Raw genomic sequence first — 57,123 nt, 5'->3', positions numbered from 1 at the left:
CTTCAACCAGTTGTGGCCTATGTTTTCACTTTTGATTTCTTTATGGTGTTTTGATTAAACAGAGGATTGAATTTTGTCAAATAATTTTTTGGTATCAATTAAGACAATCATTGGCAGAAGAAATGGCAACCCACTCCAGTATTCTTGCCTGGAGAATCCCAGGGATGGTGGAGCCTGGTGGGCTGCCATCTATGGGGTCGCACAGCGTCGGACACAACTGAAGTGACTTAGCAGCAGCAGCAGCAGCAGGACAATGCTGACTATTCATCTTGAGGCACTTTGGTTAGTTATGTTTTTCTAGGAACGTTTCCATTTTGTTTGCTTTTAAATTAAATCACTGACTCGATGGACGTGAGTCTGAGTGAACTCTGCGAGTTGGTGATGGACAGGGAGGCCTGGAGTGCTGCGATTCATGGGGTTGCAAAGAGTCGGACACGACTGAGCAACTGAACTGAACTGAACTGAACTGAACTGAAGGACTAATACTCACTATCATTTAAAATCTGTATTATGAAAGTTAACACTTTTTCATTCCTAGTATTGTTTTTTCATGCCTCTAGTCTACTCTTTACCAGTTTCTCCAGAGTTCCAGTTTACCTGTGCTTTCAGAATAAATTTTCGTCTTTGTTGATCTTTATGTTTTTGGTTTTGGGTTTTATTTTTTAAAGAATTTGTTTGGTATCTTCGTACATTTGTTTTCTATCTTATTACTAGTATCTGTTTTTTAAAAGTACTAGTACTGGCTTATTACTCTGTATCTTGATATTCTGGTTTATTATTCTCTGCATTTAGATGTATTATCTGTTTTCTTCTACCTTCATTGGGTTTATTTTGTCTTATTTTTCTAAAATTTTAGGTTGGACATTCAGCTCATGGATATTCTTGCCCTCTTTTCTAAAATAAACATTTAAGCCTTTGTATTTCCCTTTATCTTTTAAGTTTGATACATTGTGCTTTCCTTATCATTCATTTCTAATATTTTAATGTTTTCATTATGATTATTTTTGACTCTTGAACTACTTAGAAGTGTGTTTTAAAATTTCCAACTGTATGACTAGTTCTATTTAACTTTTTCTAGCTATTTCTAACACAACTGGGTTGAAGAATATCTGTGTGATACTGATTCTTCAAAATCTCTGAGGCTTGCACTTGGCTTAATACGTAATAAGAAACTTTTAAACTGTTCCATGTTTGCTTGAGGAAAACGCAAACTGTCTCTGCCCATCAGTTCACCTTCAGTTTGTCGACTGTTCTCTTCTGTATCTCTGATTTTCTGTCTGTTTGGCCTATCAATAATTAAGAAAGGTGCTTCCTATCATGGTGACTTAATCAGTTTCTTCCTAGCATAATAGCCAGTTTTGCTTTGTGTTTTGAAGCTATTTTACTAGACACACAAATTTTAAATTGTCATATTTTCCTGATGAATTGAACTACAGTTCTCTGTCATTATTCTCTGCAGCTGTATTCTATGAAGTTGTGATACCCACTGAATTAATGAATACTGAACCATTGCTCCTTGGGGATGTATTAGGCTAGGTTCACATAAGCCTCTCATTATAAAGTTTTCATCAATTAATCAATATGTAATCTTGTTTTATGTGCGTTTCTGTCTCAAGGCACCTTATTTAGTACAGATTGTTTATTCATTAACATTGAATATGGGGCCAACAGCCCTGTAACTCATGCCTGAATGAAGCTTCTCTAATCCATGCATTTTCTCAATAAGCCTTCTTGTGCATAGGGATGCTAGACACCAGCACTATGCTTGGGGACCATTTTAAACAAGCAAAATCACCAACAAAAAGCACAGAAATACAAAAACTACAGCACTAAATAGACAGCCAAATGGATGGTTGTTTCTAGTATGAGCTAAAACAGGAAGCTGTTCAACCTCAGCTGGAAACATGCTTGTTGAGTGACTCAAAATTTCATCACTCTGTGTCTGCTTGAGAATGACTGCAAAGCACTGCAAGTGTTTATTTTAGGGTTAAAATAAAGTTCAATGAGTAGGCAAACTTGCAAATACAGAATTCATGATAATGTGTATTGACTATATTTATGATTTCTATCCCTAATAATACCCTTAATCTTAAAAGTTTACTTTGTCTGACATGAGTATAACTATGCCTGCTTTGTATCTGTTGATGTTTCTTTTTCCATGCTTTTACTTTTTTTTTTTTTTTTAGCTCAGGCAGATGCTGCTGCTGCTGCTTTTTTTTTTTTTAAATTTAGTTATTTTTGGCTGCACTGGGTCTTTGTTGCAGGCTTTCTCTGGTTGTGGGAGCAGGGGCTACTATGATGGTGCAGTGTGTGGGCCTCTTGCGGTGGTTTCTCTTGTTGCGGAGCTCAGGCTGTAGGACGCACAGGCTTCAGTAGCTGCAGCACTCCGGCTCAATAGTTGCAGCGCTCAGGCTCAATAGTTGCAGCACTCGGGCTCAATAGTTGCAGCTTGTGGGCTTTAGAGAGGGGCTCAGTATTTGTGGCACACGGACTTTGTTGCCTTGCAGCATGTGGGACCTTCCTGGACCAGGGATCAAACCCGAGTCCCTTGCGTTGGCAGGTAAATCTTTAACCACTGGACCACCAGGGAAGTCCATCCATGCTTTTACTTTTTCACTTTCAACCTTTCTGTAATTTTATGCTTCAGATGTATCCCTTATGAATATTACATTGTTGGATTTTTTTAAAAAAAGAACTCCAGTCTGGCAATTTCTGTCTTTTTAACTGGCATGTATACTCTTTATATTAATTGGGATTATTAGTATATTTGGAATTGTTTTACTATCTTCATTTTTTTTTTAAAATTTGTTTGTTCCACTTTTTCTGAGCTTTCTCTCCTCCTTTCTTGCCTTTTTGGCTTATGTTTTGTTTTGCCTATTCCACATTTTCTTGCTACTGGTTAAAAATTTTTACAGTCTATTTCTATTCTTGTAGAGGGTACCACTCAGGCTATCTCCTCATGCACATTTAACTTCATCACCTCTAATATTAATTTTTATATTAACTCCCCCATGATAATACTACCACCTTAGAAGGCTTCCATCTTAATCTCCCCTCATGATGTACACACTATTCTCATTCTATATTTTAGCTCTTTCGTTAACTCCATACATTATAGTTTTTAAGTTACTGTGATTACAATTGTGATTTTATTGTTTGCATTTAAACAATATTTACCATGTTTTTTGCTCACTATATTTTGTATCTTAGACCTTATATCTACATCTGTATCTCTTCCCCAATGAATCTCTTTTAGAAGTTTTCTTTAGTACAGGTTTCTTTTATTTTTATTTTTTTAGTACAGATTTCTTAACGATAAAAATGTATCAGGATTTGCTAGTCTTTAAATGTCCCTCTGTACACTTCTTTTCTTGAGAGACCGTTTTGGTGGTACACAACTCTAGGTTAAGAGATACTTTGTTCAATCCTCAGAAGGTGTTTTTCCCCTTGTTTTCTGGATTCCACTGCTTTGAGAAGGATCCTGTCAAACTAACTGTTGTTTCTTTATAAATTATCTGTCCTTTCTCTCTGGCCTTTTTTAAGATCTTCTTGTTTTGGGTGTACTATGCTTTCATTAAGATGAGGTGAAGCATTAATTTCTTTTTATTTGTGCTTTTTGGGGTATGCTATACTTTCTGGATTTGTGTTTTTATGTTTTCTTATAGATTCTGGAATGATCTCAGCTCTTTTCAAATATTGCCACTTCAGGCTTTCTATTCTTCATATACTTTTCATATTTGTATCTTTTGGTCATCTGGACTGCATTCTGGGTGATCACTGTGGATATACATCCTAGTTTACTTAATTCTCTCTCTCTTACTTAATTCTGTCTCTCTCTAATTTACTATCCAACCATCCTCTGGAAGTGTTTTCAACTCAACAAAGAAACGTCTTTATTTCCCGAATAACTATTTTCAAGGTCTCTCTGTGTCTGGCTGTATGTTTTTGGTCCTCACCTTTGTCATTGCATCCTTTATTTCTTTAACCATTTCATATGTATCTGTTTTATATTTGGTATCTGACAGTTCAAAGATCTGCTAGTTGAGATGTGGAGGAACTCTAAATATGTTTTCTATATTATCTGTTAACTCTTAGAATGGCTTGCCTTCCCAAGTACCTTCCTAATAATGATGGAAGTGAGTTTCTTCTTCAGCTAGGAAGTCCTCTGGATCTAAACTGGGAACACGTCTTTCCAGAGAGTTTGCTTATGCTTCTGGCCACTGGGTTTCCCTAGTAGCTCAGATGGTAAAGTATCTGCGGGAGACCCGGGTTCCACCCCTGGGTTGGGAAGGTCCCCTGGAGAAGGAAATGGCAGCCCACTCCAGTATTCTTGCCTGGAGAATTCCATGGACAGAGGAGCCTGGTGGGCTACAGTCCATGTAGTCGTAACGAGTTGGACACGACTGAACGACTAACACACATTGATCACCAGAGAGCACCACTACCAGGGGCTGTGGCTTGGCTTTCCACCCTCCCTGCATGTTAAGTATTTTAACATTTGTGCCCCTTGGAGCACTTGCCCCTAAAGCCAGTGCGTTAGCTCAGGTCTCAGCTCATTTTTCTTGAAACCTTCTCCTAAAACTTGTGGGAACAAAGGTCATCCCAAGGTGTGTCCTCTGCACTGTTTTGCAATAAGAGGGCTCCTCAGACCACACAGTCTGCAGTGATGTTCAAAACCAAAAAGGCTTGAGCTTTTCCGCAGACCACACGTTAGAAACTGGACTCATGGGCTCCCAGTAGAGCAAAATGTAATTTCCGGGTAGTCATTGTGGTACTTCCTATTTCACTGTTGGATTTCTTTGTTGCTGTTGTTTGGTTTGCCTCACCTAGATTTTTGGCTGCTTTCTCAAACTCATCATGCTCTCAGATTCATTTATATCAGAAGTGAATCACGCTTGGGTTCCAGCCACTCCTTTCCTGAATTACAGTATTCACGCTTCTATTTTTATCACTATTTTTAAACTTCACGGAAACTCTTTTAGCCATCCCCTCATTTTTGTGAATTGGGGCTATAACACGGCACAGGCCTGATATTCCCACAGGCCTCGGAGTGGACCTGTGACCCGAGGCAGGCTCATCAGATCCTCCGCTCCCTGGAATTCGAGTCTTGAGCCAAAGAGTAGAAAGACCAAAATAGCTGGAGGCACTGGGCCAGACCAACAGCAGGCTGTACTAGCTCCGCTGCCTCACTGAGGGTTCCTCTCTGACACTCGGATCTGCCATAACAAGCTCAGATCCCACCAGCAAACTTCTAGATAGGACAGAAAAATCCAAGGCAGGCATGGGTTTGTATGCATAGAGGCATTAAAGATTTGTAGAGCAGAGGGAACTAGGAGGTTTGAACTTCATCTTTGAGTTTTGGACCTATGGACCTCCCAGACCAGGGTCTCTGATGCAGCTTTGAGGGTCTAAGAGCAGAGGTATCGACCCACATCCTATACAATGAAGGCATCGGTAGCCACTGAGGACTGGAGGGATGAAAACCAAATGTTCCAGGGCAACCAGCTCTTCTCTCATTGCTTAGGACTGGAGGCGCCTGTAAAATGTACATGTACATGCGTACAGATGTGTGCACATGTGCATATAGACATGCAGGCCTGCACATCTGTACACACGTGAAGAGCTCCCATTCCTTCTGTGCCCCCCGCCCGCATCATGCACATGGCTCCTTTGTCACTCAGAGATGACCAGCTGGCACTTCGCAGGTTGGAGCTGGCCTATCTGAGAATTCAGTTTGGACCTCATGCTGCTGCTGCTAAGTCACTTCAGTCATGTCTGACTCTGTGCGACCCCATAGATGGCAGCCCACCAGGCTCCCCTGTCCCTGGACCTCACAGTAGTGAATAAAACTGGATTTCCAACAATTAAAAAAAATCCAGGGCTTCCCAGATGGCTCAGTGGTAAGGAATCTGCCTGCCAATGCAGGAGACACAGGTTCCATCCCTGATCCAGAAAGACCCCACATGCAGTGGAGGGTCTAAGCCCGGGCGCCATACCTACTGAGCCTGTGCTCTAGAGCCTGGGAGCCACAGCTATGAAGCCTGAGCACCCTAGAGCCTGTGCTCCACAACATGAAAAGCCACTGCAATGAGAAGCCCACACATGGTAAGTAGAGAGTAGCCCCCTCTCACTACAGCTAGAGAGAGAAGATCCCATGCAGCAGCAAAGACCTGGCACAGTCAAAAATAAAGTTATTTTTTAATAATCTAAGTATTTCCCATAAAACAATGGATTTCTGACTTCTCACAAAAGGAAGAAAGAAAATCAACCCCAAATACCTGATAACATTGGGCCCACATTCCAGTATGGCGACTCAGAGCTCAGAGGTAGCTGCATACCAGCAGTGTTTTCAGACTGCCACAGACCCCACCATTCCCTATTACCTTACACCAGCCCGCCTGTGAGCGGAGCTTGGAGCTTGGAGTAATTGGAGAACTGGAAGAGAAGATGGGGTGGGGGTGGGGGAGGCTGGAAGCAGGAGAGGAATAGGAGAGAAGAGTAAAACAGGATGCATGCTTCAGTCTTACAGGAGGGTACAGAGTGATTGAAAACGTCTTCCATCTGCCAGCCATCATCGTGACTGATGAAATCATGATCCCCATTTGTTGGACAGCAGGGCTATACATATTTTCTGGGGGTTACATTTATTATTTTACTTCTTGCAGCTCTCCTGCCAGGTGAATTTTATGATCTTCATTTGATACATGAGGCAACAGACTCAGGAGATAAGTACGTTGAGCCCAAACTTTAACCCAGACCTTCAAGACTTCCTACCACCTTTTTTCACTTAAAAAATATTGAAAATAAAAGCACAAAGGATAATACAGCAAACACTCATGAGCAAAAGTTCATTTTTTTTCATATTTCTTTAAAAAAAATTAATGTACAATCAACAGAGTGAAAAAGCAACCTATGGAAGGGGAGAAAATGTTAGCAAATCATATACCTTATAAGGAGTTAATGTCCAGGACATACAAAGAGCTCCTACAACTCAACAACAAAAAAATCAAATAACCTTATTTTAAAATGGACAATAAACTGCATAGACACTTCTGCAGAGATGATATACAAATTGCCAATAAGCGCATGAAAAGATGCTCAATATTATTAATAATTAGGGAAAGGAAAATCAAAACCACAATGAGGTATCATGTCATAGTCACCAAAAAACATAGTAAGGTAACAGAAACTAAATGTTGGCAAAGATGTGGAAAAATTGGAACCCTTGTGCACTATTGTTGGGAAGGTAAAATGGTGCAGCTGCTTTGGAAAACAGTACAGATGTTCCTCAAAAAAAAAAAAAAAATAGGAACTATGATCCATTGATCCCTTTTCTGAGTAAGTATCCAAAAGAATTGAAAGTAAAGCCTCAGAGAGATATTTGCATACCCAGGTTCACAGAAGCACGATTCACAATATCCAAGAGGTAGAAACAACCCAAATGCCCATTAACAGACAAATGGAAAAAGAAAATATGGTGTATATCCAGGATATGTATCCAGAATCCACAAGGGAATATTCTTCAAACTTAAAAAGAAATCCTGTCACATGCTACCACATGGATGAAACTTGAGTACATTATATTAAGTGAAATAAGCCAGTCACACATACACAAAATTACTGTGTGATTCTACTCATATGAGATACCTAGAGTAATCACATTATTCTAAGCAGAAAGTAGAGTAGTGACTGCCAGGAGCTGTGGAGAGAGTGGATGGGGAGTCTCAGTCATGCAAAAGGAAAAAGTTCTGGACGTCTGAGTTACAACATTGAGAATATACATAACACTACTGAGCTGTATACTTAGATATGGTGAAGATGGTAAACTTCATTTTTTTTCCTACAATAAAAAAGAGAGATATTGGGCCAGGGACGTGGCCCAACTGGGTATTCTCTTCCTTTCCTTCCCAAGGTCATCACTGACCTTGGGATGATTCCCTTTGCAAGGTCATCACTGCCATGTTGCTACCAATCCGTAAACACGAGGCAGCTTCTGTGTGTTTTTTAAACAGTCTCGCACCACATACCCTGCCGCTTGCTATTTCACTCCATGTTATTTTAAGACCTACTCCAGCCATGTTAATGTCAGTCAAGTATTCCAACTATAAATATATTTCAGTGTATGTATTCATTCTCATGCTGATGGGCATTTCCAATTTTTAAAATATTAACAATTCTGCAGAAAATTTTTTTGTACAGGTCTCCATATGTAAGCATACAGGATTTTGTATGTAACCCTGTTACACTAAAGAAATATCATTGCTTGACTGTGCTGAGTCAATGTAAAAATTAGTTTTCCTGGAAGGAACTTTTCCTGGACATATTATAAAATGCATCAGCTTATCACTGTATTTCTCAATGTCCATGGCCAATGCCCTGAAGGAAATGGAAAATGTGACCTATATATGTTTTGCTGGAGCTCTGGATCCCCTATGGCAACAATCTGATCTAGCAGCAAACCCCACGCATCTTGCCTCCTCCTTCTACTCACTGTAGGGCTGATGATTGCCCAGTTCCATCTGGGACCCTCTTGCTATCCTGAAGGTTTGGAGTTTCCGAGGCCATGACATCCAGCCACAGGCCACCACTGTTCAAGGGACAAAAGCTGCCCATTTCCCAAGGATCCCCTTGCAGATGGCATCTGAGGCCTCGAGATCGTTTCCTAGTTAAGATGGCCTTGCTTGAGGCTACTAGTGCCTTTAAGAACAAAGCCTGCATGGACAGGACTCTTCAGTACATAGAAGGAGGTGCTGCTCCATGCCAGGACCTCCAGAAAGCCTAGGTCATCTGTTACTGAAGGAGAAAAGCAAGCTGTAAAACAGGATATGGACTGTGAGTTCATCTCTGGCTTTTTTTTTTTTTTTCAAGTATAATGAAAAGATAAGACATTGAAAACATCTGACAGGCCACATTCATACCCCTGAGGAATCGATTAAGACTGTGGTGGGGGTGATGGTTGTGGCCAGGGAGAGGTAGGGATCTTTTGCTTTGGCTTTCCTGTCTCTGTGTACCTCCTCTTAAGTACCCACTACTGTTTCATAGGAAAGAACGTTTACCAGACACAGACTGAAATCCTGGTACTTCTATGGAGATCAAAGGCACAGAGTTAATTTTAAAAATATTCTGTTATAGGGACTTCCCTGGTGGTCCAGTGGTTAAGACTCCATGCTTCCAAAGATTGAGTGGCTAGGCCAAAAGATTAAAAAAAAAAAAAAGCATTTTGTTATAAAGAATTATTGGGGCTTGCATGGTGGCTCTGACAGTAAAGGGTCTGTCTACAATGCAGGAGACCTGGTCAGGAAGATCCCCTGGAGAAGGGAGTGGCTACCCACTCCAGCATTCTTGCCTGGAGAGTTCTACGGACAGAGGAGCCTGGTGGGCCACTGTCCATGGGGTCGCAGAGGGTCAGATACAACTGAGTGACTCACACTTTCACTTTCACAAATAATTAACAAAGATTATCATACTTCAACAAATACATCATATCTCTAACATTTATCGGTCAAGAAACAGTTGCTGAGCAAGAGTTAGAATGAGAAGATCTTTTTTTTGGAATAAAATGTGATGTGTCTAAGTTCAGTTTAGTTCAGTCGCTCAGTCGTGTCTGACTCTTTGTGACCCCATGAATCACAGCACGCCAGGCCTCCCTGTCCATTACCAACTCCTAGAGTTTACCCAAACTCATGTCCATCAAGTCGGTGGTACCATCCAGCCATCTCATCCTCTGTCATCCCCTTCTCCTCCTGCCCCCAATCCCTCCCAGCATCGGGGTCTTTTCCAATGAGTCAACTCTTTGCATGAGGTGGCCAAACTATTGGAGTTTCAGCTTCAGCATCAGTCCTTCCAATGAACACCCAGGAATGATCTCCTATAATGGACTGGTTGGATCTCCTTGCAGTCCAAGGGACTCTCAAGAGTCTTCTCCAACACCACAGTTCAAAAGCATCAATTCTTTGGCACTCAGCTTTCTTCACAGTTCAACTCTCACATCCATACATGACCACTGGAAAAACCATAGCCTTGACTAGATGGATCTTTGTTGGCAAAGTAATGTCTCTGCTTTTTAATATGCTATCTAGGTTGGTCATTCTTGCCTGGAGAATCCCAGGGACAGAGGAGCCTGGTGGGCTGCCGTCTGTGGGGTCGCACAGAGTCGGGAAGGACTGAAGCGACTTAGCAGCAGGAGCAGCAGGTTGGTGATAACTTTCCTTCCAAGGAGTAAGTGTCTTTTAATTACATGGCTGCAATCACCATCTGCAGTGATTTTGAGCCCCCCAAAATAAAGTTTGACACTGTTTCCACTGTTTCCTCATCTATTTCCCATGAAGTGATGGGACCAGATGCCATGATCTTCGTTTTCTGAATGTTGAGCTTTAAGCCAACTTTTTCACTCTCCTCTAAACCCACCAGCTAATTAAGGAAGGACTCGGTGTCCCTCACTATAAAACAGGACACTTGAAGAGACTGGTGACCCATATCTTGCAGTTAAGATACTCAGACTCACTGCAGGAATAGACATCCTAGATTCATCCACATCAGCTTACCGAGACAGAGAAATTTGGGGCAAAACATACCTCGGCTGAGCATTGCGTGAGATGAGGAAAAAGGAAGAAGAGTATCGTAATGGTGCCCTGAGGCCTCAGCATGGCTCTTGATGTCCTCCCCAGTACAGGCTCTTCCCCAGCATCCTTGTCTGCTTCTCACCGCTGCCCCAGCCCTTCCACTACCTCCTGTGGGTCCTGCCCCCTCACTGCTCTCCCTGCCTCCTACCCACCCTCCACCCTGCTGCCAGTCACCTTCCTCCAGGCAGCTTTGCCTGGATCTCTTCTCCCGCAGAAAAGAAGCCCCAGCATGGCCACAGACACATCTCATTCCCGCCAACCCCTGAGCCTCATCCCTTCACCTCTTCCAGAGCACCCAGCTCACCAGATCTCACCACATCAGTTAGCAGTGCCCAGGCATGGTCCCACCTACCCTCTTCTGGAAGTCTCCCGAGTTCCCTGGTGGCCCAGTTGGTAAGGAGTCTGCCTGCAATGCAGGAGACCTGGGTTCAGTCCCTGGATCGGGAAGATGCCCTGGAGAAAGAAATGGCAACCCACTCCAGTATTCCCGCCTGGAGAATTCCATGGACAGAGGAGCCTGGTGGGCTACAGTCCATGGGGATCACAAAGAGTCGCACACAACTGAGTGACTTTCAACTTTTTACCCTCTTCCTGGAAATCTCCCTACCCCTGCCCCCAGCCTCTCTCCCTGACTCTGATAAACTCTGCACTATATATATAGTCCTTAAGACTCAAAGTCTACCTTCCCCACTTAAAACAGCTGCTATTAATAATCTGTGAGGTGTGTTTACTATATTACTTGCTTATTTAATGCTCACAACAAACTTGAGGGTAGTAATATTATTGCTGTCTTACAGCGAGGAAAGTGAGACTCAGAAAGCTTAAGGCTGAGGCTCTGAACCCAGGTCTCTGTCACTCCAAGTCCTGGCTCTTATCCACTGAGGCAGGAGAATTGTTTGTGGACGTGTGTGTCGTCTCTGTGGAAACATGAGATCTTCAAAGTATGTGTCATTTGCCTCTACAGTCCTAGATATGAGCTTGGACTGGTTTCTCATTATCATACATTCATGGGGGAAAAACATTTTCACTTAATAACGTCTTTGAAGAAGTCATTCAAGTCAGTAATTATATTAGACTATGACTTTAGAGTACATGCTTTTTAAATTCTCTGCATAATGAAGCAGGAAGTAAGCATAAAATGCTTCTTTGGCAAACTGAAGGATGATGGTTACCTCAAGGAAAAGCATTTTGTGATTGAGTTGCCAGTCAAACAAGCCCCCTTCATTATGGAACGTTGTTTTCACTCAAAAGTATGACTTACAAACTATGGTCATTCAAACTTGAGTATTTGGCAGACATTTTCTTAAAAATAAATGAAGTGAGACTGTCATTTCAATGAAAATAACTGAAATATTTATTGGGAATGATGAAATTTGAGCTTGCAAGTGAAAATTACCATTTGGAAAAATTGCATTGACCACTGTGAACTTGGCAGCTTTCTAACGCTTTTCTGGTGGGATTGGTGGTGATATTAAAAAGCATGATTTTAAAATTCTACATAATGAAAACATGGAAAATCTACACAACTCAATGAACGATGTTTTTTTTAATCCATTCATGGGTAAGAGATCCATTCAAAAGCTGGGAACATTTTGTCAAAACTTCCCTCCCTACCCCAAGCCACAGATCAGAAATAGGCACTCACAGCACCCTCCCAGCGCCTGACACCAGAGGGGATGTAGTGTGACTTCTGAGAGTATTCACTTTGTCTTTAGTCTTCGCCACCTAAAGTAGCTCCACGAAGCTATTTCCTTGTTGTTTTCATTCACTGCTGGCTCCTCAGTTTTAGGACGTTTGTCCAAAGAAGGAATGAGTGAAGATGTGTGTTCAGTAGTGTGGGACCAGCAGAAGCTGCGGGCTGTGGGCTTTGCAGCCGGGCACGTGGGTCTGTGTCGTGGAAGCATAGATGATACTTTGCATGATTTGTGAGGATATTTTTATTTAAATCAAACCACAGTGAGTTTCATTAGAGAATTTATTTTTCAGAGCATTTACAAAACAAGATAGTGCTGTGTTGAGTGAGAGAGACAGGAGGAAGGGCGGGTGTGCCTTGGATCATCACAATCTCCACCCCACCCTCTGATTTTGCTCCTGGAGGGTAATCCCGCTGATGGAGAGAATGGAGGGACCAAGAGAAGGAATTAGGTCACCATCCTCCCAGAACCTCCTTTTACTCCTTCCTCTCCAGGGAGAAGGCCGGGCACACATAGGATTTTTATCTTAATGTGGGTTCAGAAAATGTGTGATTCAAAGAGGTCCCATGTGGATTCAGTGGCAGACCCAGAAAATCAGTTTTAATGATGAGGAAAGAAGGAAATGATTGTCAAGATATGACTTTATTAAGGGATATTCCCTAGGGGCCTATTCTGGCAGTAAAGATAACTAAGTTTAAGTTTTAAAGGCCAGTCTTAACCAGCTCATGAGGCAAATGGCAACAGTGACATCATCCTGGTCCTCTGTATCTATGGCAACAGAATTTCTGAGCCGTGATTAAACATCAAACTACAACTACTGCATTAGTCCCAGCAAGAGTCCCAAATAAATAGGGAAAGTGGGAGAACTTTACACATCCTCCTGTAGCCCATTACTGAGAAAAAAAGCACTCGGCCCTGCTGTGAAAACTGTCTGCTGATGTAAACCCAGGGTGTTGAGAGCAAAAGCAGAGTACTGCACATGCCGCCTGCATTCAACGCCACCAGAGGGGTGGGCAACCCACCCAAGCCACCCTTCTGGCCTGATCCCCGGACAGACCCCTCTCATCACCCCACGTAAGAAACAAGCTCACCACTTCTCACCCCAGGGAGCAAGTGAGCAAGGGAACCTGTTGCTTGTTCTCAGTACCTGATGCTGCAGCAGGGACCACGATGAAGACTTGCCTGAAAAAAAAACCTGCCTTCTAATGAAGCCAGGTCACCGGCCCAGCCTCCTCTGGGGCCTTGTGCAAGAGGAAGATCACCCCCAAATCAATGGCTCTTCATTAGTGTATTGACCTAAAGTTGGAGAGCTAGGTAGCATCAGTTCAGTTCAGTTCAGTCGCGCAGTCGTGCCCGACTCTTTGCGACCCCATGAATCACAGCATGCGAGGCCTCCCTGTCCATCACCAACTCCCAGAGTTCACTCAGACTCATGTCCATCGAGTCACTGATGCCATCCAGCCATCTCATCCTCTGTCGTCCCCTTTTCCTCCTGCCCTCAGTTCCTCCCAGCATCAGAGTCTTTTCCAATGAGTCAACTCTTTGCATGAGGTAGCCAAAGTATTGGAGTTTCAGCTTTAGCATCAGTCCTTCCAAAGAACACCCAGGGCTGATCTCCTTCAGAATGGACTGGTTGGATCTCCTTGCAGTCCAAGGGACTCTCAAGAATCTTCTCCAACACCACAGTTCAAAAGCATCAATTCTTCAGCACTCAGCTTTCTTCGCAGTCCAACTCTCACATCCATACATGACCACTGGAAAAACCATAGCCTTGACTAGACAAACCTTTGTTGGCAAGGTAATGTCTCTGCTTTTCAATATGCTATCTAGGTTGGTCATAACTTTTCTTCCAATGAGTAAGCGTCTTTTAATTTCATGGCTGCAGTCACCATCTGCAGTGATTTTGGAGCCCCCCAAAATAAAGTCTGACACTGTTTCCACTGTTTCTTCATCTATTTCCCATGAAGTGATGGGACCAGATGCCATGATCTTTGTTTTCTGAATGTTGAGCTTTAAGCCAACTTTTTCACTCTCCTCTTTCACTTTCATCAAGAGCTTTTTAGTTCCTCTTCACTTTCTGCCATAAGGGTGGTGTCATCTGCATATCTGAGGTTATTGATATTTCTCCTGGAAATCTTGATTCCAGCTTGTGTTTCTTCCAGCCCAGCGTTTCTCATGATGTGCTCTGCATATAATTTAAATAAGCAGGGTGACAATATACAGCCTTGACGTACTCCTTTTCCTATTTGGAAACAGTCTGTTGTTCCATGTCCTGTTCTAACTGTTGCCTCCTAGCCTGCATATAGGTTTCTCAAGAGGCAGGTCAGGTGGTCTGGTATTCCCATCTCTTTCAGAATTTTCCACAGTTTATTGTGATCCACACAGTCAAAGGCTTTGGCATAGTCAACAAAGCAGAAATAGATGTTTTTCTGGAACTCTCTTACTTTTTCGATGATCCAGCGGATGTTGGCAATTTGATCTCTGATTGCTGTGCCTTTTCTAAATCCAGCTTGAACATCTGGAAGTTCACAGTTCACGTACTGCTAAAGCCTGGCTTGGAGAATTTTGAGCATTACTTTACTAGCGTGTGAGATGAGTGCAATTGTGTGGTAGTTTGAGCATTCTTTGGCATTGCCTTTCTTTGGGATTGGAATGAAAACTGACCTTTTCCAGTCCAGTGGAAAACTCCACTGCTGAGTTTTCCAAGTTTGCTGGCATATTGAGTGCAATACTTTCACAGCATCATCTTTCAGGATTTGAAATAGCTCAACTGGAATTCCATCACCTCTACTAGCTTTGTTTGTAGTGATGTTTTCTAAGGCCCACTTGACTTCACATTCCAAGATGTCTGGCTCTAGATGAGTGATCATACCATCGGGATAAGAAGGTGATAACTTGACATTTGAATAATCCTTTTTAAAAATAACCATTTTCTTCCAAATCATAAGAATGATGATTAAGAAAACAATAGAGTTGTCCCCCCTTATCTTCAGTTTTGCTTTCCACGGTTTCTGTTACCCTTGGTCAACCATGACTGGAAAATGGAAAATTTCAGAAATAAACAGTTCATAAGTTTTCATTAGGTGCCAGTCTGAGCAATCTCATCCCTCCTAGGGCGTGAATCATCCCTTTTTCCAGTGTATCTATGCTGTATCCACCCCTATCCCCCACTGAAAGTGAAAGTGAAGTCACTCAGTCGTATCTGACTCTTTGCGACCCCATGGACTGTAGCCCACGAGAGTCGTCTGTCCATGGGATTCTCCAGGCAAGAGTACTGGAGTGGAGTGCCATTGCCTTCTCCAGGGGATCTTTCCAACCCAGGGATCGAACCCAGGTCTCTCGCCTTGTGGGCAGACACTTTACCATCTGAGCCACCTTTAGTGTAAGAAAAAGCATAGTACAGGTGACCCTTGAACAAGCTTAAACTATGCAGGGCCACTGATATGGGGGTATTCTCCAAGAAATACATATTACACAATCCAAGGCTGATTGAATCCGAAGACAGAACCATGGATTCACAGAGCCGGCTGTAAAGTTATACTTGGATTAGCAGATTTTCAGTTGCAGATGGGAAGCGGAAGGGTTGAGATTGGAGTCACTGATGCCTGGGTTGTTCAAGGGCCGAACCAAAACATGGAATGCTTCAAACTTACAGTGTTATATGTCAATTGCATCTTGATTAAAAAATTTTAAATCAAAAAAATTAAAACAACTATCACAACTGAGGCTTATTCAGACTCGGTTTGATAATTGTTTTGTTGTTGTTTATTTAAAAGCATATATTGAGATATAATTCACATATCATACAATTCACCCACCTCAATTTAAAATTCAATAGTTTTTAGTATATTCACAAATTTGTGCACTACCGCCATAATCAATTTTAGAACATTTTTGTTACCCCTGAGAAAAAAAATCCATACCTATTGACAGTCCCTGTTTCTCCCTGACAATCACCTCTGTAGCCTCAGGCAACCAAAAATCTGATTGCAGTCTCTATGGATTTGTCTCTTCTGGATATTTCATTAAAATGGGATCATACATTAAAACGGAATCATACTATAAGTATATGGGAAGACAGGGAACAGAGAATGACTGCTTAATGGATTTGGTGGTGATGAAAAAATTCTGGAACTAGATGGTTGGCATTGTTAATCTGTTGAACACCACTGTACACTTTAAAATGGCCAATTTTATATTATGTGTACTTTACCATAAAATTTTTAAACATCCAAACTAAGAGAAGCCAGTGTTTGTGAAGTCCCTGGACAGTATCATACCTAGTTTTAGCATTAATCATAAATATTTAAGTGGATTCTGTTTTGTCACATTGTGCTAAGAAACAACAAACATCACCCAATACAACACATATTTGAGCTTTATTTAACTAAAACAAGGTGGTTAGGCATTGTGTTTCTCAACAACAAGGTATAATACTTGGAACAAAACAAACATATGGAGTTAAAAACGTTTTAGCTGGGAATATGAATTGTGCTGTTGCTGCATTTCACTAGATAACGTGAAGCATGTGAATGTGAAAGCCTTGGTGTGTCAGAGTGAGGCTGGCTTCACCTTGCTCTTTCTCTTTATTTACAGGAAAGAAAGATATAACCCTCCAGCTTTTCCAGGTCCCTAAAGATTTCTCTCTTTTGCACAGAACAAACTGTTTCTTCAACAAACTGCCCAAGCCTTTTCCTTTCCCCTGGGAAATGCCTGGTTCAGCCTGTGGACAGGGAAGCAGGTCATCTGCCCAGGAGGCTGTCTGACTCTGAAGGTGATAGCATTCAGAGATGTGGCATGAAATTCTAGAACATATTCATGTATGTGCTATATGTCATTTTGCTTCTATGCGAGGGAAACTTAGATTGGTTTCTGAATAGTTTAGGACGATCAGAAATCAAATGAGCCAAGAATACTGAAACCCTGAAAAAACCAGGAATAAATCTGCCATATGACCAAGCGATCCCACCACTGGGCATTTACCCTGAGAAAACCACAATTCTAAAAGACACAGGTACCCCAGTGTTCACTGCAGCACTATTGACAACAGCCAGGATATGGAAGCAACCTAGATATCCATCAACAGAGGAACAGATAAAGAAGATGTGGAATATGTATACAATGGAATGTTAGCCATAAAAAGAAACACATTTGAAACAGTTGTAGCGAGGGGGGTGAACCTAGAGCCTGCTACCCGGAGGGAAGTAAGTCAGAAGAGAAAAGCAAATGTTGTAGATTAACACGCATCCATGAAATCTAGAAAAATGGAGCTGATAAATGTATTAGCAGCGAAGGAAGGGACACGTGTAGAGAACCGACTTGTGTATACAGCAGAGGAAGGGGAGAGTGGGGCACATTGAGGAAGCAGCATTGACAGATACGCAGTACCGTGCATAAAACAGATATCCAGGCGTTTTGTATAGCACGGGGAGACCAGCCTGGCACTCAGTGACCACATATATATATATAATTATGACTGATTCATGTACGCCAGACACCAACACAACATTGTAAAGCAACTTTCCTACAATTAAAAAAAAAGAATACTGCAACCAAGCAGGCATACAGTAGTTTGTGATATTGGCACATTAGAATCACCTGGGGGCTTTTAAAAGCTGCCCCCTGCACCACACCCTGGTCCCACCCCAGACCAAGTGCATCAGACGCTGGGTGCGGGACTCAGGCAGGACCAGTGCGTTCACACAGTCCAGTTGATTCCAACAGGCACGCAGAGGAGGCTCTAGGTGTAATGATGTGAGAAGTTTGACAATTAAGAAGTCTGAAACTTAGTTATCCCTCAACTTGGCAGAGATAAGCCTGCAGGAGGAATGAAAGTCCCGCTCCTACAGGAACTTTCAGAAACTCTATTCTGAAAGCTCTGGGGAAGCTGAGCAGATGGAAGACACACAAGGGACAGGTGGTTCATTCATTCCCTCGCCCACCCACCTGCAGAGCCCACACCGCTTTGCTCACTCCCTCACACACGTTCACTCTATATTTCTGCAGCTCTCTGCTGGGCCAGACCTTGTGCTGGGCCCTGGGGAAACCGAGTCATAGCAAGGCCTGGTGCCCACCCCCAGGAAGTTCACAGTCAGGCAGCGAGGGCAGGGAGTGCTCCGGGAAGAAGTGAGTCCCGTGGGTCCAGGAGCAGGAGGGGGAACGGGCAGGAGGAGGGAGCACCCCTGAAGACATCTTCCTGAGGAGAGGATACCGGCTCGAGATCTGGAGCAGGTCAGGTGTGGCGTAAGTGCTGCTGGGAAATCGGCAGCAAGTCCCCTGTGGATGTGGTTCTCAGACCGGGCTGCACCCTGGAGTCGCCTGGGAGCCTCTCAGCACACACGTGTCTGGTCACAGCCCAGAGGCTCAGGTTCAATTGGTCTGCAATGGGGCCTTGGGCATTTATATGCTTTTTAAAATATCATTGTAATTTTTTATTGTGGTGATATTCACATCACAAAAAATTAACCATGCTAAAAAGAACATGAGTTTGAGCAAATTCCAGGAAATAGTGAAGAACAGGGCAGCCTGGCATGCTGTAGTCCAAGGGGTCAGAAAGAGTCGGACATGACCGAGCGACTGAACAACAAAAAGAGAACAATTAAGTGGCACTTGGTACATTCACGGTTTTGTGCAGCCACCATCTCTGGTTCCAAAACACCTTCATTGCCTCAAAACAACCTGGTATGCATGATACAGACATTCTTCACCCTCCCCTTACGCAACCCCCTGGCAACCACAAATCTGCTTTCTATCTCTATAGATTTAGCTCGGTATTTCACATAAAAGAATTTTTATATAAAAAGGAATCTCACAAGATGAGACCTTTTGTAGCCTTCTTTCACTTAATGTCTTCAAGCTTCATCCATGCTGTAGCCTGAACCTGGGTGCATGTTCAGCTGCTCACTTGTGTCTGACTCTTTGCGACTCCATGGCCTGTAGCCTCCCAGGCTCCTCTGTCCACAGAATTTTCCAGGCAAGAATACTGGAGTGGGTTGCCATTTCCCCAGCGGCTCCTCCCTACCCAGGGGTCAAATCTGTGTCTCCAGCGCATTTCCTGCTTTGGAAGGTGGGTTTTTTTCTTTCTAATCACTGCACTAGTCTGTATCAGTACTTCATTTCTTTTTAAGGCTGAATGATATACCATGACATGGATATACCTCAATTTGTTTACTCATCATCCATCAATAAACACGTGGGTAGTTTCTACCTTTTTGTTATTATCACTAATAATAACAAATCACTAGTAACTTGGTTGTCGTTGCTACGAACATCTGTATACAAGTTTTGTTTAGCATCTGCTTTCAATTATTTTGGGTATGTACTGGATATCTGGGTTTCCCTGGTAGCTCAGCTGGTAAAGAATCTGCCTGCTTTGCAAGAGACCCCAGTTTGATTCCTGGGTCAGGAAGATCCCCTGGAGAAGGGATAGGCTACCCACTCCAGCATTCATGGGCTTCCCTGGGTGGCACAGATGGTAAAGAATCTGCCTGCAATGTGGGAGACCTGGGTTGGATCCCTGGGTTGGGAAGATCCCCTAGAGGAAGACATGGCAACCCACTCCAGTATTCTTGCCTGGAGAATTCCCATGGACAGAGGAGCCTGGTGGGTTACAGTCCATGGGGTCGCAAAGAGTAGGACACAACTAAGCAAGTAAGTATACACAAACATACTGGATATACATACATGTATGTATATATATAAGCTCTCCCAATGATTCTAACATGCAGCCAAGGTTGCCAACCACTGCACTGAAACAGTGGTCCCCAAACTGTGGTTCTGGTTTAATAAGTTCCCAAAGCTTGCCTCTGGACAGTCTAATTTAGAGGCTCAAGGAATCTGTCTCTCTTTATGTCCCCCTCTCCATCTCGGTACATTCTTCCTCCATGTTGGCCAGCCAGCCTATCTTTCAGCCTCAGGAGTGCCTGACAATGGACCCTTCATCAAATGTAGGAACAATCCCTTCCCCTCGAGAGAGACCCCTGAACCCCAGTGACCTCATATGCCTCAGGTGAGGCCAAACTCCTCCTGATCCTTCCTGCCTGGGCCAGCCTGTGGGCAATTTGGGGGCACTCATGTTTCCCCAAAACAAGTCATTATGTTGAGAGAGAGTGCAGGCTTAGTCCATCTTTAAGGCCCAACATCATCTAACCCTGCTCCGTAAGGACGTAGTCAAGCTGTAGCTGCCTTTACCATTCACATGACTCCACAGGACAGCCTGCTGAAGCATTGGTATCTCAGTTACAATCAACCACGCAGTTGCCACCACAAACTTTTTATATCTGTGTGACTAAAAGTCATCCTGGTGATTTTCCCCAAGCAAAGAAAGGCATGTGCTCTAAAAATGGTCACTCAATTCCCAGAGATAGAAAACCACCCACAATTTTCACACAGCACTTCTTTAGCTTCAAAACAAAGTTCGATGAACACTAGTTATTTTTAAAAATGTTTTATTTAATTACTCATTTGGCTGTGCCAGGTCTTAGTTGCAGCACTCAGGATCTGCAGTCTTTGTTGCTTGGTTGATCATTGCAGCACGCTTTAATTGCAGCACTCGAACTCTCAGTTATAGCCAGCAGGATCTAGTTCCCTGACCAGGGATTGAACTTAGGCCCCCTGCATTGGGAGCTTGGAGTCTTAGCCACTGAACCACCAGGGAAGTCCCAGCACTAATGATTTAGATGAACCAAAGTTGTATAGATTCTGGCGTCAGGGTCAATTTCAAGGACAGTGTTGTGTGACCTCTTGCGGGGCTGCAGCAGTCTCTTCCCTCACCTGAAACTGGAAAACCAGGGAAGCATAAGGCTTATCTGTCTCCATACATGGGGTTGAAGTGGCTCTAAAAACCTTGATCAATAAAAAGCAAAACTTTTGGAAATAACTCATCCCTACAAGTCAAGGGGGAAAGCCAGTAAATACATTAAATCTACTTATAGGAATGCTATAACATTAATTTTTTACTACAGGCCAAACAGTTTATTCAAGATGTTAGCACATATCATCTCACTGAATCTTTACAACAACTATAGGAGGTAGAATTTCTTGTCCATATTTCCAAGATGAGGCAAACTGAGGCCCAGAGAAGCTACACAACTTACCCAAGGTCACACAGCCAGCATAAGTAGTGGAGCTGGGATGTAAGCACAGACTTGTTTGACGTCAAAGTGTGTGCCCTAAATGACAAATATTTGCTTGAAATGTGTCTTTGTGCAGTCTGAGGCAAGGGACCTGGTGAGCATTCTTGTTCACAACACCTCACTGGGACCTGGGTGTAAGCGGTGCTGGGTAAAAACTGGTCATTGCTGATGCCCCACTTCCCAAAATGAGGGGTTAGTTATTCCTGTGGACCCCAAAGAAGAACTTATGGGTTAGATTGATCTTGAAAATATAAGCATTCATAATTCTACAAAATTCCATATTTTTAGAGCTTCCATTTCACAAGATGAGTTTGTAAAACACTCATTCTGGACAACAAGTGTTGTTCCAGAGGCTTAGAGGATTCCAGCAGAGTTGCAACAGAAATGGGAACATATTTTTCCTCAGCTGGGTAAGTTTGGGGCTCACGTTTATTTCCAGATGAACATTATTACCCATCCTACGTCTAAAAAAGTCCTGCCAGCCACCTCGTGTTAATCTCCCAAGTCGCACGGCCAACCAAATGCCAAACCGTCAGTTACGGGCAATGATCGTTAGGGGGCGGTCTTGCTCGCAATATTCTACAGTCACCTTTCTCAAAAGGGCAGCCAGAAGTGCACTCAAGAAAATTAACGAGTGAAAAGGTTTCTTTGCCGAAGGTTCCTTGGCAGCGAAGCTGCTGTTTGCAAATAGCAAGATAGAAGTGTTCAAAAGCAAACCAGGGAACCCTGGTTTCTAATCACTGTTTTTAGAAGCAAGTGCTCTAAAAAGAAAGGATAGGAAAGGAGGGGGAGGGGGGAGGAAGGGAGGGAGGGAGGAAAGGGAAGATGGAAGATAGGGGCCAACTTTTGTCAACTTATTGAAAATGTTAAAAACGTAAAATTTTGGTGTTTTCTTTTTCTTTACTGGTGTCAAGTGGCTTTTTAATTTGCCTCATTTTCCAAGGCCGTTTAGCACCTGGACTTTCTTTTAAATGAACTTAAAGCAGAAGCTGAGCAGGCTGACTGGGACTGCAGGAAAGTGCTGTCCTAGATGGCAGCAATTGTTAGAAAGTTATTTCTGCCTCATAGAAACTTGGATTTCCAGTTGCTCCTCTGTTTCCCTTGCAGCATCCTAGGGACAGAACTTGGAGGCTGAGAAGGGACCTCTTTATCCGAGCACCTGTTCCCATGTTGGAGATAAAAGGTAAGATTCCTTTGATGGAAGTTCTCTTGCTGTCAAAACAAACCAACCAACAGAACACCCTCGAAACCCATTATTTCCCAAAGGCCCATGGGTGTCAAGTGCCATGGGGAGGCAGCTGGGATTATATTTCGAGTCTCTTGACTCAGTAAATGAACGAGGTTAGCAAAAAGAAGGTCCCCTACGGAAATGGTGTTTAAACTGTGTTAAGGTCAGTTTGAACAGATTCTCAAAAATGAAGTGTTTGTCACTGCGATATTTAAAATGAATAACCAACAAGGACCTACTGTAGCACATGAAACTCTGCTCAACGTTATGTGGCAGCCTGGATGGGAGGGAGGTTTACATACATGTGTATGTACGGCTGAGTCCCCTCACTGTTCAGCTGAAACTATCACAACATTCTTATCAGCTATACCCCAAACAAAAAGTTAAAAAACACACAGAAAAAAACGAGTGTTTGTAAGCTTGCATTGTCCATAAAAATGCCAACTCAAGCTTCAGAAAGCTATAATAAAACTTATTTTTTTAAAGATGATGGATATATAATCCTTTTGGATTTGTACCAGTTAGTAGTGTTTCAAAGTCTTTTGTTTGGGAAGATGGGGATAGGCCTCCTTGCTTAGAGCACAGAGGAGATTTTCCAGAAGCACAGCTGAGAATGGGATTGCATACCACGCATTAGGCTGCTGCTGCTGCTAAGTTGCTTCAGTCGTGTCCGACTCTGTGCGACCCCAGAGACGGCAGCCCACTAGGCTCCCCCGTCCCTGGGATTCTCCAGGCAAGAACGCTGGAGTGGGTTGCCATTTCCTTCTCCAATGCATGAAAGTGAAAAGTGAAAGGGAAGTCGCTCAGTCGTGTCCGACTCTTAGCGACCCCATGGACTGCAGCCCACCAGGCTCCTCCATCCATGGGATTCTCCAGGCAAAAGTACTGGAGTGGGGTGCCATCGCCTTCTCCGCGCATTAGGTTAGGGGAAGTATTGGATGAGAGGAGACACTTGGATGGAGCATCTGCTTGTCTCAGATCTGTTTTAGGGGAGTTTGTCCTTACCTGCTTGGCAGGGTGGGGCAACTCTTCTCTGCTGGGGTTCCTTCTCTCCTGTCCTGTCTTCCTCAGTCGTTGATTGAGCTCCATGTTGTTGCCACAAGAAAGACAGCAACTGGGACTTCCCTGGTGGGCCAGTGGCTACGACTCTGTGCTCCCAATTCAGGGGGGCCAGGTTTGATCCCTGGTCAGGAAGGTAGACCCCACGTGCTGCAACTAAGACCCAGTGCAGCTAAATCAATCAGTCAGTAACAGTTAAATTCTTTGTTCTAGCCCTGAGGACAAATGGTAAAGGACCACGTGGGTAATGTTGGAGTTGGAAAGGGCAGAACTGCTTGCCAACTCCCTCAGTTTACAGAAGTGGGGGTCAGTGACTCGCCTGGGTCACCTTGGGTAGCACAGCTGGGCTAGAGGTGGCAGATTTTATGTCTGGTTAGGAGTTTGTTCCATTGCATCCCAATGACTCAGACCAACTCAGTGGACTGTGCACATCAGAAATTGCCTTGCAATAGCTCCTGACCCAGTCCTTAAGAGAGTTCTCCTTTGATCATTGATAGAACTTAGTTCCTTCAGTGTGAAAAACAAAGGAAAGGTGAGTTTTCAGAAGATTCCTTTTTTGTTGTTGTCTTTTTTTTTTAATGATCATAAACTGTTTATGAAAAGAGCTTTTAAAGAATAAATTCTGCAATCTCCTGTTGTACACAAAATTGGTGTTTAATAAGTATTTGTTGTTTGACTGAATAAATAGAGATGGCTCCAAACTGAAGAACTGACTTCATAAATTCACTGCAACATCAAGATTTTTCAAACTTCTCATTTTTAGGCCTTTTTTCCCCTCTAGACCCAGGCCTCCTGAAATTTTTTTCTTCTCCCCTTAACTTGTTCTATGTATCACTCATGTAAGTTTAATCTCATACAGCCTTTTCTTGTTACTTGTTTCCCACACATATCTTATTTTCCCACCAATGTTGTCTTCTCCTCAAATGCTAGGCTAATGTTTTGTGTGCCTACAATATCCAGTCAGTATCTTGTACAATGCCAGGTCCAGAGAGAAATTCTGAAAATATGATTGAAGGAAAATTTCAGAAATGGTAAGAATTAACCTTATGCTTTAAAATAGCATTTTTCCCTGTTCCTTCTTTCAAAAATTCTTCCTTTTTCAACAACTTAACAATTTTAAAAATTTGCAACTTATGTTCAAATTAATTTTTTTAGCTTTTATATTTCATTGTGGTAAAAATTTAAATAACATAAAATTTATCATTTAAATCATTTTTAAGTGTATAATGGCATGAAGTACATTCATACTGCTCTACAACCATCACCACCTTCCATCTCCAGAAATTTTCTCATCTTGCGAAGCTGAAACTCTGTCCCCATTAAACACTAAGTCCCCATTCTCTGCCTCCCAACAACCTCTGCCATCTACCAATGTACTTTCTGACTCTATGAATTTGACTATTCTAGGTACTTCATATAAGTGAAATCAAACAGTATTTGTCTGCACCTACTGTGTGTTGGAATGCATTTTTAAGTTCAACTTAATATATGTCCTACAAACAGATTGTAACTTCTCCCCCCCACCCCCGTGCTATATAGTACGTTCTCATTAGTTATCTATTTTACACATAGTAGTGTATACATGTCAGTCCCAATCTCCCAGTTCATCTCATCCTCCTTCCCCACTTTGTATCTATACATTTATTCCTCTACATCTGTGTCTATTTCTGTTTTGCAAATAGGTTCATCTGTACTATTTTTGTAGATTCCACATATTTGTGGTAACATAGAATATTTTTCTTTCGAGGACTGGTATATTTTGTTTAGCATATGTCTTCAAGTTTAATCCGTGTCGCAAGACATGTCAGAATGTTCTTCCTTTTTAACGCTGAATAATATTCTGTTGTCTGTATGGACCATATTTTGTTTACCCATTTGTCTGTTGATGGACACTTGGGTTGCTTCTACCTCTTGGCTATTGCGATTAATGCTACTGTGAACACGGGTATACAAATATCTGTTCCAGCCCCTGCTTTTAATTATTTTGATTATATACCCAGAAGTGCAATTGCTGAACAATATGGTAACCCCATGTTTGCTTTGGGAAGATCATTGTACTGTATTCCATAGCAGCTGCACCATTTCACACTCCCACCAGCAGTACGAAAGGTTCTATTTAGTTCACAGCCTCACCAATACTTGTTATTTTCTGTTGCTGTTTGTTTGCTTTGTGTGTTGGCAGTCCTAATGGGTGTGAAGTAGTATCTCATTGTTCTTTTGACTTTCATTTCCCTCCTGAATAGTGATGCTGAACATCTTTTTCTATATGAACCAGTCACTTCTGGATCTTCTTTGGAGAAACGTTTATTGAAATCCTTTACCCCCCCTTTTAAAAATGGGTTATTTGTTTATACTGTTGAGTTGTATACGTTCTTTATTTTTTATTTTTTAATCCTTCCTCATTTTTTCCTTCCAGTTTTATTGAGATATAATTGACATGCAGCACCATATAAGAAATAGAAATCTTGAGGGAAATGCTGGCCTACAAGATCAGTGTAACATAAATTCATTAGTGGGTGAAATTCCGTCCTTCTCACAATACCTTGTAAAGAATGGAAGGATATAGACGTGGTTTGACAGAAACAATTAACAAAAGGAAAATGTTAGTCATGGTCATCTCATGAAAGAATGTTACTCTTGGAATTTTTATAGGCCAAAGGGTATCATAAATATTATCTGAAAGGCATATAAAATGACCAAGAATAAAATTATGCCTCAGAAAACAAAGGAGGATTAGTGAACATGTAACTCTAACCACAAGAGAAGGGAGGGAGGTAGGCTTGAAATAAACACTGATAGCAACTTTGTGCTTATCCCAGTATCAGAACTATGGAACACTTCAAGGACAATTTACAAAACATCCTGCTTAATCCCCAAAGGGTTTATTTTTATCACTTATTTATGGTATCCATAAAGTTACTTATGTCAACTATATATGATTTAAAGAAGTTTCTCAGGGCTTCCCTGGTGGTCCAGGGGTGAAGACCTCACCTTCCAATGCAGGAGGTGCAAGATTGATCCCTGGTTGGGGAGATAAGATCCCATATGCCTGGTGGTCAAAAAAATAAAAGAGAAAACAAAAGCAATATTGTAACAAATTCAATAAAGACTTTTTAAAAAGAAGTTTCTCTTCCATTTTCTTCAAATTTGAAAGGAAGCACTTTTTTTGTGTGGGTGGATTCACCTGAGAATATAGAGTCCACATGAACTTGAGAACTTAAAATATAAACTCTCCCCAAGCCACCAAAAGCATCTAAAGTATCAAAAACACATTTTTATTTATTCTGGTTTGGTATTTTCAGATTAAAAAAAATCATGTATCTTTATATTGAAATGTTAGTTGATCTCTTTCTCTTTTTTTTCTTGGACCTTTTTCAAACACTAGTTTTACTAAGACAGATTGTATAAAAAAATAAAATCTATGAGTGTTTTACATGACAATTCAGATTTATAGAGAGTTCTGAGAAAATAATATTGATAATAACATTTTAGAGTTACTGCTCAGTAGGTTAGAGATGAAGATTATAATAAATGTTTCTTTGTGGTGTTGCAACTGGTCCATCAGAGAAAAATAAGTGTAATATATTTTCCACCTATGGGTGGCAATATTTGTGCTATTGGCATCATCTTTATTAAAGGGAAATTATTAGAAATAGTTTTGCAAAAAAATTTTAAACTTTTTATTATGGAAAATTTCAATCATACATAAAGACAGAGAGAGTAGTGTTATGTTCCCACCAACCCCTTCAGCAATTACCATGGCAGTCTGATTTCATGAGCCTATATTCCCTTCTTGACCGTCTGGGTTATTTTGAAGCAAATCTCGGATCATATGAAATTAAAATAAAAAAATAAAATAACAATATCCCCTGTCAAACACTTCCAAGAAATTGTAGTAGCACCCATGGAATCGTAAAAAATAAGTGGACAGATAAGAAACAGACCAAAAGCAACTTTCTTGTTAAGATGAAAAGCATTGGTTGTCAGATCCTATAAAACATGGCGTGTGAAAACTCTATCAAACAATGTAAGACCATTTCTATTTTATTATGCATAGGATGTATGCAGGTGAAGTAAAAGGTGACCCTTGTCTGAAGGAAAAAATCTTTAAGTTTTTGAAAAGTGGTTACTGAGTTACAGAAATGACAAAACACTAAATGATAGATTCTATGACACGCCCACCTTCCCTGAGGGTGAAGAAAGTGACAAGACCAAGTTAGAAGTTTTTGCAGGGAGAGTGATAAGATATATAAAGAGAATACAAATAAGCAAGGGGCATGGAAAATTACCGACTTGTTAGAACAAAGCAATGACAGCTGCTAGCTCTAAAATTAGGAACAGAGACAAGAAATTTTCTGAGCACCACCAAACAAACCACAAAGGCTCACTCCATCCAGAACCTTTCAGAAAGGTTTTAACCCCTTAGAGAATACGAGGAAAATAGCTACTTCCAGGGTGATGACTTGGTGGCTATTCATGTCCCAAAACCTCGATGCTCTGGCCCAAGGCCATTTGTCTGCAGAGGGCTGCCCTTGGACGATAGCTCACATTAAAACCAAGGGCAGAGAGTGCCCATCTTCCTAAAGACTTTTATATTTTCTATGATTTGCTGAGACTTTTATGATTTCACAGACAACCTGAAAGTCCAGTCCCTGTTACTTACATCTTCATCAAACACTTTGCGCTCTTCCAGCCCAGACTGGGAATAAAATGATTCCCTGAAGCACTCTAATTGCATCACAAGGACCATGAGCCCGTCTAGGAATCCGTCTGGGTTTCTGAGTGGTCGATTCTTTCACCTACCTGAAGTAGAAACAGTCAATGCTACTTAAAAAAATTTTTTTTAATTAAAAAAATCTCATAGAACTTCCCTGGTGGTATAGCGGATAGGAACCCACCTGCCAACGCAGGGAACCCAGGTTTAATTCCTGGTCTGAAAGGATTCCACATGCCACAGGGAAACTAAGTCTGCACACCACAACTACTGGGCCCATGCGCTAGAGCACGTGCTCTGCAACAAGAGCAGCCACGGCAGTGAGTAGTCCTCACACCGCACCTGGAGAGCACTCCCCCGCAATGGCCAAGACTAGAGAAAGCCCAAGCCCAGCAACAAAGACGCAGCACTGTCAAAAATAAATAGCATATTAAAAATCTCACGTGATAACCTTAAACCAAGCACTTCTGTCCTCAGGATAAACAGAAAGTCATTTCAGGAGCCTAAGACCAGGCTTATAGTTCGGCTGTTGTCCCAGGGTGACCAAGGACATCATGCAACATGATGGAATTTTGATTTCCTCCCTTAAGAAGAGAGAGTATGGCTGTACTTGCTTTAACTAAGTCACAGGAATATTGCCAGGGATGACTGAGGAAACAGTCACAAACACACTTTGAAACTGTTCAAGGCTTCCCTGATGGCTCAGTGGGTAAACAATCTGCCTGCAATGCAGGAGACAGAGGAGACGTGGTTCCGATCCCTGGGTTGGGAAGATCCCCTGAAGAAGGAAATGGTAACCCACTCCAGTGTTCTTGCCTGAAAAATTCCAGAAAAGCCTGGTGGGCTACAGTCCACTTTTGTGATCCGCAAGGAATTGGACATGACTGAGCAACTAAGCACACAAATGCTCAAAGATTAGCTTGCCTAGTGGTTTCTTTTACTTTACTTCATTATTGCTTATGTATTTTTCCTCCAAATAGTGATCATTTCCTATTTTGGTGGCCCAGCATCAACTTCCCCTTCTGCTCTTAACAGCAATTTGCCCCAAGGGCCACCCCGTCCTTACTCTTAGTGCTGTGCTTGAGGGTACTAGACCCCGCCCTCCCATCAGGGGCTGGCATGTGCCCCCACTGAGGGGCCCTGTGGCTGTGGGTGGGCTCTAGGGCAGAGATGAGTGTCCTTTCTTCTCTTTTCTTGCTGGACTTGAACCTGGAAGGGTGGGGCTGGGTGGGGAGCTGTGACCACCGCACCTCAACATGAAGCCTGAGAATGAAGTCAACCCCAGAGCAGAACAGAGCCAATCGACCCAGAGATGGGGGCCCGAGTGTCTCGCTTTAAGGTCCCAAAGCCAGTTCCCCGGGGAGCTGCGCAGTTATGTCAGTGCATTCTCTTTGTTTAAGCCAGTTGGGGCTGGGTCTTCTGAAACAATAACAAGAATCCTAACTGATGAAATAGTCACACAGCACACACTTACACACAGCTTGGCACCTCACTGCATCACATGAGGAGGTTAACTACATCAGCAGTCCCCAACCTTTGTGGTACTAGGGACTGGTTTTGTGGAAGATAATTTTTCCATGGACTGGGGGTCAGAGAGTGTTGACTTTGGGATGATTCAAACACAGTACATTTAGTGTGCATTTTATTTCTGTTATTATTACATCAGCTGCACCTCAGGTCATCAGGCATTAGATCCCAGAGGCTGGGGACTCCTGAACTATGTCACAAACTTAAACTGAGAGCTTCAGTTAGTCGTTGACTAGCCTGTGGGTTCTGGTGCTAGTCTTGATTCTTTCCAAATTAGAACTCACAAAAAGTGTCTAAAATGCCTTGTTTCACTTCCACTTATGCTCTCAAGAAATCAGAGCAATACCATTACCTGGGATTTTGAGAATTTCTTATCATAGGCTGTTGGCTGCTTTGTGGAGAGGATTATCTAAGTCCTATATATTTCAGATTAATTGATGCATGATAGAATTAATGTGGAGATTATTTGAAATTGCTCTTGCACAATAACTAAAAGGGGTCCTGACCATCGCCTTTCCAAAAAGCTGGAATATTGGTACAATTTTTGGTTTCCACTGTAAAATGCCAAAAATGTAAAGTAAGAGATAGGAAGAGGTCATAAAAGCATCACATAAGGTCAAGTTTAGGAATTATTAGACAAGATAAACTTTTTTTTTTTAACTTTTCCAGTTGTTACCTTTTTATCAGGGTGTAGTTGCTTTGCAATGTTGTGTTAGTCTCTGCTGTATAATGAAGTGAATCAGCCATATGTATACAAATATCTCCTCCCTCTCGGTTCTCCCTCCCACCCCACCTCCCAATCCCACCCATCCAGATCTCTACAGAGCACTCAGCTCAGCTCCCTGTGCTGTACAGCAGCCTTCCACTAGCTATCTGTTTTACACATGGTAGTGTATATATGTCAATCCCAATCTCCCAATTCATCCCACCCCTCTTCCCCAGGGGAAGCTTTTTTAGTGTAACTTTTCAGAAATAATTTTGCTGGTAATACACTGAAGCTGTTGGGAACTCCCTAGGACACCTTTCAGGGAAAGGAGGCATTTATCAATCCCATAACATCTACTATGATTCCTTGATTGGAAAAGTGTGGTCAGTGTGGAGCAGGGAAATGTCAACACTGTAGAGAATAGGATTTCTTAATTCCAAGGCTATAGACATTTGGGGCTAATAATTGTGGGCATATGTGGAGGACTGTCCTATGCATTGGGCTTCCCAGGTGGCCCTAGTGATAAAGAACCTGCCTGTCAATGCAGGAGATGTAAGAGATGTAGGGTCAGTCCCTGGGTTGGGAAGATCCCCTGGAGGAGGGCATGGCAACACACTCCAGTATCTTGCCTGAGAATCCCCATGGACAGAGAAGCTTGGCGGGCTACAGTCCATAGGGTCACACAGAGTCGGGCATGACTGAAGAGACTTAGCACAGATGCACGTCATGTATCGTAGGCTGTTTAGCAGTGCCCCTAGCCTCTACTCACCAATGCTAAGGGTTTCTCTGCCCCAGTGTGACAACCAGAAATGTCTCCAGACGTGGTCAAGTGTTCTCAGGGGAGGGCAAACTATCCCTGTGTAGGGCCCCTGGTGTACAGATTCAGCCTCTGAAGCAGAACTGTCACCAGGTTGAAACTGAGCTGGTTACAAACACTCAAGCTTGGGATACCATCTGGTACAGTCATTATGAAGATTAATGAAGACATTGTCTACTATGGCCCATTTGGTGGTTGAATAATCAGAATATAATATGCTTTGAGTGTTTATAAACTGTAAGCAATTTCAGTCCAGCGAAATTCCTTTAAATCATTATTGGAGGGTAAACTACCACTAGCTTTTCCAGTGGTCATGTACGGATGTGAGAGTTGGACTCTGAAGAAAGCTGAGCACCGAAGAATTGATGCTTTTGAACTGTGGTGTTGGAGAAGACTCTTGAGAGTCCCTTGGACTGCAAGGAGATCCAACCAGTCCTTCCTAAAGGAGATCAGTCCTGAATATTAATTGGAAGGACTGATGTTGAAGCTGAAACTCCAGTACTTTGGCTGCCCAATGCGAAGAACTGACTCATTGGAAAAGACCCTGAGGCTGGGAAAGATTGAAGGCGGGAGGAAAAGGGGATGACAGAGGATGAGATGGTAGGATGGCATCACTGACTCAATGGACATGAGTTTGAGTAAACTCTGGGAGTTGGTGATGGACAGGGAAGCCTGGTGTGCTGCAGTCCATGGGCTCACAGAGTCAGACACGACTGAGCAACTGAACTGAGCTGAACTGAACCACTACAGAACTGTAGAATTTGTGTGATGACACAGATATGAGGTACCTAGAAGAGTCAAATCCACAGAGACAGAAAGCAGAAGAGTGGTTGTCAGGGGTGGAGGGAAGTGGGAAACGGGGAATAACTGTTTAATGAGTACAAAAGAGCTTCCATTTTTCAAGATGAAAAGAGTTTTAGAGATGAGTTATTCAGCCATGTGAATGTACTTAAGATTACTGAACTGTGCACTTAAAAATGCTAAGGTGGTAAATTTTGTTATGTGTATTTTACCATAATAAAAAAAAAGTACAGGGACTCCCCTGGTGGTCCAGTGGTTAAGAATCCACCTGCCAGTGCAGGGGACACAGGTTCAGTCCACAGTCTGGGAAGATCCTACATACCCCAGAGTAACTAAGCCCATGTGCCACAACTACTGAGCCCATGCACCCTAGAGGCCAGGCTCTGCAACAAGAGAAGCCACCTCAATGAGAAAGCGCATGCACTGCAATGAAGAGCAGCTCCCATTGGCCACAACTAGAGAAAGCCTGCATGCACAACAAAGACCCGGAGCAGACAAAAAATACAATAAACAAATTTTAAAAGTTGTTAAAAAATCACAGAGTTCACCACATTTGTAGTGGAGAGAGAGTGGACATTCTCCACACTTTAAACTTCCCTCTTAGTTTTCCCAGGTTAATAAACCCACAGAAAGGCTTTGATTGGCCTGACTTTGGAAATGTCCGTGTGTGGACCAATCAAAGGATGAGAAGGTGGGGGTACCATGTTATCGCAGACTACAGAAGAGTAGGAATGATCTATGAGCATCTATGATCCATTTAACTCTAGCCAGGGTGTGGAATCTTTTATCCAAACCATATGGCTAAGTGGGCAGAGAAGCAATTCCAGAAAAGGGTGGGGAAGGAAGTTCAGGGCAGACAAAGCAATAACTGAATAGACTAGAATTCATTCAATCATAATTATGATCTAGTATTTTCTGTTCCTCCTATTATCCTTGTCGCCAAGTTGGTTACATACACATAGGGCTTGGGATGCCATCTGGTACAGTCATTATGAAGATTAATGAAGAGCTGCAGACTTCTGCAGTGGGAAATATAATCTATAAAAACTACGCCTATGCTGAGTAAGAGCCTGCATTGCGTAGCCCAGGAAGAGTCTGGGATTGACACAGTTGGCTTTCTTCACTGCCTTATCAATGAAGACACCAGGCATTAGAATGCCTGGGACAGAGCTGCACCATCAGCAGCTTTAAGTCCCCATTGTATGTAGATTTCCCCGCTCTGGGAAACTGTAGGTCCTTCAGTCCTGTCCAGCTCTTTGCAACGCCATGGACTGTAGCCTGCCAGGCTCCTCTGTCCATGGGATTTCTCAGGCAAGAATACTGGAGTGAATAGCCATTTATTTTTCCAGGGGATCTTCCCAACCCAGGGATGGAACCTGGGTCTCCTGTACTGCAGGCAGATTCTTTACCATCTGAGCCACCCAAACCTGAGTTTATAATGCAGTTCACCACTTGAAAGGTTAGAAGTTGCTTCACCTATGGGAGCCTTCATGTCCTTGTGAAAATTAAATCAGGCAGCCATGTAGAGCAGCCATATCAGTCAGGCTTTGGAAGAACACAGATCAGTTCAGTTCACTTCAGTCGCTCAGTCGTGTCTGACTCTTTGTGACCCGGTGGACTGCAGCACACCAGGCCTCCCTGTCCATCGCCAGCTCCCAGCGTTTACTCAAACTCATGTCCATTGAGCCGGTGATGCCATCCAAGAACACAGATTTGGGCTGGTAATTGGGGCGTGTCATAAAGACACAGGCAGTGGGGAAGGTCAGACTCTCACCAGGCAGTGCCCCCCTGCCAGGCCTCACAGAAACAATAGCCAGGCAGCCTGATGGAGGCTGAAGGAGTTTATGGTAGGAAGAATGCAGCCCAACTCTGGGGACCAGATGATATTGCCTCCCCTCTGCTGTGGGTGTTCCTTCCTCTCAGCATCACTTGCTCCTTCCTCTTGATTCTCTTGCTCAGATCACTCTTCTGGGAGTTTGGCAGTTTCATATTTTGCATTTTGGTCTGTGATCCTTTTGGGGGAGCTAATTTTTATGAAAGGTTTTGGTCAGATTTCTGTCTGTTGTTGTCGTTCAGTCTCTATGTTGTGTCTGATTCTTTGCAACCCCCGTGGGCTGCAGCATGCCAGACTTCCTGGCCCCTCTCTGGTCTGTGTCTAGCTTCAGGTTTTTCGAAATGTGGATGTCCAGTTACTCCAGCACCATTTGTTTAAAAGACTGTCTTTGTGCCATTGTATTGTCTTTGTTCCTTTGTCAAAGACCAGTTGATTGTCTTTATGTAGATTTATTTCTGGACTTTCTATTCTGTTCCATTGATCTGTCTCTTCTTTTACCAATACCACACTGTCTTAATAACTGTAACTTTATATTAAGTCTTGAAATCAGGTAGTGTCACTCCTCTACTTTATTCTTCTTCTTCAATATTTTGTCTGCTATTATGGGTCTTTTGTCTCTCCATACAAACTTTAGAATCAGTTGATATCTACAAAATAACTTGCTGACGTTTTGACTGATATTGTGTTGAATCTATAGATCAGGTTGGGAGTAACTGACATCTTGATAATACTGAACTCCCTATCCATGAACATGAAATATCTACTTATTTAGATCTCCTCAAATCCTTTCATCTGAATTTTGTAGTTTTTCTCATGTAGATCTTATATGTATTTTGTTACGTTTACACCTAAGTGAATAATGTCAACTGTGTTTTGCCTGGAGAATCCCAGGGACGGAGCCTGGTGGGCTGCTGTCTATGGGGTCGCACAAAGTCGGACACGACTGAAGCGACTTAGCAGCAGCAGCAGTAGCAAACAGAGACAGTTTTATTTCTGCCTGGTCAGTATACCTGTTATCAATTTGTTTGGTCTTATTGCATTAGCTAAGATTTCCAGTATGATGCTGAAAGAGTATGCTAATCATTTTAGCTTTCTAGGCCAGTACATACAAATTTGCTTTATTCTTTTAAATGACTGTATAATAAGGAAAGAGAATTTGGGGAGGCAGTTTCTAGGGCTAAGAATCAGACTTCTTTTGATGTCCTTTAAAGTATAGAAGTGAATGTTGGAAGCCTTTTTAATTAACTTTGTTCACTGGGGTGTGTTTCTTTGAATGTCACGCCAAGCTGAGATGGGCACTGGCAAAGATTTATTCAGGTTACATGAGAGAGAGCTTCAAAACCCTGGGGTAGAGGATAGATTCGTGGAAGATAACATTTAGACTAGAAAGAGAGAAAGGAATGAAGACAGAATATCTCCGTGGAAAGAGAAGAAGAAAAAATGCAGCCAGGAAGAGAGACTATAAGTTAGTGTTGAAAGACAAGAGAAATACCAAGGAGATATTACACCAAGTACCAAGGAGGAATGCTATCCTGAAATGCAAAAGAGAAAAAAACACCCAGAAGAATGGAGTGGCAGGTGATGTGCTGCAGGCAAGCCAAACCAGGTAAGATCTGCAAAAGGTCCATTGGATCTAGGTGATTGTGGGTAGTGACACGGATGGTTGGAGAAGGAAATGGCAACCCACTCCAGTACTCTAGCCTGGAAAATCCTGTGGACGGAGGAGCATGGTGGGCTACAGTCCATGGGGTCGCAGAGAGTTGGACATGACTGAGTGACTTCACGTCACTTAGTGACAAGGATGGAGCAGAAGCCAGAGAGTCAGGCTGTAGGAGGTGGAGAAGTACATTCAGAGCAAAAGGTGGGCATAACAGGGATAATACTATGCTTTTAGGAAATTACATTCAAGATGAAAGGAGAGCAGTTAGGCAATGACTAAGAAGAAGTCACATGAGGCTGTGGGGATAATTTTGAACTCCTATCACTGTTATAAATAGAGATGAAAAAAATCAAAGTTCAGAGAGTCCTATTCAATTTTATAAAACAAACTCTGTCAAGTTAATGAGCCTTATATTAGTGAGTCAGACCCCATTAAAGCATATGTCACTGGCTGTTATAGGTACCCAGCCATGACTCAGAAATGCTGACACAGAGCCCTGTGGCATCAAATATTGCTAAGCATCGCATATGCATTGTCAAACAGTGATTTAAAAGTTTACATAGGGTAAGCAGCTGGCAGACCAGCCCAGAACTATGGAAGGCACATTTCCTTTTACGGAAATTTGCCAACCTTTATTTTATGAGAAAATGCCTTGAGATTATAAAAGCTAAGTCATAGATACTTAAAAGTTGCAGCTTTCTTCATATTTAAGCCTCTTTAGGGATTCCCTTTAAAGAGCTTCCATGATGGCTCTGAGAGTAAAGATTCTGCCTGCAATGCAGGAGACCCAGGTTTGATCCCTGGGTCAGGAAGATATCCTGCAGAAGGAAAGGCAACACACTCCAGTATCCTTGCCTGGGAAATCGCATGGACAGAGGAGCCTGGCAGGCTACAGTTTGCAGAGTCAGACACAACTAAGCGACTAACACAACAACAGGGATAAAAAGATCCAAGAAATGTCTTGACTCAATCCCATAGACATTTTTTTCTGAGTCAGGTAATTAATCTTAAAAAAAAAATAGATGGTAGATTACCATGGCAGTCCAGTGGTTAAGAATCCTCCTGCCAATGCAGGGGACATAGGTTCGACCCCTGGTCTGGGAAGATCCCACATGCCTGGGAGCAACTAAGCCTGTGCATCACAACCACTGAGCCTGCGCGCCTAGAGCCTGTGCTTCGAAGCAAGAGAAGCCACTGCAATGAGAAGCCCCCATACCTCAACTAGAGAAAAGCCCGTGTGCAGCGACAAAGACCCAGCACCGCCAAAAATAAATTAATTAATGAGAAAATAGATGACAGTGTGGTATAGCGGTTAATATCACAGGCAATGGACCCCAACAAACTTGCATTTGAATCCAAGTTAACCTCTTGTGAGTCGAGATATCTTGAGCAAATTAATAATTTGTAAAATGAGAAAAATTATAGTACCTACACAGAGAGTTGTTACGCAGATCCATTAAGGGCAGGCAGATGCAGTATTATGGCACCTGGGAGGTGCTCAGTAAGCATGAGCCTCCACTCAGTTCTCTGGGCCAGCAGGGTAGACACTGGTACAAAGAGAAGTGCAGGCACAAAAGGCCAAAGACAGTAAGGCTGGGAGAGGGTATTGGAAGGAAACCAACAGGGAATGAGGTAGGTAGGATGGGAGCAAGCTATGTGAATCTTTTGTTGGCAAAAACAATGAAATACCAAATAGTATTGATATCAATATTGATATTGAAATATCAAATAGTATTGACTATCAAATAGTACATATATATATATATATATATATATATATATATGAGTCTCTCCTGTGCTTTGCTAAACCTGTGGTGGAGATATTATCTGAGCTACTCCATGTGTCAGTATTAAGTGACAGAAACCCAACTTCAGGTGGCCTAAGTCAATATTGAAAGATACCCAATCATGTCACTGAAAGCCAAAAGGGATGGCTCTGGCATAGCCAGATCCAGCAGCTGAAGGAGGACCCAGCCTCAGCTGCCCCACCTCTCAGCTCACCCCTGTCTCTGCAAGCTCCCGGGTTAGTCAGGTGCTCCCCTCCAGGTGACCAGAGTTATCTTCCCAGCATCTCCTGCCTGAAGAGCACACTTCTGGTCCCAGGTTGGGTCTGGTTTGGTCACATACCCGTCTCTTTACCCCATCTCTATTGGGACTAGGAGGAAGGGAACTGTAGATATTCTGATTGGACAGTCTGAGTTCCATGACCACCCAGGTCAACTTGGCAGAAACCCCAAGGACTGAGAGTGGGAAAGGGCGGTTTTCTAAGGACACTTCAACAGCGAACAGATTCTGAGCTGGTAAAAACAACCCACGTCCTCTATCCTCTCTGTCTCAGAGGTTGGCTGCTGCTGCTGCTGCTAAGTCGCTTCAGTCGTGTCCGACTCTGTGTGGGTTGGAAATACTTTCAAATGTTTTCAGTTTAGGAAATTAAGGGCTTTAACAAATTCTTGTACCTATTTTCTAAAGGCTCCAGTTCTCTGCAGCAGAGTTTTTCAAGCTAGTCATTGCTGACATTTTGAGACGGCTAATTCGTTGCTCTGGTCAACATCCCTGGTCTCTATCCACCAGAAGCCAGTGGACTATATACCTTCTCCCTCCTGTTCTGGCTACCAGAATGTCTCTAAGTTAGTAAATAGGCCTTGGGAAGCAAAAATCAACCCCTGTTGAGAGCTATGAACGTGTTAGTCACTCTGCCGTGTCCAGCTCTTTGTGACCCCATGGAATATAGCCTGCCAGGTTCCTCTGTCTATGGGTTTCTCCAGGAAAGAATAATGTAGTGGGTTGCCATTTCCTTCTCCAGGGGATTTTCCCGACCCAGGGATTGAACCTGGGTCTCCTGCATTTCAGGCAGATTCTTAACCGTCTGAGCTACCATGGAAGACCATTGAGAGTGATTTCCCTGGGGTTTATTTTTATTATAATTATGCAGATAAAATTCAATTTTATCAAGTGGTTCTAACTACAGAAGGTTTCTCAGTGAGTACAACTGGCATTTGGGAAGCTGGGGAAAGAAATCCTGTCCAAGCAGCTTGAGTGAAAGGAGGGTGTCATAAGAACAGAGTCATCATGTAAAAGAAGGCTGAATCTGCGAGCCTTCAAGAAGGAGTCCCTCTCTACCCCACTCCCTCTTGTCAGTTTCTCTGTTTCTCCAAGCTGGTGTCCAGTGCTGACGGCAGCTGCACTTTGTGTCAAATACTGCAAGAGTCAAGGAAGGAACCTGATTGGTCCAGCCCATGAGTCATGCTCTGCTTGGATCAGGGGTCTGCCCATCCAACCATCTGTATCCCAGGCTGGAGGCAGAGTAACAGCCTATGTTTCAGAGCCTGCCTTCCCAACAGCAGGGGCTGTGACAGGGAATTCTCCACCTATGGGACCGCGGTTAGAATGAGTGGGTGAATCAAAACATATCTACCATATGATGGAAGGGCAGAGGGGAAAAGGCACCAAGGTGTAAGACATGGCTTGCCTAGCACTGACTCAGTTTTGTTTTTTAACTTTAAGAAAATTGCATCATGGTGAAAAAAATATAAAACAAAATTTGCCATTTTAACCAAATTTAGGTGTGTGGCATTAAGTATATTCTTTTTATTTTATTTTATTTTGTATTTGTATTTTTGTATTTCTTTTTTTTTAAAGTGCATTCTATATACAACATGTACCTTAATACATACTACGGCATTAAGTACCTTCCCACTGTTGTACAGCCGTCAGCACCATCCATGTCCAGAACGTTTTTATCTTCCTCAACGGAAACTCTGCACCCATCAAGCAACTCCCCCTGTCCCCCAGGTCCTGGCAATCACCAGTTGCCTTTCTATCTCTAAGTCTGACTGCTCTAGGGACCGCATATAAGTGGATCATACAGCATTTGTCCTTTCGTGACTGACTTATTTCACTCCCCATAATGTCCTTAAGTTTCATCTATGTTGTAGCATATTTCAGAATTTCTCACTTTTGAAGGTTGAGTAATATTTCATTGTATGGACAGGCCACATTTTGTTTATTCATTTATTTGTCAGTGAACCCTTGAATTGCTTCTACCTTTTAGCTGTTGAGGATGGGACTGGCTCAGTTGGGTTGCTTTTATTTTTAAGGAAGTCTGATATTCTAGTCTGAAAATGGGGGGGTGGGACGGGGGCTGAACATTTCCAATTTGATCTTATATTTTAGCATTAAATTGTGATTGCCATGTCAAAATCATTGAGATTATTCAGATCTATGGCAGGGCACTGACTAAAGAACACTCATAAAATTTTTACAGCTTTGTTGACTATAAGCAATGGACAAAATGTACATATTTGATGTAAATATTGTGAAGAGTGTGTATATATGCAAACATCCATGATTTATCATCACTGCAATTAAAGAAATAAACATACCTACCACCTCCAAAGTTCACTGTATCCCTTTTCTTTGTGTGTGTGTGTGTGTTGAGAACACATCCCATCATATTTGCCCTCAAAGTTTGAAGTGCAAAACACCTTAATTGTTAGTTATAGGCACTCTGTCATACTGTAGAGCTCTAGAACTTATTCATCTTGTATAACTATAACTTTTACTCATTGAACAAGTCCCTATGCTCCCCTCCCCCATCCCCTCACAACCACCATTCTATTTTCTGCTTCTGTACGTTTGACTCTTTTAGATACTTCATGGAAGTGGGATGAAGCAGTAGTTGTCCTTCTGTGACTGACTTATTTCATTGGCATAGTGTTGTTGCAAATGGTAGGATTGCCTTCTTTTATTAGCACTGCATGATATTCCATTGTACGTACACACCACATTTTCTCTGTCCATTCATCGGCTGGTGGACCTTTGGGTTGTCTGCGTATCTTGAACAGAGTGAGGAATGCTGCAGTGAACGTGGGTCTGCAGATTATCTCTTCAGTATCCTGACTTCAGTTCTTTTGGATATGTCCCCAGAAGTGGGATTTCTAGATCATATGGTAGTTCTACATTTACTTTTGTGAGGAGCCTACATACTGTTTTGCACAGTGGCTGCCCCATCTTGTATTCCCACCAGCACTGCGCAGGATTGCCAGTTTCTCCACATCCTTGCCAACACTTGTCATCTTTTATTTTTCTGATAATAGCCATCATAATAGGTGTGAGGTGAGAGCTCATTTGTGATTTTAATTTGCATTTCCCTGATGGTTAGTGATGCTGAGCACCTTTGTGTGTACCCATTGACCACTTACATGAGTTCGTTAGAGAAATATCTGCTCAAGTCATTTGCCCATTTTTTAATCCGTTTTTTGTTGTTGCTATTGAGTTGAATGACTTCTTATATAGTTTGAAAATTAGCCCTTTATCAGACATAAGGTCTGCAAATATTTTCTCCCATTCCAGAAATTGCCATTTAATTCTGTTAATTGTTTCCGTTGCTGTGTTCCCCTGAAGCTCTTTAGTTGGGTGTAGTCCCATTTTTGCTTCTTCTTTTTTTTTTTTTTTTGGCTTTTTTGCCCAGATTTTTGGTGTCATATCCACAAAATGGTGAAGGACATAGAGCCCTGGCGTGCTGCAGTCCACTGGGTCACAAAGAGTCAGACATGACTGGACAGGGACAACATCCATGAGGTCATTGCCAAACCCAATGCCATGAAGCTTTTCCCTTATGTTTTCTTGTAGAAGTTTTACAGTTTCAGGTCTTACGTTTAAGTCTTTAATCTGGAACTAACTCAGTTTTCTTCTTAAAAATGTTTATTTAGCTGGTGCACGGGGATGATCCAGAGAGATGATATGGGGAGGGAGGTGGGAGGGGGGTTCAGGATTGGGAACTCATGTATACCCGTGGCTGATTCATGTCAATGTATGGCAAAACCAATACAGTATTGTAAAGCAAAATAAAGTTTGCTTAATTAATAAAATAAAAATTAAAAAAAAGAAAATATCAGAGCATACCACTAGAAACAGCATTATTTCAGGAAACTTTTTTTTTTAATATGTGTTCTTGTAAACTGGATTACAATGTAAAATATACTGCTTATTCTAGGTTGCGGTCTAAGATGTTTGAAAATTACTGCTCTACCTATTACTAAATACTGTTTAAAACAGAAATTTCAGCATTGTTATTGGTAATTGGAATTGTTCTTCTCTACCACATCAAAACTATTATAACTAATGGGATAGAGTTCTTCAGAATTAAAAGAATCTGAAACAGTAAAAAAAAAAAAGTTTATTTATTTATTTGGCTGCACCAGGTCTTATTTGTGGCACGTAGGATCTTTAGTTGTGGCATGTGGGATCTAGTTCCCTGACCAGGGGTTGAACCTGGGCCTCCCTCATTGCAAGCGCAGAGTCTTAGCCACTGGATCACCACGGAAGTCCCAGGACTAGCTCAGTTTTACAATGAGAGTCGTGTGTCTCAAAAAACCCCTCAGTCCCTGGAGAAACCAAGACAGTTGATAACCCTAGACATGAACCAGGCTGGTGTACTGAAAGCCAAGACGTCAGCCGAAGCAGACAAGGGCGTTACCACCAGTGATGCAAGATTTTGGTGTTCCAGGAAAGGTGGCTCTTCCTTCATAACCTCCAAGGACTGAGCAGGTTAAAGAGAGGTGGCTCTCAGAGGTCCCCAGTGGAGTGGCCAGTCCCAGTGACAGAATCCATGTCCATAGGAGACCCTGAAGGTGACTCTCCCACACTTAGGCTTTGCCTCAGCCTGGTCTTTTCATAAATTCCAAAGTGCATTAAAGATCTAATTCCTACAAAGCTGAGAGGGTTTTCCATTAACAAGAAACTTTACAAAAATCGTGAATTTTCAGTAAATCTGTGATCTGTTTCTTCCCTTGTGTTTTTGTGCATTACTTCTTAAACATGTGAGCCGCCAAAGTTATCGCTTTTCTATATATTTCTTTTCACACTGCATTGCTTGCAAGAAAACGGAATGCTCAGTTTCTGGCATTAAACACGTTTTTTTGGGATCACTGTCAGTGTAACCACAAGGCTTATGTTTTTCACGGTCTGTAACGTGCCTTGTTGTTTGGTAAGAACAGGAACAGTAGGTTTTGGGGAGGTGTCATGTTCTATTTGCATTGGCTTCCCAACTGCTAAGCGCTGACAGATTTGAGCATCTTTCAGGTCTGAAATAGTTTCGATCTTTGGTTGGAGATGGGGGGAGGGAAAGATATTTTTTTTAAAAGTTATTGATCTGTTCATCATGGAAACAAGTTACATTTTTGTACTTTAAATCTCACATTTTAGTTCTCACCTGTGTGATACTGTCTTTTGTCCACTGCTAGGGTGAGATGCAGGATTTTTAAAGTGTGTTTTTATAGATGCTTCAGTTAAATTTTTTTGTTTTGCTCAATAAAAATCTGCATCTCCTAAGCAGAGGCTTCATCAACAGATATTAGGCAAATATGATCAACTGCCAGAGAGTTAAAAGAACTCAGTAATGATGACATGATATTGATCGTGGTGAGCTAAGTAACCTGGCTCCATTTCTAAAGGTCAAACAGCCCCATTAGCTTCATGGAAATGGACGGGAGTGGCATTTTCCGATCCAGCAGAAGCGTGGGCCTTCTTTATCTTCAGCACGCCCTCCAACTCAACATGTTAATACATAAGAACACCTACGTGGCTGGGTCTCAGGGTTGATTTAAAATTTTAAATGATGTATAATGATATTTCAGAAGATAAAAGCCTCCCCTGGGGCTGAGCCGTGGTGGCTTGAAGCCGCGTCTCAGGCTGTCTACACAGGCAACAGCAGAATGTTGCAAAATGGTGCCCTGTCAGTACGTGGGGAGCAGTGACACCCTCCCCTTCACACCCTCCCTGGATTTGTAAGTTAGGAGGTGCAGGTGGCCTTCTGGAGAAGGGTACAGGCTGCTGGCATGTGCCCAGCCACTATTTCCCCACTAAAAGGAGCATAGGATCTTTGTTTATGGAATATAAAGTGATGGCTTATAAGTGCACATCTTTGCTTTCATTACATAAAAAATATTTATTCAAATTTCACATTTGCTCTGTTTTTAAATTTCTTGAGGTTTTTAATGCAAAAGTAACACACGCACAGGTTTAAAATATCAAGCTGTGCAAAGGTTTTTATGATGGAAAGTAAATCTCCCTTCTTCTCCCTTCAGCCTCCTAGTTTACCTTCCTAAGGAAACCAATTAGCAGTTTTATTAATATGCATATTTTATGATAGGCAAAGACAAGCATATCTATAGATCCCCATCCTTTTTACAAAAATAGTATCGTGCTACATACAATGTTCTGCATCTTGCTTTTTTAAATTAAACTTTTAAAAATAATTGTAGGTTCATATGCAATGATAAGAAATAATACAAAGAGATCTGTATACCCTGAACCCAGTTTCCCTGAATGCTAACATCTTACAAAACTGTTATATAAAACCACAACCGGGATATTGACTTTGATAGGTTCCATCTGCCTTATTCAGATTTCCTCACTTATACTCCTTTATGTGTATTTAGCTCCATACAATTTTATCACACATGTAGGTTTGTGTATCCAACACCACAGTCAAGATACAGAACAGCTCCATTACTCCAGGGATCTCTCATGTTACTACTCTTCTTTTTCTTTTAATCTGGCCGTGCTGGGTCTTTAGTTGCAGCATATGGGATCTAGCTCCCTGACCAGTGATTGAACCCAGGCTTCCTGTGTTGGGAGTGCGGAGCCTTAGCCACTGAGTCACCAGGGTAGTCCCTCATGTTGCTCTTTTCTTTTTTTCAGATTTATCTATTTATGGCTGCACCGGGTCTTCACTGCTGCACTCTGGCCTTCTCTAGTTGCAGTGAGCAGGGGCTACCCACTAGCTGTGGTATACGGGCTTCTCATTTCTAGGGCCCTAGGGTACAGGCTCAGGTACAGGCTTACTGTCTCCACGGCATGTGGAATCTTCCCAGATCAGGATCAAAACTAAGTCCTCTTTATTGGCAGGTAGATTCTTAACCACTGGACCACCAGGTTGAATCAATAAAGCTGTTATGAACATTCATGTACAAGTTTCTTTTTTCACAACATAAGTTTTCATTTTTCTTGGTAAATACCTAAGATTGCAATTTCTAGGTCAGATGGTAATTGTATGTTTAATTTTGTAAGCAATTACCAAACTTTTAAAAAATGACCATTTTACATTTTACATTCCTATCAGCAATCCAGTTTTTTTTGTATTTTCACCAGCATTGGGTGTTGCCATTATTTTTTCTGAAAGTAGAATATTTTTTACTTTCCACATTGTCTTTTATTTCCTTTTTTCTTTCTTTGCCTTATTGCAATGGGATTTTTTTCCACTTAAGCAATAAAATCAACAGTTTTTTAAAAAGAATATGACTTGGATATCATACGAATAATGTGAATCAGCCTCGTTCTTTTTAATGGCTTTGTAGTGTTCCATAGTAAAATGACCTTGTTTTAGCAGCATCCTATTGACTGGCCTTTCAGTTCAGTTCAGTTCAGTCACTCAGTTGTGTCCGACTCTTTGCAGCCCCATGAATTGCAGCACGTCAGGCCTCCCTGTCCATCACCGCCTCCCTGTCCATCACCTACTCCCGGAGTTCACTCAGACTCAACGTCCATTGAGTCAGTGATGCCATCCAGCCATCTCATCCTCTGTTGTCCCCTTCTCCTCCTGCCCCCAATCCCTCCCAGCATTAGAGTCTTTTCCAATGAGTCAACTCTTCACATGAGGTGGCCAAAGTACTGGAGTTTCAGCTTTAGCATCATTCCTTCCAAAGAACACCCAGGGCTGATCTCCTTTAGAATGGACTGGTTGGATCTCCTTGCAGTCCAAGGGATTCTCAAGAGTCTTCTCCAACACCACAGTTCAAATGCATCAATTCTTCAGCACTCAGCTTTCTTCACACTGGCCTTTAGTTGATTCTAATCTTTTGCTATGAAGAACAAGGCTTCAGTGAATGTCCTTGTACATGTCTTTTCATACACATGTAGGATATTATAGAAAAAATTCTAGAAATAAAGTTATTACATTAAAAACATGTTCACTTTATATTTTGATAGTAGCTAAACTGCCCTCCAAAGTGGAGGATACTATCTAACACAGTGTCTTCTCAATTTTTTAAAATCTTTGTCAATTGGATAGGTGAAAAAAAAGATATCTTTTTGTTATAGTTGCTGAATTTTAAGATGAGGAGTTGAAACGTTGCTTAAAATAAAATCAAATTTATAAAACTGAAAATGATTCTCTAAAAATTAGAAGAGTATTTTGTTTTCATATGTCAGTTAGATAATATCACTTAAAAAAAAAATTCAATCCAGTGTCCAGGATGTATTTTGAAAACAATATAGAGGGACTTCCCTGATGGTCAGGTGGTCAAGAATTCACCTTGCAGTGCAGGGAATGCTGGTTTGATTCCTGGTCAGGGAACTAAGATCCCATGTGCCTTGGAGCAACTAAGACAGCGCACTGCAACGGAAAGATCATGCATGCCGCAACTAAGACCCAAGGCAGCCAAATAAATAATTAGATTTTTTTAAAAGCAATGTAGAAGTCATGACACATTTCATTCATATATATTGAGGGAGCTTTAGTTGAGGCACTTTAGCAAACAGTCACCAAATACCCGTCATGTCAATAAATGAAACCTCGGCTTTCAAGGAGCTTGTGGTCTAGCAGGTGAGGCCAAAGAATTTCACTGCAATACAGGAAGTATTAGCTTAACTGTCTACAATGGAAGCTGCTTTACAGGACAGACGGGAAAAGACACTGAGCTGAATCTGGAGGTTAGAGAAGGCTTTGTGCAGGAGAGAAGTTCTGAGCTGAGATGAAAGGAGAAGTAGAGACTAGCCAGGTGGAGACAGGTAGACTGGCATCTCAGCAGAGGGAAAAGCATGGCAAAGACACTGAGGCATGAATGAACTTGAAAAGCGAGGAGAATACCAGAAACCCAGCATTTCTAGAGGGACAGGCTGAGAATACAGAAAACTGCTCAAATTTTACACACCCTTGTGATCAGCACCTAGATTGAGAAAGAGAACATTACCAACATCCTGGGCCCTTAAGTTCCCTTTCAGTCACTACACCTTCAAAGGTAGCTATCCTGACTTCTATTGCTGTAGACTTGTGCTGTCTTTATTAAGCTGTTAGAATACATCTTATTCAAATAGAATCATACAGCATGTACTCTTTGGTTTTATTTATTTCTTCTTTCACTTAGCATGTTTCTGAGATTCATCCACATTGTCCTGTGTGACTGTGGTTTGTTCTTCTTGTGGGTGTATAGCATCCTATCTTATGTGTATATATTTATCTATTCATTCTCCTGTGGATGTATATTTGGGTAGTTTTCAGTTGGAGACCTCTATAAATAGTGCTTGCATATATCTTTGGATGAACATGAATATGGATTTCTATTGGGAGAGGCGTAATTGAATCATAGGGTAGATATCCGTGGGCTTTAGTAGATACTGCCAAGAGTTTTCCAAAATGGTTGTACCATTTATGCTTCCACCAGGGGTCTATGAAGGAATTCCATTTGCTTCACAGTCTTGCCAACACTTTCTGTCCTTTTCATTTTAGCCATTCTGGTGGGTGGTATTGCATTTTGGGTTTAATTTGCATTTCCTTGATGACTAACGAAGTTGGGAACATTTTCATAATTTCCCTTGATTTTTTTTTCTCAGCTTTTTATTACAAAAATGTTCACATTCAGAAAAGTTAAAAGAATTGTATAACAGACACTCATTTATTTAGTACCTAGATTCAAACAATTGTTAACCTTTTGCTATCTTTACTTTGTGTGCGGATGTGTGTTTAAGATTGTTTTGCTGATCCATTGCAAAGTGAGTTGTGATCAAAATGACAATTGATCCATAATTACTTCAGAAAGTATCTCCTAGAAATAAAGACACTTTCCTATATAACCACAATACCTTGATCATATCTAACAAAATTTACAATAATTTCCTAAAAATATTATCTACTTGCCCTCAAAGTATTTGCCATTGAGTTTTTTGAACCAGGAGCCAATCAAGGCTGACATTGTATTTGGTTGCTGTAACCCTCTAAACAGACCCACTGTCTTCTCCTGCACCCATTTCATTGACTTTCTTTTTTTGGCTGTGCTAGGTCTTCGTTGCTGAACCTGGGCTTTCTCTAGTTGCAGAGCGTGGGGCCTTCTCTCTAGTATGGTGCTTGGGCTTCTCATTGTGGTGGTTTCTCTTGGAGAGCACAGGCTCTTGGCACATACGGTTTCAGTGCTGAAATCACAGGAGCTCATTAGTTGTGGCTCGCAGGCCCTAGAGCAGTGCAGGCTTTGGTAGTTGTGGTGTGCGGACTTAGTTACTCTGTGGCATGTGGAATCTTCCCAGACCAAGAATCAAACTCAGGTCCCCTGTGTTGGCAGACAGATGCTTATCTACTGCGCCACCACACTGACATTTTGGAAAATGTCATTATGTTCCGCCTGTCTATATAAAGAAATTTTTAACTTTGGTGGCTTAAACTAGCTATTTTATATCTCGCAAATTTAGGCAGGGCTCGGTCAAGTGATTCTTTGTTTTTCACGACACGGACAGTAGTCAGTGGTGGGATTCACTTGGCAGATGGACAGGCTGGAGGATCGAAAGATGGCTTTGCTCTCGTACCTAACACCGTGGTTGTGATGGCTGGAATGCTGCCTCCCAGCTAGGAATGCCCACCAGAGCATGTCCATGGTAGCCTCAGAGTAGTTTTCTTATGTAATGGCTCATGACTCTGAGAATGAGTGTTTTGGTGAACAGGACTTTGTTCCTTTTATGACCTAGCCTCAGAAGTCACGTAAGCATCACTTTTATCAGACCCTGTTGTTTGAAGTAGTCACAAAGTCCACCCAGTTTCAAAGAATTTGAAGCTATGTTTTAAAAACCACCAAGGTCTACCTTCTGGCCACAAATGACAGATCTTCCTCAATTGATGACGTGGCATCCTGATAAACCCATTATAAAGTGAAAATATCACAAGTTGAAAATGGTTTGAATACACCTGACTCACCCAACATCATAGCTTAGCCTTGCCTGCCTTACAAATGCTCAGAAAGTGAAAGTTGTTCAGTCGTGTCCGTCTCTTGGAGACCGCATGTTCTATACAGTCCATGGAATTCTCCAGGCCAGAATACTGGAGTGGGTAGCTTTTTCCTTCTCCAGGGGATCTTCTCAACCCAGGGATCGAACCCAGGTCTCCTGCATTGCAGGTGGATTCTTTACCAGTGGAGCCACAAGGGAAACCCTAAGTGCTCAGAACACTTACATTATTCTATGGTTGGGCAAACTCATCTAACACAAAGGCTATTTTATAATAAAGTGTTGAATGTCTTGTGTAATTTATTGAACACTGAAAGTGAAAACAGAGTGGCTGTCTGAGTACAGACTGTAGGTGTATTTATTGTTCACCACCAATGATCGCTCCGCTGTCCGGGAGCTTTGGGCTTGCTGCCATTGCTCAGCATCAAATGAAAGGATCGTACCACACACCACCAAGGCCAGGAAGAGATCAAAGTTCAAAATTTGAAGAACAGTTCCTGATGAATGCATATTGCACCACTGTAAAAAAATGAAAAAAATGTAAGTAGAACCGTCGTAATTTGAAGACTGTCTCTATCTGGCTTTCTCTCACATACAGGATACACACACCATTTTCAAGCATTCTCCAAAGTCTCGTCCCGTTACGATATCAGGTTCAGGCTCTTTGAGAGATGCCTTTTTAAAAGTGTTATTGCATCTATTTCTTTGTTTTTGGTTGCACTGGGCCTTCACTGCTGGGCATGCACTTTTCTCCAGCTGCGGGGGTCAGAGACTACTCTTTGTTGCAGCGCATGGCTTCTCCTGTTGCAGGACATGGGCTCTAGGCATGCAGGCTTAGTAGCTGCAGCTCCACCGCTCTAGAGCATGGGCTCAGCCGTTGTGGCACATGTGCTTATTTGACCCATGGCATGTGGAATCTTCTCTGACCAGGGATCAAACCCATGTTCCCTGCACTGGCAGGTGGATTCTTATCTACTGCACTACCAGGGAACACCAAGGATGCCTCTTTTTTTTCTTGAGTTCCCTGTTGCAGCTGCTATTGGACCACCCTCTTAGAAGTCTTAGAAGCACCACTGTCTAGCTGAGAGGAGTGATGAGGCAGGCCCTTAAGATTCCTAGGGAGATTTTTGTATACTTGAAAAGGTTTTGAAGCATCATCTTAATTCTTTCTGAGGTCAGAAGCTTCTGTCTTACAGTCCATGCACCTGATTCCCTATTTTACTCTTAGGAGGCTCCACGTTCTGATTCTGTCTACGTGTTTCCTCTTAATGTCGTTTTACTTTTTCTCAAATCCACCTCACTCACTTCCATATTTCTTGTAAGGTTGACTCTAGAGGCTTGATTGGATTCAGCTTAACTGTTTTGGCAAGAATACTTCATAGGTGATTCGGCATACATTATGCTGCACGACTTCTATAGACACATGCTATCAGATTATCCCTTCAATAGTCTGTTAGGTTTGATCACTTGCGTAGGGTGGTGACCATCAGCTCTTTCCTTTGTAAAAATACACTGTCTTCTTTGTGATTAGCCTGTAATCTGTGGCGTGATACTATAAAAAAATATGTAATGCTTCACAGGTTCACTTTATCCTTGTGCAGGGGCCATGCTAATCTTTCTGATATTCTTCCAGTTCTACTCTGTGCTATGGAAGCAAGCGCTGATCTGGGTTTCATGCATACAGATGTCCCATCTCTTACCCCAGCAACTCCTCCGGTTCCAGGTGTCTGTTGACTGAGCTTAGAATATCCCCCCAAATGTTCTAGTTTCTTTGGTAGTAGTTTTTTTTTTTCCCTATCCATGTTTAAGCTGTGTTTTTCTTTGCTCCAGTTTTTCTATCAATCTGATCCCATCTGCTTTTTATCTCATAGGAATTCATGTATAATCTGCTCTTCTGGTGGCACTCTTTATTGCTTTCCTATGTTTTTATGGGTTTCATGTAGAGACACGAAATACAGCAGGGATCCTTAAGAACATGTGAGGCAGGAAATAGGAAGGGTGGTGTGTATGGCTGTGTTCAATCAGGCATCTCCAGCTAATCTTCACTCTTGGAAACTGTATCATTGGGTAACAATGAGAAATTAGCTGCAGATGGAGATGGAAACCAGCTTATTACTGCCTGGTATTAATCAAATTAGGCTTTCCAGGTGGCTCAGTGGTAAAGAATCTACCTGCAATGCCAGAGACATGAGATGGGGGTTCGATCCCTGGGTCAGGAAGATCCCATGGAAAAAGAAATGCAACCCACTCCAGTATTCTTGCCTGGAAAATCCTATGGACAGAGGAGCCTGGTGGGCTACAGTCCATGGGATCGAAAAGAGTTGGACATGAGGAACCCAATTAATTGCAAACATTTTGTGACCCCAGGGGAATGATCCCTAACTGGATGTGGCTATGTACACAACAAAGCAACGATTAGATTTTTAGTGACATCCTTGGGCTGTTGGACCAATCAACCATGAACTCTTAGACTCCAGTTTTGGAATCTAGAATCCCTTGTCACTTAAGCCAGTTTGAACTGGATTTTCCTGTTATTTGTCATATGAAGATACAGGTCATCAGGCAGATGGCAGAGCCATTAACCAGGATATGCAAGGCAAAAGGAGGGACAAGTTTGGAAGAAGAGAAGTTTGGTCCTGAACATCCACAATCCCACATCTTTTTCTTTCTTTTTTTAAAATTGGAGTATAATTGATTTACAGTGTTGTGTTTCTGCTATACAACAGTTTGAATCAGCCATATGTATACACATATCCCTCCCTCTTGAGCCTTCCCTCTCCTCCATCCCACCCCTCTAGGTCATCACAGAGCCCTGAGCTGAGCTTCCTGTGTTATACAGCAGCTGCCCACTAGCTGTCCATTTTACACATGGTAGTATATACATGTCAATGCTATTCTCACAATCTGTCCCACCTTCTCCTTTTCCCGCTCCTTCCCACGAGTCCGTTCTCTACATCTGTGTCTCTCTGCCTGCCTTCCTAATCCCACATCTTCACCAGAAGTTGATCCTTGGGTCTGGGGTGACCCCTCCTTGCACTTGTGTGCCTGCTGGAAAAGTCTTACTCACTCTTGAAGGCCCCCTTCTGATACCCCTTCCTCTGTAAAACCTTTGTAAACCCCTCTTCTGCCCAGGTGAGAATCCACCCAGTCCTTCTGAACTTCTACATTTTTTTGGACAGGGCTCTGTTGGTCTTCCCTGCAGGCTCAGACAGTGAAGAATCTGCCTGCAAGGCAGGAGAGCCGGGTTTGATCCCTGGGTCAGGAAGATCCCCTGGAGATGGCAACCCACTCCAGTATCCTTGCCTGGAGAATCCTATGGACAGAGGAGCCTGGTGGGCTACAGTCCATAGGGTCACTAAGAGTCGGACACAACTGGATGACTGACACTTTTCACTTTTTCTATCACTTTAATCACCTATGTTACTATCTTCTCCACTAGGCACCATCCTCCTTAACAGCCCAGAACATTTCATATCAGTCTATGCAGTCTTGTCGGCAGCCCCAGGGCATCTAATAGGCATCTGAACCTCTTTTTAAAAAAATATTTATTTATTTATTTAGGGTTGTACTGGGCCTTTGTTGCTGTGCACAGGCTTTCTCTAGTTGTGGTGAGCAGGGCTACTCTTAGTTGCATGTACAGGCTTCTCATTGAGGTGGCTTCTCTTGTTGTGAAGCACGGGCTCCAGGACATGCCAACTTTAATAGCTGCATCACACTGCCTTAGTTGCCCGGAGGTATGTGGGATCTCCCCAGACCAGGGATTGAGTCCGCGTGCCCTGCTTTGGCAGGTGGACTCTTAACTACTGGACCACAGGGAAGTCGGACATCTGAACCTCTTAGTGAATAAATGACAGGTGTACTTCTCCTGTATTCCCCTCACACTAATAGATTTGCTTACCACTCCACTACCTTTGGACTGAGAAAAACTCTGGTCTCAGATCATGAATTAAATTACATAATAAATTACCAGAAAAAGATAAATAGAAAGGAATGGGAGAAAAGGGTATTTTTGTGGAGCTGGGAACACAGAACAAGAAAAGTTGGACTAAATGAGTTACCTCTATTAGAATGATGTGATGTCTGCTCCTTTGCCAAGTTAAGAGGGTGACATACACAGAGACAAAGTCTCTGAATATATAAGATAGATTTACGATTTCTGCTGAAGATGGTGGGAAGAATCTAAAATTGGAGCTACCCACACATAAGGTCGCATTATGCCCATCAATTTATTTTGATCTCATGGAAGGCGTTTTGAAGCAGTGCTCAAGAAATAGCTCAACCAAGAGAACATTTAAATTATGTAAAAATGAACTCCAGTGATTTAAATCCATTAACCTTATATAATAAGGTTTCAAACATAGTACTGTAATTTAGAAATTAAAAAAGTTTAAGAATTTGAACTCACAAGAGCTAAATTCTAGCAATGTTTGCAGGGAAAATTTGAAGAATAATCATTTATCATTTTCAGGTACATTTAGAAACTTGAACTGGGGGGGCAGGGAGCAAGGGTAGTCAGGCCTTGATCAAGGATGACAATAATGATGACAGTTACTTAACAAATTTTATTAAGTGCTTGCTATGTACCAAGTATCGTTAGGTTACAGCAATGAATAAACGTGTATGAATAATGATGATAAGGAGGATAGTTATTGAACCCTTACTATAGTCCAGGCCCTGAACTAAGTGCTCTTTGAAGACTGGCTCATTCATTCCAGTTACTATCATATATATCATCCCAGTTTTACAGATGCAGGAGCTAAGCTTCTGGTAAATAACTCACCCAAGGTCCAGAGCCAGATAAAGTGTTGGAAGTTGGACTCTACCCAGGCCTGTTGGATCCCAGAGTTACACACCAACTGAGCATTAATGGCTGCTAGGCATGTCTCATAGGTAGGAAACTACACCAAGCCATTTAAAATCTTCTCTACATTAAAAAAAAATAGCATTTATTTAATGTATTTGGCTGCTCCAGGTCTTAGTTTCAGCAGGTGAGATCTAGGTCCCTGACCAGGGATCCAACCCACAGTCCCTGCAATGGGAGCTCTGAATCTTAGCCACTGGACCACCAGGGAACTCCCTAAATCTTATCTACTCTCTACCTAAGCATTCACTCAACTTTAACAAATGTATTAATAAGTGAGCAAAATCTTGTCAGTGAGCTTCCACTGTGGCACTGGAATGACTGGAGCTCATGGATGTAGAAAGTTAGATGTGGCTGAACCAGTACGTCAGCAAACTATATTTAACCACTTAAAGCCAGTGTTTTCAATGTTTCACGGCTACCCTCTATGACTGTTGTGATATCTGCACTTGTACTACTTTTTATTTAAAACTGATTCATTATTTTCATCTCATGTTTTAAAGCAGCAGCCCCCCAATCTTTCTGGCACCAGGGACCAGTTTTGTGGAAGACAACTTTTCCATGGACTCGGGGGAGGAGGGTCGGGGAGATGGGAAGTGGGGATGGTTTCAGGATGATTCAAGCGCATTACATTTATTGTGCACTTTATTTCTATTATTATTACATCAGCTCTGCCTCAGGTCATCAGACACTAGATCCCAGAGGTTGGGGAAAATAATATCACTACTATAAATAAAGTTTATTTATATATAGATTTTATATATATATATATGTTTATATATATATAGCAATAAATATTTAGGAAGTGCCTACCCTGGTGGCTGAGATGGTAAAGAATCTGCCTGCAATGCGGGCGACCTGGGTTCAATCCCTGGGTCAGGAAGATCCCCTGGAGGAGGGCATGGCAACCCACTGCAGTATTCTTGCCTGGAGACTCCCATGGACAGAGGAGCCTGGTGCACTTCAGTCCATGGGGTCGCACAGAGTCAGACACGACTGAGCGACTAGGCACAGCACACAGCACACCATGCACTAGGCAGCAGGGGTACACCAGTGAAATATACGCCAGAAAGAACCCCTGCCCTCACTGATCTAAGGTTCTAGTAGGGGTGACAGTGAGCAAGGTAAATAAGTAAAATACGCAAGATGTTATTGAGTGGTCAGCGCTGGGGGGAAAAGGGAGGGGATACTGGGTGTCTGTGGAGGAGGTTTAAAACTGTAGGTAGGCTGGCTAGGGAAGGCCTTGGTTACTTGGCTAGAGCTGCATTTATTCAAGGTGACTTTGGAGGAAACTCTGAATGGGACCAGCCATGTGGAAATACGAGAGAAAGGCGATCTAGGGACAAGGAACAGACAGGGCAAAGCCCTGAGGAATGAATGAGTGTGCCTAGGGTTTCAAGGAACAGTAAGGAAGCCATTGGTAGAAGCAAGACTAGATAGGAAGCTACGGAACAATCTAGGCAAGAGGTGATGATGGCCTGGACCAGAGTGATAAGCAATCGTCAGAGTCTAGAAATATTGTGAAGGCAGAGGCAGCATTCACTGATGGACCAGTAACAGGGTGTAAGTTCTGGCTAAGCAATCAGCTGGAAGGATGGCTTCTTTAACCCACCCCTGTAGGTCCTCTCCAACCCACTACCACCTGGATTTGGATTTCTATTACTTGCACCACAGCCTCCCCAACTCAAAGGAAGAAATTTAGAAAGCATTGGTATTTAGAAGAAAAAAAAAAAAAAAACAACCACCAAAGAGTCTAAAAAGAAATACAAAAGAGAAAGTACTGGTATTTAAAAAAAAATTAAAGCTGCACATTGTTTTGCTTTACCTACAATCTGTGTAGGGATTTCCCTGGCAGCCCAGTTGTTAGGACTTCACTTCCAAAGCAGAGCATGCAGGTTCGATCCCTGGTTAGGGAGGTAAGATCCCATACATTTCAGTTCAGTTCAGTTCAGTTCAGTCGCTCAGTCATGTCTGACTCTTTGCAACCCCATGAATCGCAGCATGCCAGGCCTCCCTGTCCATCATCAACTCCCGGAGTTCACTGAGACTCATGTCCATCGAGTCAGTGATGCCATCCAGCCATCTCATCCTCTGTCATCTCCTTCTCCTCCTGCTCCCAATCCCTCCCAGCATCAGAGTCTTTTCCAATGAGTCAACTCTTCGCATGAGGTGGCCAAAGTACTGGAGTTTCAGCTTTAGTATCATTCCTTCCAAAGAAATCCCAGGGCTGATCTCCTACAACTCTCAGCACCCCCCAAAAAATCATAAACTAAAAACCAAACCAGAAGCAATATTGTAACAAATTCAGTAAGACTTTAAAATGGTCCATATCAAAAATAAAATTTTTTTAAAAGTCTGTGTATGTCATACAGTTCTACAATTCAATTCTACAATTCTCCAATCTTGAAATGATTACAGTAAAGAAAAATTACTCTGCTTTTCAGGGATTCAGCAGATACTTTTCAGAAGACTGAAATTCCATATATTGTAAATATACTGATTATACTTTGAATATTATAGGTATACTGAAATTCTGTTTGATGTAATTCTGGTACATAGACTGGTACTAAGAAACAGAAGCTTTCTTAGAGAAGAGAAGCACTGCTGGCTCTTAAAAGTGAAAGTGAAAGTCACTTAGTCGTGTCCAGCTCTTTGTGACCCCATGGACTATATAGTCCATGGAATTCTCCAGGCCAGATACTGGAGTGGGTAGCCTAGCCCTTCTCCAGGGGATCTTTCCAACCCAGAGATCAAACCCAGGTTTTCCGCATTGCAGGCGGATTCTTTACCAGCTGAGCCACAAGGGGAGCCTGGCTCTTAAAATTTAGGCTATAAACAGATCTATACCTGATAAAACTTGGTGCCACTTTTGTCAAAGAATTAATGCAACTGTTTAGCATCATAAGTTCAAACTTGCACTCATTTCACTTTTTGTGACTTATTCACTTATTAGTTCAAGGAGAAAACAGACTAAATGGAGAAAAAAATATACAAACAATGAATAACAGTTTCACGATGAGCCGTGACATTAAATAAGAAAAACAAGATGTTCTGATTTTATCTTAAACACTGGCCTATTACCTTAGGATCAAAATAACTGTGGTATTTGAGTTTAGAGCCAATATTCTGGTCTCTTCACAAAAGTAATCCCTTTCTTTGGCACTGATAGATCATTAAGCATCCATCTCAACTGTTTCAATATGAAAAATAGCTTGCTATCTTTGTCAGCAAATAACCTGCCATGCCTTCAATTAGACAAATTAACTTATATTTCTACCCCAAGCTATATCCAGTGTCCTACAACCATTTCACCAGAGAAATTAAAAGTTTTGGATAGTAACTCTGTTTATTTTGGTATTGGATAGTGTAGCAAACTGAACATTTAAGATATGATTTTTTAAAAACGACTCTCATATAACTACCACAAAATAGATAACACTGGTGGTCCAGTGGTTAGGGCTCTGTGCTTCCACTGC

General features: G+C 42.2%; 1 pseudogene; it reads right to left on the bottom strand.

The window, feature by feature from the left end:
• Positions 1-50,344: 50,344 nt before the first annotated feature.
• On the bottom strand, positions 50,345-50,445 carry LOC120873390 (annotated as a pseudogene).
• Positions 50,446-57,123: the final 6,678 nt, after the last annotated feature.

Source organism: Oryx dammah, unplaced genomic scaffold (assembly GCF_014754425.2).
Source record: "Oryx dammah isolate SB20612 unplaced genomic scaffold, SCBI_Odam_1.1 HiC_scaffold_13, whole genome shotgun sequence".
In the NCBI taxonomy this organism is placed as follows: Eukaryota; Metazoa; Chordata; class Mammalia; order Artiodactyla; family Bovidae; genus Oryx; species Oryx dammah.
The sequence above is the reverse complement of the archived record's forward strand: the minus strand, read 5'-3'. Positions and strand labels throughout refer to the sequence as shown.